We start from the raw sequence: 72,089 nt of genomic DNA, 5'->3' as shown, positions 1-72,089 counted from the left end.
TGCAATTAGGAATGGTTGTAGTCTTCTAGATTCTTCTAGAAGGTTCTTTTCATTTCTAATTCAATTAGCATTGATAAATTGACTTTTGTTGACTTTTCAGAGTTTTATTTAAAATCAAATAGCATTTTCGAAGAAATTATATTATTTTATCCTCCAGTACGGTAAACTTATCGGATTTTCGAAAACGCGTTGGTATCAGGCTTGGCGCCTAACCCCAGGCCTTGGCGCCTGGAGCCAGGCCTAGCGTTAGCCATTGGCGCCTGGCGCTAGTGCAGGTGCCTGGTTGGCGCCAGCCCTGTTTTTTGTGGGTCAGACTCTGTTTTGTTTATTTTATCTTTTTGGCTGATTTTCTCTATAAATATCGTATTAAAAACTCCGTTTTCATTCACCATTCATCATCAATTCTCATCTACATTCATTCATCACCTATTCTCTCTAATCATCATCCAATTCTCCTCATTCACAAGATCAACAATCAGTTTTAATTAGCATTCATCTCTCTTTATCTCTTTCTTTCTTTCTTTCTTTCTTTCTTTCTAAACTCTGTTTTCATACAAAATTCCGCATTCGCAAGATCTAGAAACACCTAGCCATATTCGAAGTTGCCTTCGCCCTAGACGCGAAAGGTTTAATTTCTGAGGGTTTGGTCCCAAATCTCTCTTTCAATTATTTAATTTAATTATTTTGATTATTATTTTCCTTGAAGTTACTAACGTGTGTATTTTTTTATTAGAAAGAGGTACGAAGCATCAAAGTAAGTAATTTATTGATTAATTGATATTATAATGTAGAAATCATGTTTAAATTGTTATTATGATTTTCCTAGTATCGTGTTTAGGGAAAAGATTATAATATCAAACATGCTTGTTATGATTTCTGCGATGCTTCCTATGTTCTTCCTAATATTTATGATTGTTAGTGTCATGTTAGGGCTAAAGATTTGATTTTTATTGCTTAGTGACATGCTAGGATTTGTTATTAATCTTGTTAGTATCATGCCTAGGATCTTGCTATGTTTATTTGCTTTGATATTAACATGAACATGATAATTATTATAATTGTTATAAATTATGATGATTATGAATATTATTATTATTATTATTATTATTATTATTATTATTATTATTTTATTTATGGTGATTATTATTATTGTGATTATTATTATTATCATCGCTATTATTTATTTATTATGTTGCTTGATATTTATTTTTATTGCTTGATCACACCTTTTATGCATGTTAAAGGGAATTTGTACTTGTAATCACGCTTAATACGATAATTAATAATCTTGTTAGGTTAACTTTGATTATAATTCAATTGATCGCCAATAATAGTTTATTTGTGCATTAAATTCAACCAACATAGATTAAACAGGTTTAGGGTTAATCCTATTGATTGTATGTTAGTCAAAAAACGCACATGAATACGAGCAGAATAAAGTAGAGTTCTATTATTAGGGCAAGTTCAATCTCTTTTAGGTTGAATTTGTACCATCATCCCCGAACCCTTATTTGGTTCATGACCTTATGGAGTTGACGATCTCTTGGATCGTTAAGGGGTGTAACCTTCATCCTATGAACGGTTTACAAGTTCCTAAAAAAAAACTTGTTGGCGACTCTTTTGCTCTATCTTCTTCCCTTTTGGACGCCACCATACTTTAGTGTATGATCACAGTGGGGTTCGAGCTAGTGGGATTAAAGCTTGAATTATTCCCTACAAGTGGCACGCAACTCTTCGACATCGAAGAGGCGTTCGACAATTTCCAAGCCGTCCCCGAGCTTTCGCTCAAGGCCTTAAGCATAGTCGGACTTTTGCCACTGGTTGTAGGGTGTTGGGGATTTGGTTGGGCGGAAGAAGTTGATTGGGAGGGATTTTGTTTTCTCGCCTTAGCTGCGGTTTTCTTTAACTCATCCCTAGGCCACTTGAGCAACTTGGAGATGGAGCGGGAAATGGTCCCATTGCCACTCTACAAATCAAGCGAAGGGGTTACAGCTGACAAATAAGAGCAATGTGAGTCAAAGCAAGAAAGCATTGCAGGCGGGTCTGACCTCCTCATTTTTGGCGTCCAAGACCGCCTTCTTCTTTTCAAGTTGCTCCTTCCTTAGTAGAGAAGCCGATTTGGCAGACATCTGATGGGCGTTAAAACGGTCGCACATTCCACACTCAATCAAACTCACTTATAAACAAACATCCTACAAACTAAGCATAATGACAAGTAAGAGTTCGTTCCACAAGGAACGAGATATGGTTGCTAAAGATCTTAACACTTAAGCTAATTCGAAGTCTATGATGAATTGGGGTTCGTCAAGTAGACAAACATACTATGGTTCTAAATCAATGGATTAAAGACACTAGGGAATGGGATCCACTCAACCAAGGCAATTAGGCAAACGGGGAGGAAAATAGACAAGGTATAGCAAGGACTATATGTAAAATCGACCTCATGCGATTAGAAAACAACTCACACTACCAAACTTAGATTCCTCATTAGTTTAGCAATAGAAGATACATAATCAAATTGCAATAAGTAATGACATACTCGATTTACATTTCCATGTCAAACTAAGCATATCATGCTATCAAGCTCCTAAGTCAAGGGTAGCTAATCCTTTCATGAAGATTTAACAAGCAATCTCATATGATCAATTTAATTGCAGTACAAACATCGTTGCTTCTCCCACATTTGCATAATCAACCCAAGAGGTTGAGCTTCACCCAACCCCTAGCAAGAAGACTACTCACAACTCATGTTTATCAACTTGCAAACAAGTATTAGGGTTCTAACTACTTCAATAATTGGGGAAAAGTGGTTAACAATTGAAATAACCATCATCCAGTAACAAATTATCAATAACTAAAGGGATTCAAGCGACATGCTAGAACAAATAAAATCAAAAATTAATTGGAGAAAAGTAGAAGGAAGTTACTAATTGAAGCTTGAAAATGTTGAATACAATGTGCCAAACCTTGAGAATAATTCTCGAATTTCACTAATACAATGATTTGATTTGATGAAAACTAAGCTAAATTAAAGAAGGGGAATGTTTCTTTAACACCCGTATTTTCATACGTATTTTCAAATTAATTAATTAGGAATTATTTTATAAAAAGGGTATTTTAGTAAATTTATTAATTAGAGCCAAAATAATATTTGAATTTTGGAGCCAAAATTATTTTGAAAACTAATCATTATTTTGGATAAGATTTATTATCCATTTATCTTATTTTAAAAACCGGATTATTTACATATTTTGGATATTTTAATTAAAGCAAAATAATATTTTATTAATTAATTATTATGGCCGAAAATTCCCAATAATGAGCTAAGGGATTTCGGATTTTCCATGCATGGAAAATATGATTTTCTTGGTTATTTATTGGTAAATAATTGATATTTAATTATTTAATTATTCTATATTATTTATACAATTATTTATTCCTTAAAAACCGAGCAAAATCTTCCTAAATATATTTATAGGAGTCCGAAAATTTGAGCTACGATAAGATCAATATTTTCGGCCTTATTGAATTATTTTGGGGGAATTTATTTGGTAAAATTATATTTTTAATTATCTCCCAAAATCTCTTATTTTCCTTAATTCTATTTCTCATCTTTTTAATATCTAATCATCATATTTTCTTGTCATTCATTCTTCTTAATTATTCCCCAAGTAATTCCAATTTCCTTATTATTTTTCATGACATACATACATTCCATATTCAAGTATACACAATCACCTTAATATCCAAACTTTCCTTAATTCTTTTACTCACTTCTCCAAGTAATCCCTTAAACCCTACTTACCATAATTCTTCCTACATTTTCTTACCACATATCATGCTTACACTATCCTATAAATACCCCTTCAATTCATGATCAAACCTCACACAAATTCTCATAATTATCTCTCAAATTCTATAATTAGTTTCTTATTCTTTTTCTTTTTCTCCTTGCGCACCACCACCTCCATCGTGCACCACCACCTTTCGGCCGCCCACCTGCCTCCGCTCTCCACCTCCGGCACCACTTGCTGCCGCCGACAGCCCCTTGCCGCCACCTTCTCTTTCTCTTCTCCTTGGTTTCTTACCTTTTCTTCTTCTTTTCTCTTATTCAATTATTTAATAATTATTATGGGGAAATTTATAAAAAATTATTATGACATATTTTAATTATATAAAATAATATTTTTAATAATGTTTATGATAAATTAATTTAAGAGGTTCATGTACATATATTTGGGAGGTTTTTAGTTTAATTATTGTGTTTATTTATTAACCTTATATTAATTAAGGTTATATTTATTTGTAGGGTGTGTTCGAGCAATAATTTTGAGATTTCATTTGTGTGTTTTAATAAGCAAGGATCAAGGTATGTCATGTGGTTAGATACCTTGAAAAAAAAGTTGATTTGAATGAGCATGTTTGAATGATTTCTTGTTATGATTGAATTAAATTGAATTGAATTATGGTTCATGAAATAAAAGTATGTTTAAATAAATTGGTTTTAATAAATAAATTGGAGTATTGATTTATCATGTTTTAAATAAATTAATTATTATTCATGTTTAAAAGGGTTTTATTATGAAAGCATGTTGAATTTAATAAAGAGGAGTTTTGGTATTATTATTAAAAGTTGGAAGTATTGGATTTAAAGAGGATTTATTGAATGATTATTATTAAAGCTTTATAAGCATGTTAGTAATCCCACTATGCGGATTTGGTTTATTTGATAAGTGTAGACACCCCATTTGTGTCTCCCCAAAACCAAACCCAGTGATGAGTACCTTTCATGTCGAATCATAATCGAATGAAACGAAAGTGTGGAAAGTCTAGTGTTGCGGAAAGTTTTTATTTCTTTTCTCTTCTCTCTGTTTTTGAAAACTTATTTTAAGAAAACATCCAATTCAGTTTGGTTGGTCCATGATATGGGTCCAATAGTACTGTAGTTGGATGGGGCTTGCAAAGCCTTTCCAACGATATATTATAAGCCCAATTCCGATAAATAATGAGGAATTTATGGCCAATTTACCAAACTGGGCCCGGTTTGAGCTTTATATGCGGCCCAATGATCTAGCGGAGGGCCTAATATGATTTATCATTCCTAATGCAATTAGGAATGGTTTTAGACTTCTAGAATCTTCTAGAAGGTTCTTTTCATTCCTAATTCAATTAGCATTGATAAATTGACTTTTGTTGACTTTTCAGAGTTTTAATCAAAATCAAATAGCATTTTCGAAGAAATTATATGATTTTATCTTCCAGTACGGTAAACTTATCGGATTTTCGAAAACGCGTTGGTATCAGGCTTGGCGCCTAACCCCAGGCCTTGGCGCCTAGAACCAGGCCTGGCGCCTAGCGCTAGCCATTGGCGCCTGGCGCTAGTGCTGGTGCCTGGCGCCAGCTAGCCAGGGTTGGCGCCAGCCCTGTTTTTTGTGCGTCAGACTCTGTTTTGTTTATTTTATCTTTTTGGTTGATTTTCTCTATAAATATCGTATTAAAAACTCCGTTTTCATTCACCTATAATTAGTTTTCATTCACAATCATTAATTCTCTAATTCTCTCTTAATCATTCACCAATCCTCATCAAGTTTTCTTGATTATTTCATCTCATTCATCTTTTTCTAAACTTTTTGTTTTAATACAAAATTCCGCATTTGCAAGATCTAGAAACATCTAGCCATATTCGAAGTTGCCTTCTCCCTAGACGTGAAAGGTTTAATTTCTGAGGGTTTGGTCCCAAATATCTATTTCAATTATTTAATTTGATTGTTTTGTTTATTGTTTTCCTTGAAGTTACTAACGCGTGTATTTTGTTATTAGAAAGAGGTACGAGGATTCAAAGTAAGTGCTTTAATTGATTTATTGATATTATGATTTAGAAATCGTGTTTATACTGTTATTATGATATTCCTAGTATCATGTCTAGGTTAATTTTAATATTAAATATGATTGCTATGATGCCTTTTTATTCTCTTCCTAATATTTATGATTGTTAGTATCATGTTAGGGTTAAAGATTTGATTTTTATTGCTTAGTGACATGCTAGGGTTTGTTATTAATCTTGTTAGTATCATGCCTAGGATCTTGCTATTATTATGCTTTAATATTAACATGAACATGATTATGATTATAATTGTTGTAATTTATGATGATTATTATCACTATTATTATTATTATTATTATTATTATTATTATTATTATTATTACTATTTTGATGATGATTATTTTATTTATGATGATTATTATTATGGGGATAATTTTATTGTCATGGTTTTTATTATTATTATTATTATTGTTGCTTGATATTTATTCTTTATTGCTTAATCACACCTTTTATTGCATGTTTAAAGGGAATTTGTACTTGTAATCACGCTTAATAAGATAATTAATAATCTTGTTTAGGGTTAATTTGATTATAATTCAAGTGATCGCCAATAATAGTTTATTTGTGCATTAATATTCAACCAACATAGATAAACAGGATTAGGGTTAATCCTATTGATTGCATGTTAATTAAAAAGCGCACATGAATACGATCAGAATAAAGTAGAGGCCTATTATTAGGGCAGGTTCAATCTCTTTTAGGTTGGATTTGTACCTTCATCCCCGAACCCTTATTTGGTTCAAGACCTTATGGAGTTGACGATCTCTTGGATCGTTAAGGGGTGTAACCTTCATCCTATGAACGGTTTACAAGTTCCTAAAACTTGTTGGCGACTCTTTTGCTCTATCTTCTTCCCTTTTGGACGCCACCGTACTTTAGTGTATGATCACAGTGGGGTTCAAGCTAGTGGGATTAACGCTTGAAATTTATTCCCTACAATAAGAATTTGGACTTTGTATGACCAATTCTTTCCTCAAGAATAGCCTTGTAACATAAGGAGCTAGCTTGGGGGTGTGCACACTTGGGTGAGTAATTGGAATTGCTTTTGAGTAATTGGAATTGGTTTTAAAGGAATTGGATATTTATGAGGAATTGGTTTTATTGAATTGACTATTCATTATTATTATTATTATTGAAATTGGTTTTTGAATCTTGAGTTGAGATTATTGATTTAATTATTGAAATGGATGAAATTGATTTTAAAAGCATGTTTATGAATAAATTGAGTTTAATTATCTCACACTTATCGTACTTAGCATATTTTGCTAATCCGTATTGCTTATTTTGTTTAATTCGTCCTGTTTACCTTAATGGTAAGCAGTGTTGACTAATTTCAGGTGAAGTCATAAATGAGCATTTGGAGTCCCGGGAATGGTTCACCTAGATTAGGATATGTTGGTCCTTGTATTTATTTTTGAGTACTCATAACAATGGTTACTATTTTGGTATATTATTAAATAAAGAAGAGTTTTGAAGTTTCCGCTGCAGAGTATTGGTTTATTTTAGTAAGTTTGAGTAGCCTTGCGTAGTCACGCGACGGTAATACACCTAAGTCTATCTCTACGGTATATTATACTAGTATTTCCGTAGAGGGAGATTTGGGGGTGTTACAGTTTCAAACTAAGAGGAGTTTCTTAAAACTAGGCTATTTATGTCCCTCTTTAAAAGAGCTGAAGGGGAAGTACATATACTCCCCGAAACACATAGGGAAATCTGTCAAAATAAACGGATTCCCAGCGAGGAGTGCCTGCTCCACAATGAGGAGCGCCCGCTCCTGGATGCTTCACGCCCTCTCCATTTTTCTTCAGAGAATAGGCAGATTTGAAGTGTCAAGGAGGAGCACTCGCTCCTCACAGGGTGCACGCTCGCTCCCCTGTTCCACAGCATAAGGCAGATTTTGGTCTTCAATGGGAGGAGCGCTCGCTCCAAGGTGGGAGCACGCCCGCTCCTCACAGGTCTGAATTTGGGCAGAATGTTGCTGAAGATGAGGAGCACCCGCTCCTGGAGAGGTGCACACTCGCTCCACCAGGAGCGACCTCTCCTTTCTCTATTTCCTTGCCTTGAATGCGTTCCATGCATCGAATGCTTGTCAAATTGAGTCAATAAACCTGCAAAACATGGACAAACATAAACAAAGAGGGGGCAAGGCCGAGATAAAACATTTTCATTCAAAAACGGGTTAGAAAGAGTGGAAATGATTGCAAAATCGGGTTTAAATTAACACAATAAGTAGTCAAATAAACCACTTATCAGCGTCTTATTGGCGTCCACCCTACTTAGATCTTCTTCTGCAAAAGGGAACCGGTTGGTTAGATATGTTGTAATAAGTTTGTTTAAAACAATCAAGACAATGACAACCGTGATAAGCAACATACGTCTCTCAAACATGGTACTCAAACCACGCACTACTACAAAAAACCCCTAATACGTCGGACTTTTAGAGTCACCTGTACATAAGGTGCGACTTATCAACCTATCGATCGAGTCGCCTCATATTTATTAGGCGACTTGTTAAGTTTGAGTTAAAATCAACAAAGCACCTAACGAGTCGCCTAATATATATGAGGTGACTTGATAAGTTAACAAGTCGCCTCATATATGCATGCAACTCTATAATCCGACTTATTTGGTGGTGTAAATTAGATTTTCAAAGTCACCTGTACATAAGGTGCGACTCGAAACCCTGTCGAGTTGCCTTATAAATATTAGGCGACTCAATAGGTGAGTTTTCTTATCTACGACTCTCACCTAATGAGTCGCCTGATATTTATAAGGCGACTCGATAGGTTAAAAAGTCGCACCTTATATACAGGTGACTTTAAAAATCTAATTTAAGCCACCTAATAAGTCGGGTTATAGAGTCACATGCATATATGGTGCGACTTGTAAACCTATCAAGTCACCTCATGTATATTAGGCGACTCATTATGTGCTTTGTTGATTTTAACCCCAACATAACAAGTCTCCTAATAAGTATGAGGCAACTCGATATGTTTACAAGTCGCACCTTATATATAGGAGACTCTAAAAGTCCGACTTGTTAGGTGCTTTATTATATGACCAATACCTAATAAGTCGCCTAATACGTAAGATGCGACTCGATAGGTTAATTCTAAAAATGTATATAAAATAGTTACAATATCATATATATATATATATATATATATATATATATATATATATATATATATATATATATATGAAAAGTAACTTTTGGCGTAATGGCAAGAACTTCAACCTTCCATGCAAAGAACCAGAGATCAAGCATGCTGAGTGTCATAAACACTGACACTATATGAGCTAATAAAAATAGTTGTAAAAAATGTTGATTTTTTACGTGTCGCCTCTTTCAACACAAGCGACACAATAGATTAACCTATGGAGTCGCCTCTTTCAACACAAGCGACACAATAGCTTAACAAATAGAGTTGTCTAACAACTAATAGGCAACTTATATAAAAGCTATCAAGTCGCCTCAGAGGCGACTCCTAAAGTTGGAAGCTATTGTGTCGGTGGCTGTGGAGTCGCCTTTAAAGCGACTCGTTAGGTCATTTACAGGCGACTCGATAGGGTTTTTTTGTAGTAGTGACGGGCGGAGAGAAACGCCTCATCTTTCAGAAAATCCGGGTGAGGTAATGTAACACCCCAATAATTCTCCCTTTTCCAAACCACTTACATTAAATAAAAATAGAGGAGAATCATTGGCATGTTACCGCCACGTGTTAAAACGTTAAGGCTTTATCAAAGTATCGCAGCGGAAGTCCAACTTAAATTTTAAAATAATATAATTTAGAAAACCAATAAGTCAAAGCTTACAAATTGGAACCATAAAGGCCCTTATTAAAACCAAACCAATATTCAAAATCCCAAACATAAATGAAATAGAAAAACATAAATAAGTTTAACACAAAGATCGAATACTCTTAATCACACCAATCTCTTGACTATGCGTATGTCAAATCCTCGAACTTCATATCATCAAGCTAACCTGTGCAATACTGCTTCCCAATAATACAAGTGTAATAATTGGATCATCATATGGTCATTGTAAGGCGAAGGCCATGACCAAAAGTAACATACACAAAAGCACGCAATTAGCAAAGCTGAGTACATACAAGCTACAACGTACAAAACCTAGAATGCTCAATTAATTAAAGTAAATAAACGTACAACATGAATTCATTAATCAAGACTCCACACTTAGACAATTAAATTGACTCAACATACTTACTAACCAATTCCAAACACTTAATTATTTATATTTAGTTTGATTACTTTAATTTGGACTAAGCAATAGATGAGGTTGTCCAAACCACCAAATCATTTTGGTCCCAAATGGCCATTTAAAATAAAAGTTTAGTGCAATGCAAGAATGGGCGCGACTCCATCCTCACAAAGTTAGTCTAGGATCCCATCTAACTTTCATTATAAAATAAAATGTAAATACCAAAAGAGAAGAGGACAGGTTGATCAAACAAGCCTCCCAAAGCCACGGGCTACCACCGTGTACCCCAACCCATAATTGTCAATACTCTAGAAGTGCATACTTTCTAGAGTTTTATTGCTCATCCTTGTTTCACTTTACGTGATTACAATTTTAATTAATATATGACTCATTCAAGAAGACCATACATAACAATCATACATCAATTCACTTTTAATCTTATTTAGGACAATGGTGATCACATCACAAGTTGACCTTTAATTCTAATAAACTTCCACATTATCCAAAATTGTTGAACATAGTCAACCCACTTAGCCATTTTGGCTTAATCCACTTTTACTCAACATATTAACAAGTCATGCTTGAGTAATAAATAAAATAATAATAACTTGTGGAATAATTAATAAATTTCATTATTCCACTTAAACCATTTAATACCTATCCTTCAATACTCCAAATATGGTTAATAAACCAATCCAACATGCTTGTATCAACATTCCATACAAACAATTAATCCAATATTATTCAACATGCTTGCATCCATAATTCCATACAAACATAATTAATTCACCAAAACATGCCTCATAAACATAAGCACATGAATTAATTAAATGTATAACCAAACAATTTCCATCCAAGAGTTCCCTAAACATGAAACTAAGTTCATTCCTTTTGGTACCTAAAGATGATACTACTTATAACGAAGTAGACATGTACGTACCTCGTGTAAACAATCCTTTGTGCCACTTTTAATCACTTAAAAGTCTCTTGGGGAATAATCACTTCCTAGAAAACAACCAATAATCACAAATTAATACTTAAACAAATTTCCAGCAATATAAATTTGATTAAAACTCCTTAAAACTTCCTTTAAAACATGTCTTTATGATTAATTAATCATTAGAAATTCAATAAGAACAAAGGCCCCAAATTAATTGATCATTAGAACCCTAAAATCCCAATAAATAAATTAAAACCCTAGATTTATAATTCATTTAAATCTGAAAATTAAAACATGTATATAATATGAAATTATAATCTCTTACGATCAAAATATAGATTTGTACTAATTTAATTAATTTCAAACAATTAAAACTAAAACCCAAAACAAAACAAATAATTTTGAAGCAAAATATAAGAAAACAAAGGAAGAGGAAAGGGGCAGCCAAGGTGGGCCGTCGGCGATAAGAGGAGCGGCATTAGGGAGGCGGGTGTGCGCCGGAGGTGGCTGGGCGGTAGCGGTAGCAAGTAGAAGGTGGGCGGCAGTGAGGACTTCTTCATGTGAAGGAGGAAGAAGAAAGAAAGAAAAAGAAAGGAAAAAAAAGGAAAAGAAAAAAGAAAAAAAATAAAGGAAAATAAAAATAAAGAAATAAAGAAGAAAGAAAATAAGACTTACCTTTTGTGTGGGAAAATTTTTGGGGATTTATGGGTATTTATAGGAGAGAGAGTTGTAGGTTAGGTTGGAAGATTGGGCCTTATAAAATAATGGGCCAAATGAATGAAATGGAGTAGGCTTAATTTGTATTGACATAAATTGTAGAATATAGGTTCATAAAATAGTTTGTACTAAAATAATTTCCGACCCAAATTAATAATTTGAAACTTTTAAAATTAAATTATGAAAAAATACCAATAAACATTATAAATGAAATAAAATTTCATTTATAAATTATTTAAAAATACGGGGGATTACAAGTACCCAATTCTTGGGTACGCTTATCTGAGTCTCATCATCCAAAGGGATGGTGGTTGTCTAAAAAAGTCCCGGCTCAATTATTTGTTCTCAAGCCCTGGGCGGAATGCGAGGGAGGGCACACTTCTTTTCGAGTAAAGCCGGATCCTTATTGTACCGGCGTAGGAACCGGTTGTGGCCTAGAGAGGGCGAGGAGATCTAGTAAAACTTCTCCTTCCAGCCGGTTCACTTAGATGGCTTATCCAGTGTCATCATGTATTGCAGGTGCGTGGTCAAAGTATACCACGCCCCCTATCCGCCTGGAGCCCGACTCATGTAGTGCATATGAGCAAAAGCCTTAAAACTTAGCTCTATGTTTTGGAACTCACAGGCGACAATATAACTTAGTATATTTATCCATGAGTTGGGGGTGGGTTTCCAAATGCCTAGCTTATACCCCATCAAAATCCTTTTAATCCCTCTATGAAGAGGGAAGCGAAGACCGGCTTAGATCGCAGCATCATAGCAGCCGAAATAATTGTCGGCGTTCTCAATGTCATCATCCCTTGCCACAGTCGCGTCCGCAGGCGAGACTTTAATCACCTAATCAGGCCCAATGGGATATTTGTCCTTAAAAGCCCTAAAGGTAGACTCCAAGGTCTATGTCTAAGGCGGACATATGCGCCTCGATGGGTTTGGAAATGGACGGGCCTTTAGCCGTCTGTTGAACCTCATAGCCAGCCTCCGCCTTACCAGAGCTTGAAGCTTCGGATCCAGACCTGTTGGAGGCTTTCTGACCATCCTCTGGATCCGAGTCATTCCGATCAGAGGTAGAGGCGGGTCCTTCACCGCCTGCCTCTTCTAGGATCCCGTCACTTGGGGTAAATGGGGTGCTACCCGGCGAAGATCCTGCTTGCTCCTCAGATTCCTCATACTCCTCATCTAGAGTAATTTCATCCGCGGGCAGTTCCAAAGCGCTCCTTCTTTTTGGCTTGGTAGCTGTATGTTTTACTCTGGTTATCGTGTCCTTCATAGACACATAGATGGAGGGATTCGGAGATGAGCAAAGCAGGTCCAAATGTCCATAGACGACACCTCCAGCTCTAGACTCAACCGTACCAGGAGACCGACTGATTGACCTAGGATGTGTCGTGTGTGTCGATGATAAATCCATTTTATTTGAAAAATTGTATATACAAATGGAAAAAAATTGAAAGTGTTGAGAAGAGGAGAGACAGTTACCTCTGATTAAATTCTGAAAAAATTGCCTCAAACGGTGAGCGGTTGTGTCCACGAACGCTGCAGACAAAATTTATTTTGGAAAGCAGCTACATTCAGTAATAGTGTGTGTCTCTCTAGAAAATTGTCTCTCTCGATCTTTCTGTCTCTAGACTTATGAAATGGTCAAAGATGGGAGATGGGGGGGGGGGGTGGGTAAAACCTTATTTATAGAAGGGTAGGTTAAAACGGGGGCATCCCCGTCACTTTAATCGAAGGTGAACTGTTTGTTACCATGACCTACCTATTTGAAAAAGGTCCAACAAATGGAATGACGGCCTTCAAGGCCCAATTCCCGATAAAAGCTGCAAAAGCAGCGCAATCCATTAGGTTAGAATGACCTAATGAGCGCGTATTCCCATGATCCTATAAATAGGGAGATTTCCCCATTTTGGGAACACATTCATTTATTACAACATACCTACATTATCTTACATCAAAGAAAACACCTGATTTCGGAATCCGAAAAGATCTCACTTTTACCTTTTCCGCACCTTTTCATCTTCTACGACCAATATTAAATTGAACGTCGGAGGCGGAGCTCCTACCAACCGAAGCCTGTGTGTTTACAGGTACAGACCGCGTGGAATCAGTCTTGGTGACGTAACTCTCCCGAGCGACCAAAAAACACCCAAAATAATATTAACCGGGGAAAGCTCTTTGATTTATTTACGAAAATGTCAGGTGATTCAGTATGTTACACTTTAACTTTTTCATACTAGTAAATCAAAACAGTACAGTAAGGATCATGCTCATGTTTTCAGAAAACTCAAAGAAAAGTTGAAAGCTCACAAAGTCACACTTTTCGATTTTTCTTGTTCAAATGTCAACCCTTTGAAGAACACGACAATTCATTCATTAATCAATCATTCCATCATTTTCAACCCATTAATTAAATAAACCTCAAAATATAAACTTGATCACAGAAATCATAGTAAGACAATAAGGGCAACAACCCCTTGTTCCAATCCAACAACATTTCAATTTTTTTTTGATTTTTTGACAAATTCAATTTTCTTACCCAAAACCCACGAAAATTTTATATTCATAAATCACGATCATCCTAAATTGTATAATTCTGTATTCAACTACTTGCATGTTTTCATTCACAATTTTTATTCAATTTTTGGACATTTTTCAAATAATAGACCATGATAAACAGATCTCTGAATCAATTTCCTTGACTTCAATGAGGTCTTTTATGGAGATTTTGGTGTTCTTGGTAACTTTTTTGAGTTTAGGTACAATAGGGCTTTCAGAGGAGTACAGAGTTGGGGAAGCTCCTTGGAGAATCCACACATTATTCTCAACAGAATGCAACGATTATTTCGATTGGCAAACAGTTGGAATTATGCACAGTTACCGGAAATCGGGTCACCCGGGGCCGATTACCCGGCTTCTGAGCTGCACAGAGGAGGAGAAGAAACGGTATCGAGGTTTCGACTTAGCTCCGACTATGGAGGTCCCTTCTATGAGCAGACATCCAAGAACTGGTGACTGGTATATTACCTTCTTTTATAATGTCTTTGGCAAGTTTTTTGTCAGTTGCTATTCTTATTATTATTTTTTTTTTTCGGGTTGAGGGGCCGTTACAAAAGACAGTGACATAGACATGATTTGATCTGGGTACCACCACAATGCTATTATTGAATAATGATTATGTTAATTGCCATTTACTCCTCAGTTGCAATTGTTTGTATGATGAGTATAAGTAATGTACTTGGATTGATCTTAATTAATTGGTTGAGTGCTCATTGGTAGCCACCGTATAAACAGCTGAAATATGGATGATTAACATAAATTTGTTTATCTTTAATAAGAAATTGGATATTATTTGCTATTCTTTTGTTATAAAGTAATTAGTCTTTGGGTAATCCTTTTCAATTCAAGGGTCTAATTAAAAAGCAACTTCCTTGGTCAGATAGGGCAAGGCACTGGATTGTGCTTTAATTAAGCAACTATCTGGTTGGTGTTGAGTTCTTGAGCTTGTTTTGTAATCCTAACGGAATTTGTTGCCACCTTATTCTAACCCTAAATGGGAAATGATATTTCAAAATAGGCGGATAATTTCTATCTTCTCCTCTCCGGTCCCAAAAGATAAGTTCCAATCAATCAGCTTAGGTAGTGGCACATTGGAAAATCTCATCAGAGTACAATAATATATTACAAAAGGTCACAAAGTTTTTTTGTGAATATCCTAAAGTAGTCTGTGTGTGAGTATGTGACTGTTATTTCTGTATAGAGAGATTGTGTTGTACTTATATTTGCTTATTGGATATGCTTGTTAAGAAAGCAAGAGATCAATGCATTGCATTTTCATATATTATGATGCACATCAATTAATGGAGTGTCCTGTTTCCCTGTGCAATTCCATTTCATTCATATTGTAAATCAAAAGATTTGAGATTCCTACTGAGGGTTTGGAATCTACTTAAACAAAAATGTGTTAATAAGGATATTGTGATGAGTAGAAGTTGAGTAAATAAGATTGGGGTTTGGAATTAATCGAACTGATGGCTTCCACATCATTGTGTATACTTATAGGTTTATGGCGTGCACACATATATTGTCTATAAATGTGCTTAATTTGCTTTTGTTGCTTTCCAGTTTTGCTGCATTTTATCAATTTTCTTTTTGGTTTCTTCTAACTCTCCTGGAATCATGATATACTGAAACTAAGGGTGAATGTTGTTATTGCCTAGGTACCCTGCTATTAACAAGCCCGCTGGGGTTTTGTATTGGCTCCAGCATAGTGAGGATGCTAGGAATGTTGATTGGGTTGTAATTTTAGATGCTGACATGATCATCCGAGGGCCAATAGTACCTTGGGAATTAGGTGCTGAGAAAGGCAGGCCTGTTTCTCAATATTATGGGTATGGATAATTAACTCACACTTCTTGGTTATGATCTGCTTTACTTTACTGTTCTTGCATTCTTTTTGACATCTGTTTGAGGCTTGAGTGCTTGACAGAAGTTGTGGTAAAGTATATCATTAGAAGAAACATCAAAATTATAAATGTACTATTTGGCATAATGTTAAACAGATCATTCACTTCTAGAAGGTGCAGATAATTTTGATACTATAATTAGCTTACCTGAAGTGCCTAAAGATGAAGTCAACTACCAATTATTTGAAACTATATTTAGAGGGTAATTTGGAATATGAACCATAAAACAAAAAAATTCAGCAAACAGGTTTGGATTTAGATGAATAAAAGGACTCCTATAGTACTTTAGGAATGATGCCCTGGATTGTGCACAATCCAGTCCAGACCTGTAATTGAACCTGAATTATGAACCATACTAGACTGGTCTCAGGTGCTTCAAATACCTGGATTCGGGGTAATTGGTCCAGTCCAGAAAAAAAACTGAATATTCCAGTCCAGATCAGTGACTAGATTTCTGTAAAACTCTATGATGGTCAGTGAGCAATGGTACTTATTTTTTCTCAGTTGCTGTTCTTTTTGTTTCCCAAAATTCAGAAACCCCCATTTCCTCTATTCTTTATCCATTTTTTTTTCCTTTTCTTGCTATCTCATTTTTATACTTTCTTCTTCAATTTTTCTTTCAATCCCCTTTATTCGTGCTGTCTTTTTATCATTGACTACTACTCCCTCCATCCCTTTATCAAATGCTCATTTCTTGTATTTCGCATGTTTTAATGAAAATGGATAAAGCAAGTAAATTTTTCTTAAAAGCAATGATAAGTGTTTGCCAACTCATTTACTTATTTTGTTTTACATGCATAAGTACAAACCAATAAAAGAAACCAAGTACAATGTAATAATTATTGGGGAATTAAATTTTAAAATAAGGGTATAAAGGTCCAAAAAAAAATCTATTAAAAGAAAATTGGCACTTAATATGGGACACTTAATTAGGAAAACAGGCACTTATAAGTGGGACGGAGGGAGTATGTTGTCTATAAGACTTCTTTATAAATCTTTTACATTGCTGAGTCATCTCAACCAATTATAAGTCTATAGTGCAAGGTTTAATTTTCCATTGGGATAAGTGATTGATGAGCAGTGAGGATTTTTTTTTTAAAATCCTACTATGGAAATCATGTGAGTTATTGTTTTTGGAATCTTATTGGAAACAAATTTTGTTTCCCCATTAAGAATTTATGACTGTTGAAGTAAGATGTTGCTCTTTTATTTGTTTTTTGAATGACAATATATATATGTCTATTGTCTACTACAGTACTTGTCTACTTAAGAAATTTTAATTTTATAGCTAATTGGAATTGCTGTCCAGTCCACCAAAAAGACTGATCTGGTTTACTGGTCGAATTAGTGTTAGACCAGTGTACCGCCCAACGTCTCACTCTTAATTTATTCTGGAAATCTAAACTTGTCATCTTTTCTAAACAAGTTTCTGTTCAAACAGTTAATTAGTTAAATGTAATTAGCAGATCCAAAAATAAAGCAACGGAAATATTGAATTATACTTTCCAACCTTTGGTCGGTCTGCTTAAAATACTCCCACTTTCAATTGACTAAGACTAATCCCACTTTTTCTTGGGTATCTTCTTTAAATGTCCCTTTACCTGAAAAGACCTCTTTAGCCGCTAAGATATACCTTTTTTACACAAAAATAAAATAAAATAAAAGTTGTATTTTGTCTACTACTCTCCGCTTATAACACCTCCGCTAATGACACCACCCTTGTCTCATCATCCACCTATTTTTCTCAAATTATAATGTAGTCATGATATTGATGAACAAGCAATCGAATTATCTAAGCGGAGTCATGGCCATGATTGATCCCCATTAACACAAACATCCACCACTTCTTTGTTCCATCAAAGTCATGGCTGTGATTGATCCCCATTAACACAAACATCCACACTTCTTTGTTCCATCAAAATCAACTCGTAATTATCCAGTTCCATGAGAATTATCCTCCATATTCCCTGGCTACAAACTCAGTCTCAATCATTTTATTCCCCTCCTTGACACAGATCCAAGTCTAGAATCATTCTCTTTCCTCTAATCCACTCGCCCCCACCTTGTTGTTAAATGTTGTTGAGGATTTGCAGTAATTGGAAAATACTTATTCTATGCTTAGAATTTAAAAACACAAACTTATTCTGCCACGTGTCTCCTCTCTTTTTACCTTTCTTTACATTCTTTTTCTTTAATTGGCCTTGTTTATGTTTTTAATCATCATTAGTTTTGGTGGAAATTCTTTAGCTGCCCCCTTTATTTTTCAATAACCCTTTAAATTTTTGTAAGCTCTACCCTTTAATTCAACAAATTGAATTCCCTTAATCTTCTCCTTATCTCCCTCCATCTTTCAAAATCAATTTAATTGAATTTACTATTTAATTCATTAACCCTTTATCATCTTCCTCTAATCCCTTTCCTAATATAAATTTCTAAGAAAACCTTTTTCATTCACCTTAATAACAAGCCCCCCAAAATATAGACATAGAAATATCTTTAAAGACCTATGCAAAATGCAACAATCATGATGATTGGAATGGAAAGGTAACAAAGAAGGAAAACTTGAATAATAAGGAAAGGGACAGGTGTAAGAGTATTTGTGAAATTCGATTATATGGTGTTGCTTGCATGTCATAAGGCCATTACTTTCAAGATATTTAGAGTGCTCTAAGAGAAATAAATTTGGTGAAGAGAGATTTTATATTTGATGTAGAAATGTAAATTTATAACAAGGGTTTTGGTCTTCAGTATGAAGTATTATGTAACCATCATGCATTTGTAATGTAAATTTGTTATGTTTTCAGCATAAATAATAACTCATGCATTGCCCGTGTGTAGAACGAACCCAAAAACTAGTTATATATGTGATATAGGTTGTTTTATATACTTCTTTCTTTCATTTGTCTCAGCATTATATATATAAGTATGACAGTTGGCAAGCAATGTATTACTCAATTAGTTATTAAGGCTATGTTCAGTTTAAATTAGTATTAGCTTATTGCATAAATAATTAGATCACACCAAATCAGTATGTCTTTTTAGTTGCGTTTAATTTTCATTAAATATCTTTAATTCCATTGTTAAAAAAGTTAAGAAATTTTCATATTTAATATTAATATGATTCTAATGACATCTCATTTGATGTTTTTAATTTACAGATTAGTGTACAACTAAGGTCAAAGTTTGGTCAAAACTAAAAACAGGGATAGATCATGTGAACTAAACATATCCTAAGTCTGGAGTACAGTGAAAGATATGTATAATGAGGAATGAACTAGGACTTGGTGGTGTCGTCATGGTGGGAGACAAAAGGTAGAAGATTAGGGAAGAGAGGAGAGAATGTGGTCTTAAATCTTGGATGTGGTCACAATCGCGGTATGGTCACATAGTCATTTCGCGGGCAATGCGGATGGAGTACGACTGTTGTGGCCTAATATATCGGCTACGATAAGCTCAAATTCCTTTACAATGCAGTGATGCGGCCGAGATTTTATACCATTGGAGAGAGAAAGGATGAAGATAATATTAGTAAATAAAGAAAGTATGGCCAATATCATAGTGACATGTGCCTAAATAAATGTGTTTGGAAGCTAATTAGGCTAGTTAAATATTATAAATCTTTGAAACCGGTCACTGGTCATTAGGACTGTTAGAAAAAGATACTCGAAAAATCTAGGATTTTTCTTAGTTAATCGAAAAAGGGGACTATATTAAGCATACTTCCCAATGGTTTGATTATTATAATCCATTTTTTCTAAGGCAGTAATAACTAGCTAAGTGGAGCTTCTCAAACCATTTTCCATCTTATCATTTTCTAATCAACTTAAGTAATTGCTTATATTTCATTTTTCACCAGTGTGGAAGATTTTAAATAACCCTCTGGTGTGTGTAATCATTAAAAATCCAATCCATATATCATAAAGTTGCTCACTCAATGACTTTGTTTTTTTTTTTTTTTTTTTTTTTGGGAGGGGGGCGGGGGTAATAAATCAAACAAATGCAGTATAGATTAATATATGACTTATTAATCAAAAAGGTTTAATGAAATCAAAGGTTTCAATTGATGTTACACAAAGTTTGATAAGATTGAGATTGTCGCCAAGATTAGAATGCTCACAAAGATTCAACATGTGAGAGAAATTCTAGCTCAATGATAATATCTAGGATTTGTTATTATATGTGTTTTTCCTATTATAAATCTTCGTAAGTAAATTTAAGAAATTCACACAGGAAATAGCTTCGCTCAACCACCAAGAATCGTGCCTAATTTGGTAATTGGGGGAAGAAAAACTCTTTCACATACTACTCTGGTAGAAGAACTTTACCTGACCCCTCAGTTGCGATAGAGAAGACGAAGGATGAAATAATTCTTCACATACTACTTAGGACTCAACCATACTACACCTTAAGAAGCCTCCATGAAGCCCATTTATCATGACATCCTCTAAGGTCTCCAAATCAACCAAGTCCAAGGCCCCCACATCAGCTATGATGTAATACAGATTTTACCATTCCTTTCTTCTGTTCATTTTCTAGGAAGGGTTAGTGTAGTCCCCTTTGATTCTTTCTTCATTGATGGCTTCCATTAACTCTTCAGAATGATTTGGCTTTCTATAACAGCAAGCTTGGATCTAAAACCCTTCAGAATTATGCTGTTGAAGTTTTCATCCTGTAGCTTTTGTGTCTTGCTTTTGGAATCAATCTTCTAAATTGGGTTCCTTTGTGCCTTTGTGGAATTATGGCAAAATCCTACTGATTTTATAATTATGATAACAAATACATAAAACAATCTTAGTAGTTATTACACCAAATGGGTTTGGATTTCCTTGGCTTCTTGCACTTATTATGCTAGTTGCCTACTTGCCTAGGTGGTTGGCTTCTAATAATTTGATCAGATGCCAGCTCAGTTATCACCTTATAGTGGTGAAAGTACACGGGGAGTGAGGACATGTATGGACACTTCTTCACTCCTTATTGATGCTTTGCAAACATATAAAATTGGGAAGAGGGTGCTTTTTTAATGGTTGGAAGTGAATTCTGTTTATTGTTGGCACTTCTATCATAAACAAGAGTCTTAATGTTGACATACTTTTAAATAAGGTATGTGCAATTCATTTTTTACATAAAGTCTAAAGATGTTCTAGTATAATTAAAAGTTAATTCGATATATAGAAAAACTACTTATGTTTTTAATTGCTCTTTTTAAAATATATCTACCATGTAAATATTAACTTTAATGTATTAAGGTAATTATATAATCCTTTCAAAAACTTTTCTCTTAAAATGTACCTCTTGATATACACTAAATATTTAATAGGTTAAAAGTTTCCCTATAAAAAGTAAGAAGTTAACAACTGCTAAAATGTTATCCTATATATCAGTGATGTTTGATGACCGATAAAATTAATGTACATCGAGTGTACCTAAATGTTTGTAAAAATGTTTTCTGATGTATTGCTGCCCTTCGGCTCTTGATAATTTCGAGGTTACATGTTAAATAAATTTATTCACCCTTGCACCAAGGACTTCGATGCTCTTGCTCATAGTTGGCTCAGTATGTTCCAAACATATCAGATAATTTCTTCATTTAAGCTCCCATACTTTCGGCTTTTGGGTATGTATGTGACCATAATCTGATATATTCCATCAGGTATTTAATTGGATGTGACAATATTTTGGCCAAGTTACATACAAAACACCCAGAGCTATGTGACAAGGTTGGGGGGTTGCTGGTTTTCCATATTGATGACCTTAGAGCAGTGGCTCCATTTTGGCTGTCTAAATCTGAGGAAGTGCGAGAAGATAGGGCTCATTGGGCAACAAATATAACTGGTGATATAGACGGTACGGGATGGATCAGTGAAATGTATGGGTATTCATTTGGTGCTGCAGAAGTAAGTCATACCCAATTTTCTGTTTTCTGTTCTCTGGATACTTGGGCAATTATTATTTTTGTGCTTATAATACTTTCATTTTCTTATCAGGTTGGACTCAGCCATAAAATTACTAATGACCTGATGATCTATCCTGGTTATGTTCCAAGAGATGGTGTTGAGCCAATTCTCTTGCATTATGGCTTGCCATTTGCAGTTGGGAACTGGTCTTTTACCAAGCTAGATCATCACCAAGATGGAATTGTTTATGACTGTGGACGGCTCTTTCCTGAACCGCCTTATCCAAGAGAGGTACTACTGAGATTATGTATACTTATAGGTGTATTGATCTTTCTGTTTAAAGTGCAGTATAGAGCTTTTTTCAACTCACCAGTAATGATAATCATTGACATAAATAATACTATTATTACTATGAATTTTGTTCTTGCTCGTATTGTAGATGTAGTACTGAGGACTTCCTTAGATAATTGGAAATTTCAACACCATCGGGAGGGAATAATTAGTATGTTGACTATGTTGGTAAACTTTTCTTATAGATATCAACTCACCGTGAATAGGAGAAAATAAGAGTTATAGTAATGCTATGAATAATCTTATAAGTAAATCAATGGATGATCTTGATTTTGAAGAGAGAAGTAGTAAATTGAAAAATCTTAATCTTTGATTAAATACCATTCCAGACTGGTTTCCAATTTTTTTATTAATTGATTTTCACTTTCATTATCATATAATTAATCTTGATTATATATTTTCTTGACGAATTTAAAAGATGTAAACCATTTAATGCGTGATCTGTAAATCTTTCATCGAAAGAGAATGTGTTGTGGGCTGTTAAAACATATAGGTTGGATATAATTTATTTTTCTTCTTCTTTCATTAATAAATTGGGTGATAGGCACTACTCCATCCCCTTTGAACTTTAAAGTCGTGGCAAGAAATTCAATGTGGAAATGAAAATTTTAAATCACCATTTTGTAATTTATGGTTTAGTTTTGATTAGATTAAACAGGTTTTGCTCGCCTGTTAGCAACTGATAAATACTCCCATTTCCTACGTAACTCTCTTCTATTAAGAAAATCTTTTTAATATTTGATTTATTTTCTTTAAATTTGCCTTTTTCTACTTTGTTTTATTTTTGGCAAGCGTACTATATTATATTATCCCTTTTACCCTATACTTTCTGTCAGTCTCTCAATTTATCCACCTCTTCTTACAACCAACCACCTTTTTATACCTTGTCTCTTACTTTACTCATGTATTTCTTACACCCACACACCTCTCCTAGAAAAGAGATTATGCAGAATTTGGTACGTTAAGGAAGAGAGAGAGTCTCTTACTTTACCCATGTATTTCTCACACCCACACACCTCTCCTAGAAAAGAGATTATGCAGAGAGAGAGGAGTACAAATCTTCACTTCACTTAACGAAATTCTTAAATTGATCCATTGTCAAATTTAGAATTTTTTTGGTTTCATCTCACCGTTAAAAAAATGAAATAATTTCTTACAAGAAAGTAAACTTTTCATATGAACTCATATCGGGATTTTATATAAAATCTAGATATAGAGGGGGATATGCAATATGTACGGGGAAGTGAAAAGTATGCCACTAATATCTCTCCAGTCTCTTAGAGGCTATGAATGAGGCGTGAATGGTTGCCTTCAAACAATTGTATCACTTGGATGGCGGTGTAAGTAAAATTGTTTCTATCCTTAAGAGTGGTGAACCTGGTGGGTGGTTGGGAAAAATCTCCCTTCAGACAAAGTTAGTCTAGACTCCAGAGTGGAGGTTCCAAAAAGAGATTATGAATCTATGATGTAGTAGAGAGAGTGAAAGAATAATTGAGATGGTGATTTTGACAGATTTTTTTGCTCTAAGGAATATATTGTCATGGTTTTCCATAATTTTGGAATTCTCATTGGTGGCTCTATGTTTTTTGTGGCTTTATAATTGTGTAGCCTAAAAATGATTTTTATGTAAGGGTCCTTTATTGATTATTTTTTATTAAGATTATTATGTCCAATGGTTAATTTAATTTTATACTTGGTCAAGTAAGAGAAACAGGAAGAAAGGGATTAAGAAAGGAATTTGATTAATTTTGGTTTGTTTTACATTAAGAATTGAGAGTTATCTCTTTTTAAGAATTTGGGCTATCAACTACAGTGTATATTTTTACAAAGACCGTTTTTTAATCTATCAACCTCAACCACTGTCATTTTTTCCCCCACAACTTCACCATTGCCCTCCCATCACTGCTTATTGTCTTTCTCACTTTCCTCCATGGCTCCATCATCATTATGTCTGCCATGCTTGAATATCACCATTTCATAACTTCTGTAAATTTAAGTTTGGCTTATTTATTAGTCATATTTAAATAAGTCATATCTAGTTTTATATTGAAATGGAAGCAACAATAAGAAATATCTTGAGACATTGGACTGGAGAAAGTTTCTTGGGTCATGATGGGTGATTGTGGAACATGAAGTGCCTAGAGACCATTACTCGAGTTGGATCCTTTTCGTTTATTTGATTCTTGGTTTAAGCATTCACATGGCATCATCAGCTTCCCATGAATAGGAGTCTTATGGATAGATAGGTAGAGGAGAGAGAGAGAGATTGTCTCTCTCTATATGGCAGTCTAGGAGGCAATCATGTGATTCATGTCTAATATGTCATATGTTGAGGTGAAAGAAGTGATGATAAAAAATTATTGAGAGGCCAACTTCCTGTCTCTCATTGTTTTTCTTCAGGAACAATCTAAACCATTAGGCCTGCCATATTGATTTCAGTGCATATGGATTGGAGAAGTAATTCTAAACTCTAAAGTAGGCTGAGAATCTAGAATACAGAACAGTCTGTTGGATTCCAATTGATGGACAGGGTTTCTAGTTTTCCTCCTTTTCATAGATGTCTGTGGTAATGAAACATATTCTTATTCTTTACGTGATTTAAAATGTCATTCCAGTGGCACTTTCTGTGTATCAGAATTTTGCAATTTCTAGCATGTCATTTCTGGAGCGTTTTTACCTGTTTCTGGACATTTTGAAATTCAAAACATTATAATATGGTGAATGTGGAGGGAATATTTTTTTATTTATTTTATTTTTTGGAAAAAAATGAAACTAATAATCTCACCTTTGCCTCATCTTCTCAAAACAATACCACCTTTGCGTATTCTAGAAATAATCCCACCTTTATTTCCCATATTATCAAAATGAGCCTTTCTACTTACAACCGGTTCAACAGGTAATTTTTTTTTTCTTTAATCTATTTCTTTTCACCTTCTTTCATGGCAACCCCTCCATCACCACCATGGGTACCACCGCTCACCCCCACATCTGAACTAAACTGTCCCTAACCCAACCACCCACAATCACCTGAACCGAACCTTAACCCCATCCTCATCACCACCCCAAATTTCCACTTGAGCCCACCAGTTACGCACTGGTTGTCGTTTGACAGGGAAGGGGAATCGATTTTTTCCTAGTCATTACCGATTAAATTAATTCATGTCAATTCAACAATGCATCATCTCAATAATTCAACAATCAAACCCATTCAATCCAATCAGCAAGCTAACTCCTTGATTAAAACCCAGGAAGAAGGGGGGAAAAAAAAACCCCTTCAAAACACCATAAAAATCAAAATTCAACCCCCATTCACTCTATTCATAGTAGAGTACCCCAACAATACATAGAATTCAAAATTATTAAACCACTCATAATTTCATATAAAAAATCTCATCCATTCATAATTCAACCGAAAACAATCCAAAATCATTTTACAGATCAAATTACATACCACTAATTAAAATTAGATAAAACAACTGAAGAATCTTGGAAGAGGTTCTAGATGGAGAAATCTCAGCAACTGACCCTGAATCGAGGAAGAAGAAAGGGGAAGGGCCACATTCCGGCTGGGGAGTGTTGTGGTGGGGGTTCGAGAAGGGGGATTTTTGTTTTTGTTTTGCTGGATGTGGTGGTGGTGAATCCGACGGTGCAAGGGAGGAGCTCGGCGGGGGAAGGAAGAAGGGTTATTACTTTTGTTTTATTTTTTATTCCTTTATTTAATTAAATAAAAAAAATAAAAATAACCAATTAGAAAACAACACCTGGCAAAATACCTTCTAAACAGGTTACCAATTTCACTAACAAGTAAATGGTTTGTTTTAAAAATATGGGGTATAAAGGTGAGATTATTTCCAAAAAACGCTAAGGTGAGATTGTTTTGAGAAGATGACCCAAATGTGGGATTATTGGTTTCAATTTTTCCTTATTTTTTTTATAATTCATACCAAAAATTCTAAGCCTTGTCTTTACTGCTTCCCTTTGCAAAGTATCCGAATTGATTAAACATTATAATATGATTAAACTCTTTTTTTTACTCAATTAAATAAAATGATTGTTAAAACTTTCTTTGTAATTATTTCTATCAATCTGAAAACATAAATCCAAGAGGTCAGACAAGGGAGGAGGCATTGCAGATGGAGGTTACGGACCTTACGGTAATTCACATGTTATTATGGATGTGTGGGAACACTCTAAGAGATAGAATAAAAAATGAGGTTATTCACAAGAAAGTGGGTGTCGCAGTCATTGCAAACCATCTAAGTGAATCTTCTGCGTTGGTTCGGGCATGTAAAACGGAAACCTGACGATGCACTGGTATGAAGAGTGGAAGAGTTAGACCATGGAGAGGTTAGACAATAAAGTGGGAGATTGAAAATCAATAGAAGAAGTTAGGAAGAATATGAAGCATATAGATTTGCATGAGAATGAGTTATTTCATCGTAAGGGGCGGAGGAGGAAGATTTTTGTTAATGACTATACGGAATAATCACTTTTAGTTTATTTACCCGACTCCGCTTATAGGATTAATGATTTATTGATTGAAAACATAAGTCCAAGACTTTTAATGATTGGATTTAAAATGCCTTTGTACAAAAAAAGTTAAGTTGAACACCATAATTGTTTTTAGCGGAAGAGTTAGTATCACTTACATTGGCCAACCCCATGATGTGGGGTGGATCTCGAAAGAATTGTAAGATCTCATGTAACACCCCCGATTACTAACCGAAAATAAATAAGAATTAAAGGAAAAATAAACAACCTTTAAATAAAATTGCGGAAGCATACTCCTAAATCGGAGGTATTACCGCCACACTCAACAACCTGTCGAGCATTAAGACTTACAAAAATCCCAATAATTACAACCCAATAAATCTAGGTGAGCTATTTATACAAATTTACAAACTCATGACAGCATACTATTCGAAACACTTGAGCTCCTTTAGCTATGACCACTTGATCAACCTGTTTAGACAAACTTGACTGCTCACCATTAAGAACAAATTCCAAAATAGATCGTCGCAGGGCCACCATAAGAAAAAGACGTGGCCGCAAACACAAGTAGCAAAACAAAATAACACACACGTCGAGTAATCACCACATATCAGAATACAAAGAATAATATAATAATTAACATTACTAGATCAATTAAACAATGTAGTTCGAAACTACATTACACATTGTACTCTGAAAATAACCTTTATCAACTCAACCTCGAATAATAATACAAACCTTTACTCAACTCATTTGTCCCATAAATGTGCCATGTTCTTTGTTTTATACCTAGCCTTGGACATGGGTAATTCGAATAACAAACCAACAAGTATATAAATTTGAATACTTTCAATAACTAGAAAAACACCTTGAACCAGACCACATACGGGCCAATTCCCACTGTAGGGGACCATAGAAAAAAATATAAATAAAGATTGTACCTCATTCTTAACTCATGATTATTACCCTCTTACCAACATGCCAAGGACTAAGTTATATAACGCCGAGCCTCAAACCAAGAACAAAATAATCATTCTCAACCTTTTGATCTCAATCAAATAATAATTCACAATCTAATAATAATAACTCAACAATGGCACAAGTTCCCAAATAATACAACAATTCAATTCAAAAACATCTCAACTCTTAAGGAAATAATACTAGCACCCAAAAATAGTTAATTCACAACCAAAAAAAATACTCTGCACTAGTAACCCTAAACCAAACAAATACTCCCTATAGAAACAATATTAAAAACCCTAGAAAAATAACACAATCAATCAATATCACAAAATAATACGGCAATTAGAATCATATTATACCACACACTAATCATGTATATATATAAATCATGATCATATATAATTCACACATTATAAAATTTACACATAACAATACGGAGTACAATTAATACTAACAATTTATAATCAAACAAATAAAAAAAATTAATTACCGTAGTGTGATTACCTTCGGCTACAAAAGTATTAAAGGATTGCTGATCTTGTGGTGTCAAAGTATCCGACTCATGCCAAATATTATTTCTTGGCAATGATTAAAAACAATATTTGATCATCATAGATAATGATGATGTTATGTGCATAAATTGGTGGAAGCTAAGTATGAATGGATAGACTTTCACCCACAACCGCAAAGAACAAATCAATATGAATAACAATAAAAACCAAACACACGGCTGCACAAATATTTTTGCATCAACAATTTAATAGGGTTATAATAGTTTATATACCCTTAAAAATATAGAATCCTATTTCAATTAAAAATAGGGTTTTAAACCTCTATCAAATAATAGGATATAAAATAAAAGATACGAAATAATATCTGATATTTACACTTTATAAGATACAAAATTTACAGGTTTTACAATGTACCCTCCTTAAAACTAGTTTCGTCCCCGAAACTTAAATTAGAAAATTTTAGGGTATTACAATCTACCCTCCTTAAAACAAGTTTAGTCCCGAAACTTAAAGTAGAAAAATTTTAGGGTATTACATCTCAAGAGTACATTTAAACTTGCAAAAGAAGGGCCCTTTTCATTGTAATTTATTTTAGCCAAGTCTCATGAGTATAGTGCTTCCCTAGTTCCTTGGTACACATCTACTAAAGAACAAAGTTGAGTTTGTTTGTTTGTTTTTGGTTTAAGTTGCATTTTTAGGAATTTTTCTTCACATAGATGTTTTATTGTGGAAGAACTACCCACTTTTATTTTCTATAATCACTCTTTTTTTTATTTATTTATAATTAAATTACTCATTTCAAGGTGTATGTGAAGTTTTAATTTATGGAGTGAGAAGATAAGGGAGAGAACAAACATTAAAAACAACAATGTCTTAGGGCCTGTTCTCATACGTTGAAATTCAATTCAGTTCAGCTCAGCTCCTAAATTCCTTCTCTTATAAAATATTGATTTCATTTCAGTTTCAAGCCACGCAGTTCAACTGAGTTCAGTCAATGAGAACAGGCCCTTAGTCCCAAAATGATTTGGGGCCGGCTAACATGAATTTTCATAAGAAATCATATGATATAAAGAAAAAGACATAACAAAATAATAATTTAAAAGAGTTTGAAAAAAGGTGAGTAAAGTAAGTAAACGAAAAAGCATTTAAGAAATATTAAGGGAGTTTTAAAAGAACCAAGAATAAAATATAAGAAAGTTTTAAAAGAGTGGTTAAAACGTTAAGGAAATTTTGTACCAATTAAAGCACGTGTTTTAAAAACAAATACCTAATAATTTTTTGTAAAAAAAACTGCCACAAAGTTACAAAAAGTTTAAATAACACTACCACTCTAACAATTTTAGCTAGAATCTCTCCGATATTTGGGTCTCACTTTTTACCTTGATGAAGGGTAATTTAGATGGTTATTTTATGAGTTAAAGGTAAAAAATGAAACCTACATGCCGAATATTCTAGTTAGAATTATTAGAGTGGTAGTGCTACTTAAATTTTTTACAACTTTGTGGTACTTCTTTAAAAAAAATAAAAAAATAAAATACGTAGTTGTTTTCAAAACACGCCCTTTAATTGGTAGTTCTTGACCAAATCTCCGCACGTTAAAGTAAAAAACATAAAGGTTTGATAAAACTTTAGGCAAGGAAAACAATGCAGTTTATAAACATTGGTGGGCTAAAAATAAAATTAAATACAAAAATAAATTTAGAAAGTATATATAATTATGACACGTTGACGTGAATTGCAAAATTAGATAAACATACCATGTAATAATTAGCAACCCTTAACTTGATGGCTATTCCTATTACACCACTAAAAAAGTGACATATTATTCTTTTGTGTCATCTGCATATATTGTTCTCTGCAGGTGAAAGTTATTGAAGCTGATCCAGGAAAAAGACGAGGCCTGATGCTGAGCATAGAGTGTATGAATACACTAAATGAAGCCCTTTTGCATCACCACATAGCAAGAGGGTGCCCTAAGCCAAAATGGACCAGATATTTAAGTTTCCTGAAGAGCAGAACACATGCAGAGCTAACAAAGCCTAAATATCCTGGTGGCATTAGATGGCTAAATGAAAAGGATCACGAAGAGGAGTTGATTGGTGAAGCTGGGAAACCATATCCGAAAATCCATACTATCTTTTCTACTGAATGCACCCCTTATTTTGATTGGCAGACTGTAGGCTTTATGCATAGTTTTCGTCTGAGTGGTCAGCCAGGCAATGTCACTCGGCTTCTCAGCTGTACAGATGAAGATCTTAAGCATTACAGTGGTCATGATTTGGCTCCAACTCATTATGTTCCTTCCATGAGTGTACATCCTTTCACGGGTGATCGGTAATTATTGTTTTTTTTTGCTCTTACTTTCTCATTTCTTTTGGAAGTTAAAAATAACCTTACGTCTAGTTGATTAATTCTGTTCTATGCTTGATGTGAGATTATCATGTGGCTGTTTCTTTTTGAATAGTGGTCTATGGTAGTGACAGTAGGGAGGGTAGAAAAACTCATGGAAAAATCTAGTGGTGTAGAATAGGAAGGGAATAAAAGAGTGGTGAATTTGGCCACAGTGGAGGTGAGGAGGGGGATGGGGTTGAGGGAGGACTTGGAAGCATAGAAAAGAGGAAGAGAGGTGCAGAGATAAATTAAGTAGTAGGTTAGGGTCATTGTTTGTAGTTTTATAATGACTAGCAGAAAATCGTGATTTGATACTCAAACCAATGACTCGTGTCTTATATTGAATGAAAAAGGGACCTTAGTTTATTTTGCACTTATGGATTAGAGAAAACACCTGTTTTCCTTTTGGTCTAGTGGCTGAGAGTGAACTTTCTAACCTCTAGATCCCAGCATCTTAGAAATAATCAAATCAGCACAATGAATATTAGCTGAGTGATTTTGTGTTAGGATATTAGGATTCACTGATCCAGTGGAGTTAAATTGGTTAATTATCTGTTCCAAATACTAAGAAGCCTATTAGCCTAGGCCCAAAGTCACCACTGCCATCTGGGATATCTGAGTAGCACTAGCACTATTGAATACAAACCAACCATGTAAGTTACCGCACTAGCACTATTGAATACAAACCGAGTTATGTATCTTCTTTTCACAAAGAACACAAATGATGCTTGGAGATTACACAAATTTCATCTGTTAATGCTTTCAAAGGCTGGAAAACAATCATTCAGCTGCTATATTGTTTGGAGAGTGGAGATAATGCATGAATAATTGGAGAATAATCTCTGTTTAAAAAAATTATTATCACAGTAACCCACTCGCAGCCATATACTTTATTATGGAAGAAATGTTGTAATTAATTGAAGTATACAGTATAAAAGGTAATTGAGATTTGGTTATTTTTGAAAGTTATCTTGTTTTGAAATTATTTATGGAGGATATATTGTCTACTTTTAAATTGAGTTTTGAATTGAAGGAGGGATGAGAGGGAGGAATGTGATTTAAAAGCTTCGGGGGGGGGGGGGGGGGGGGGGGGCAGGATTTAAGAGAGTGAGGTCCAACTGCCATATGTCATAGTCCAAGTGGTTTTTTCAGGATTGTGCAGCGTGCTCTTGCCTTCTGATGGTAAGGGCACAAACCTTGTGTGTAAGCGTGGTTTGTGAGCACGAAGTAAAACAATTGGACGTATGGATCTCAAGGGGGCAGTCCTATCTTTTAGCAACGAAGCATGGGTAGTCAGAGCTTGTGCTAACAAAGCTAGTTGAGGTGGGTACAAGCAGGGCTGAATCATGCATTTCTTATAGAATCTAGTGAGTTAGGGTGCGAAATACATGTGGTGGTAGTCACGGTACACCAATTGTTATAGTCTAACAACACACAAGCAAAAAAGCAAGAAACTTGTTAGGTATCTTTTGGATTTTCATTCATTTTGGATCTGCATTGTTTTTCTACTGAATACTGGATTGCCAAAAATGGATTTTGAAACCTTATAAAGTATAGGAAAGCATCTAAAATATGAAAAGGAGGTAACGTTGAGTGAAGATTAAGAACATGGGAGATTAATTTCCATAACCAAGCTATGTCAACCGAACAACTTTTATGCAGGTGTTTGGTTAGGAGCTTATTGGAGCAAAAATAATTGTTTGACCATTCCAAAAAGCTCTTTGGAGTGTTTGTTTGGAGCTTTTTTTAAAGACGAGTTTTTAGCTTTTTTGTTAATTTTATACACTAAAACACCTTTAAATTAACATCTACTTATCAAACACTTTTACTCAAATAACTAATTAGCCAACAGCTAAAAGCTAATTGCCAAACAGGACCTATATAATTAGGTGTCACGTGTCACATATGATACAACCCTTTCCTTTCAAAATGGGAAATGAAATTCCTAATCCAAGGTACGTCAAACAAATTACTAATAGCAAAACAAGCTAGTGAATATAATGCTAGTGCTTTTCCAAAAGGGGGATGTAACTTCGTTAATCCAGTGTCTTCCATTTTGGCAGATTTGTCTTTAAAAAAATATAAAGTAGGGACTTAAAAGTGTGCAGGAATTCGGACTTTTAAGCAGAAATATTGGATATCCAGATTCCTGTAATCTCCGCTTATTTAGTTTTAATGCTTTTTTTTTTTTTTTTTTTTTTTTTTTTTTTTTTGGGTGGGAAGCCCAAAAGGCATTAAGCCATTTCAGAAATGTTTTATTTGAATATTGTCTTTAGTATAACTTTTAAAAGAAATGCTTTATATATACAAGTAGGTATTATATACTGATAATCAAATATTAATAATAAAATAATCTAAGGAATTGTTTCTGCAAGTATTGTGTACATGGTTAAAATACTGATGTCAATCAATAATATAGGATATGGACTATGTTCTGCTTATTAAAAAGCAAAACAATATCTGTGAAGTTCTTTTCTTTTCTAATGTGGATACCGCACTGAATAAATCTTTATCGCTAACCTCTACATAAACAGCAGCCAACAGACGGTTGAATCTTTTCCAAAATTATAGGCCAAATAATACAGCCTTGGTGCCTCCTGTGTTATATATAGTTGGATAGCTGACCAGTGAACCATTATTCAGACTGAAATTATTTCAATTTTTTGTAAATAGAAGCTTGATACAGAATCATGTCTGCCTTTATAGGTACCCAGCAATCAATAAACCAGCTGCAGTTGTTCATTGGATTAATCATGCACAGATTGATGCAGAATATATTGTAATTCTGGATGCTGATATGATTATGAGAGGTGAAATTACACCATGGGAATTCAAAGCAGCCCGTGGGCGTCCAGTTTCAGCTCCATATGGGTAAGGCTATAGGATTTCCACCTGATTTAGCATTAATCATAAGTGGTTATTTCATTCTTGCTTATTTCTATCTGATTTTCAGTTACCTGATTGGCTGTGACAATATACTTGCAAAGCTCCATACACGCAATCCTGAAGCTTGTGATAAGGTTGGAGGTGTTATAATAATGCACATAGAGGATCTCCGGAAATTTTCTATGTATTGGCTGCTTAAAACTCAGGAGGTACGAGCTGATACAGAACATTACTCCACGAATATCACTGGTGATATCTATGAAGCCGGATGGATCAGTGAAATGTATGGTTACAGTTTTGGGGCAGCTGAGGTATGTTTTGCACAGAAATGACTCTAAATGTCATTGAATTTTGTATTGTATTTGCAAACAAGTTTTATGAGAACACTAGGAATTGCAAGGAAATTTAAGCATAGAATTAGGGAAGACCAGATACTATATTTAACTTTATCACTAATTATCATGTACTGTCTAGCCACTTTCAAGGGGTGGAGTCTAACCATTAGATGTTTTCCCCGGGGTTGTTTGGTTACACAAAGAAAATGGGGAAAGTGGGAAATCATGGGATTTTGAAAGATGAGTTTTTTGGTTGACAATAATAAGTGTAAATGGGGGAATTGCAAAATCATGGGAATTGTGACTTCCCACAAAACATGGGAAGTTAATTACCCAACCCCTCACCCCTCTCTCGGTAAGTCAAAATTCCCATGATTTGCAACTTCCTTCATGCCAACCAAACAACTTTATGCAATTCCCATAAATTTAATATAGGAATTTAATTCCCATGAAATACAAATTCCTATGGGAACTTGGAAAGTAAATTCCCATAGCAGCCAAATGACACCGGAATCACCGAGTGTTCTCCTCTACAAGCCTCCTGCAATATTTAACTAAGCCTCTCAAACATCCTCTCCGTTTTCTCAGTCCATTAAATGCAAATTCCCAAAAATACTCTTACAAACTTTATCTATAAATATAATCAACATCTTTGAACAGTACTCGGTCTCTCCAACCACAAATAATCTTCCTATTCTTTTTTAGGATGCCCTCAAAAAATCTTCTTGGTACTTCAAATGGATAAATTTCACATTCTACCCATGTGATGTTACTAGAATCCTTAATACGCGTCACTCCAAACATAACATGAAGATTATTTGTGGACGTAGGGATTATTAATAGTACTCTTCTGCCTTCATCTAGCATACATCAGCTAGGGGCCAGGGGATTATGCTGATTCCTTGCACATCTTAGTTTAACTTCACTTTTCCTCCTGTGGTTTCCGTTCCTCTCTAAATTGGTTCTCTATATTCCAATGATAGTCACTAATCATGGTAGTTTCTACTTTCTATGCATGAACATTATTTCGGGCAACCTTCTCTTTCTAGTCTGGATTCTGAGACTGGGAGTTCTTATTATCATTAACGTCAGTAAGATGGCTTTATTATGTGTTAGGGTTTCCGAACTTGAAATATGTCAGTTGTTGCATGCAAATATTCTGTTCTAAATATTTTGTACACTTTCCTTTTTTGGGTAGCCCAATATGTTCTTCACACTACTAAGTCTACTATGAACTGTTAAAATGAAAGATAGCTATGATAAGTGTATCTACTTTTATTCATTACGCCTCCATAGTATCAACCTTTTTGTCTCTCCATCCCAACATTCTATTTATATTTTATTTTTCTCGCAATCCCAACTCGATGATTGCTAAAATGATAAACCTACATATGATGTGAAGTAAGTAGTGTGGGGAGTACTTAAGTCCCAAGCTCCCAACCTTCGGTGAACCCTTGTAGGATTGACCTGTCTTTTTTGTTTATTCGCTTATTTTTATTTATACATTTCTACAGTTAAATTTGCGGCATCGAATAGATGGCACTATAATGATGTATCCAGGATATGCTCCCCAACTTGGTGTCAATTACAGGGTTTTCCACTATGGATTGGTTTTCAAGGTTGGAGATTGGACCTTTGACAAGGCTAAATGGAGAGATGTCGACTTAGTAAACAAATGTTGGGCTAAGTTTCCTGATCCTCCTGATCCATCAAATCTTGATAGAACCAATGAAGATGCGTATTATCGAGATTTGCTTAGCATAGAATGTGGAAGAACACTGAATGATGCTCTGTATCTCCATCATAAGAACAGAAATTGCCCTGATCCCAGTAAACTTGCCACATTAGATGAGGTGGTCATGAACAAGGAAAAGATATATAGGAAGTTTCGAAATATTATTGAAAGTGATGCCACAAGAAATAGCTCTAACGAAAGTAATGATTCTCCGGAATTACTGACACCTCCTGCATCAAACCAATTTAGTTCCATCAGGATTTGGCTAATGGTTTTATGGGGAGCTTGTTTTCTGGGTTTTGTGTCATTGCTGTTGAAAGTATATGTGCGTGGTAAAAAGCGGAAATCAAAGGGTAAGCATTACAAGAGCAAGAAAAGGTCATCGTACTCTGCATTGCATGATTTGAATTGAAGAAATGCTAATTCATCTGATAAACTGTGAATATCATTCTAATACTATAATGGCGGTGTTCTGAAATGTTCTGCATATCCCTACACTTATTTTTTCTATAAATGAAGATGAAAATAGTTTTGATTTTCTCAATCAAAATACCCTTCTTTTTGGCAGAATTCCTAATTGTAACGTTTATACTGAAGTTTAGGACTTTAGCAACCAATTTATTGCTGCAGGTAAAAGACAGAACTTACTGTTTTGCAGATATATCATAAGGTGTAGTTTTACATTTCAGATAAGTAAAGTATATGCATATATCTGAAGTATGCGGTTTTTTTTTTTTTTCCTTTTCTTTTCTGTATTTTAATTTGTATTTACATTTTTGATGATTTTAGGAATGGCAAATGTGTATACTAAAGGATTTGTACTGATTACTAGCTTGTGCCCTTGTTAATGCATGAGTTCTTTTCATAAAACTATTTAAACTCAATATGAGAATTTTACTTTAGTCTTTTGAAATATGATAACCATAATGTTTTAATAATTATAGTTCATAATTGACATATTTTTTCCAAGTAATGATTACATAACTTTATTAATGGTATTAAATAGTATTATCAAAAAAAAAATTATTTATCAAATTTTTAGTTTAATTTATGTAATTTTTATTCTTATTTAATAGTTTCTCAAAAAATATTTATTTTATGTTGAATTAAAATTTTCAAAATTTATAATTACATGGTAGATTTTATAAGAGTAATTGTGGCCATTTTATAACGTGAAAAAAATAAATCAATCGTTTTATATATCATTAAAATAATATGATAGTCTTTATTCAAACGACCGCTGTAAAATCATAAAATTAATTTTTTTTTAAAAAGTGTTAATATAGAAATGACTTTTGTATATTTCAAAAAAAAAATGACTTGTAAAATGTACTCATTTTAAATTAAAATTTGCTCATTTGTTGACATGAGCAAAATTAAAATAATATAAAGAGAATAGCAATAAAAACTTACCAGTTCCGAAAATAATTTAGCTTTTCTATAGTATTACATTTCATAAAATTAAAAAAAAAAAAAAAAAAACAAAAACAAAAACAAAAAAAAAAAACAAAAAAACAAAAAAAACAAAAAAAAAACTTCAAAAAATCATCCATTTGCTGTCAAATCTCTAATATGTGCCTTTGAGTTCTCCTTTGTGTGCCATATGCAAAATTTATGGTATGAATGCAAAAATACTGTTTTAATTGTCGAGTCCATTGTAAAAGCCTGATTTGTCATGGTTGTTAAAGAGCCGTTTGAAGGAAGCAATTTTCTCATTTAAGACGAATCCACATTCATACATGCAATTGTGTGTATGATTGTTCAATCATACCCACAAATGAGGGCGTGAGGCACAGATGGATTCGTATCTATTGGTAGAATATGTGATATAAAATATAAGATCGCCAAAAGTCACGTATCTAGTCCTTTTCGTGTCTAATAAATCAATGTTTTGGCATCATAGAGAGTGAGGTATAGCTCAAATGGGGAGAGCTTTTTTTTTTTTCTAGGAAATCCTGAGATCGATTCTTATCTTGTCATTTAGTTCCTTTTCAATATCTTGATTATGCATCTCCCATATTAAAATAGTGTTGTACTAGTAGAACTTTTTCCTTCCGATCTCAAATAGCGGAACCATTTGCAACATTGTACCATCACCATTCTTCTTCAATTCAAATAAGTATTATACTTCAGCTGGGGTAATACTTTAATGGGATTGAATATGGTGCACTAAACCATGGGGCAGAGCTACTCATGGTTATGTTCCATTTCATTTCTTACAACCATCAATCAATTATTTTGGTTCATTTCATACATCATTGCTTTGTATCCAATTCTTTAGCCCGTCTTTGTGTATAATTTGTCAACAATTTACCCTTCTCATGTTTAAAACCTTTGTTTCTTCTCTTTTCAAAGACATGTTTCAAATCCAATTCTAAATGATCTTTGTATAACTCATAAGCTACTCTTTCTAAAGCAACTGCTTTATCTAACAACTTTGATTGATTTACACGTGTTTTTGACATAAATTTCTAACTTTATATAATTTTCAAGAGTATATAATGCTTATACATAGCCCTTACTTCCTTAGGGCTACATATAGCATTACCCTTTAAACTAAATAAAAAAAATTAATTTGGTTAGTGTAATAAACATATCAAGTTGAATTATCATTTTTCATAAGAGAAGCTGAAACTGATAGTGAATTTAAGTTAAACTAGTGTAAGGAGGACAACCAGCTTACTGATATTTTCACAAAAGGCCTTCTGAAGGGCAAGTTTGAATCAGTTCAGGATCAGAAAGAAGAGTTCTAATAAATTTGTAATTCTAAATTCAGCATGTTGTATTATATCCTAACATAGAATGTTGGGATATTGGCATTTTTCTCATAACTAAAAATACAGTATAATATTTTTATTTTTTTTTTCCAAAAAAAAAAAATAAAAAAAAAATAAAAAAATAAAAAAATTGTATACTATATTATCATGGAAAAAAAGTTGCAAATGACTTGCACCTACTGATTCAGCTAAAATACAATGAAATTTCAATATTTTTGTAATGATTATGTATTCTGATGCTACTCTCGGATGCAAGACATCACCTTGCTTGCAGCAAAAAACACAACATACAAGAACAGATGATGTCATTGTTCTGATATTTTACTAATCTTTTTCGAGGCTTCCTAAATCTCCCAATCTAGTATCTATGCAAAACACAAAAGTTGTTTCAAACTATCAGCTCATCAAACACTGAGATGTGTTATCAAGTTTGCACATATCAGACAAAAAAAAAAAAACTAGCAATATATTACCCTTACTTAGCCACTAAAGTTTTAAGATGTTTTCTGCTTGTGGATGGAGATATCACCATGAAGATAGGCTATGCAAGCCAAGAAAAATAATGTCAAGATGGATACCAAGATCAGCGGCTCAACAAGCATGAAGGCAGGGTTGAAATTATAGTAAACCTGCATGGAGAAAATGGATGATCAGATAGCTTTACAGCACATTGACCAGTATTACAGCTTTACAACTAGAAGGAGCAATAAGCCTCTTTGTTAAACAGTGATGACAAAACCTTGATATATGTATGCAAGTGTAAGATAAAAGGAACATACATGCATTTATGCTGTATCATATAGCTGGGAGTTAAATTTCTAACATCCAGAAGACCATAAGCATATGAGGTGTGCAATGAAATAAATTTTTTTTTTAAAATAATAATAATAAAAAATAAAAACTAACTTTATGATATCTTTATCCTTTGTAGCACCTAGGCTCTACCGTTCTGCACATACCAAAACACATTGCCTGTTTGTAACCTACTAACTATTCAGAACAAGAACTGAAAATATGCAAGCATTTCTATTGTGACCAATATCTGGATGTTGACTTTCTCAAAAAAAAAAAAAAAAAAAAAAAAAAAAAAAAATCTGGATGTTGAACTTCCAGCAATACCCAGAAGCAGAAGGGTGTTTTTTCATTGATCATTATGAATATAGTGACAGAGTAGTTAGTGAAGGACTTTGGCAGCTATAGTTGACGAGGAAGATGAAAATCAGATACAACTAGAAATAGCTTACGGGTAGAAACTGCTCCACAACAGTATTGCAAAATCAAAGTTGGATGAGAAGAGCAGATGACATAAAGGTCTGAAATACTGCAAGGCTGAGATTTATAATCAATGGACAGAGGGTGCGACCGTGGGATACCTGATAGTAACATAGAGATCAATGACCCTATTACCATTGCCCCTAAGAGATACATATGAGATTACGATTGTTGAGGCACATAATAAAGAAGCATAATTTAAACCCTAAAGCTGTTTTCACATTTATAAAATCCTGGAATACTGACAAAATCAAAAGAAATTGATGGGGTTGGAAACTATGAAAGTGAGCAAAATGAGGTTTTGGTTGCATATCTTTCCACCAATGGCTTTTAGTTGGCTTCTGCTTCTCTATTCCTGATTTTCACTCGAAAATTTAATCCATTAACAGCTTTCAGTTGTGGTGCGTAGATTTAGCTCATGTATGGGTTTTGGTTGCATTTTAGTCATTAGATGTGATAGTGGCTGGGCGGTAACTGCGGTTTTACTTGCATGCTGATTGTTTACTAGTACTTCAATGACAAGGGGTCAACTTTCAGCATAGTTCCAGCTATCATAAACAATTTCTTATTCTTGCTTTGTTTAGCATAAAGCTGGTTCATATTGGCAATTTGTTGAACTTATTTACAATAATGATATAAAATGCTAAGACGATTTCATCAAAGGGGATTTTCTTTGAGATCCAAGTCCATGCCTTTTTAATACACATCAAGGTGTTGATACCAGAGGTTGGAGATGAAAATTTTAGTCAACCCTAAAACCCATCTGATGGAATTTAAGTATTTACACAATACTGTTACTTTAAAATGACCAGATCCAACAAGAAAACACAGTTTGATCCAATCTGACCCACCAATGTGCTACTCCCTCACACCCTTATCAATACACTAATCTCTAGCCATTATTGATCAATGCACACTTGTATCAGACTAAGTCCCACACCACCCCCATAATATTGTTGTCAAATGCCCAATATATGCTTACACATGAATTATATATAGTGGTCTATGTTTGGAGGTAATTTGTATATACTACCTCCGTGTTTTTAGTTGACATGTATTCCTTTTTAGAAAGTTTATTTGTAGTTAACACGTTTCCTTTTAATATAAGTTTAATACTTTGCATTTACTAGTCTACCCCACTTGCTTCATCATTCTCTCTCCTCTCCTTAATAGGGAAGTACAAGACATTTGAATTGTGCTTTTGTTCCATATTGTCTGGTATTGCATTTTGAGTCGAAAAGGATTACTATGTTAGCTTTAGATAGTTTCCATTGTTATCAACTCGGATTTAAAAAATTTTAAATTTATGGGAATTATGAACTACGCCTCTATTTTTTTTAAAATGCTCCATTAGAGCTCAACACATGCTGATGCAAAATTTTGACCGATAATATTGTTAATTATCAATAAGTACAAATTACAACAACTGAATATAAACTGCGACGATTCCAACAAGTACCCACGAGACTATATTTTATTTTATGTATAATAAACAAACATTGGTCAAAGTGAGTCAAGTAAAATGGGGCACTTAAAAAAACGAAGGGAGTATTATCATTACTAAAGCATCATACATTCATTCGCATTAATGGATTGTATTGCTCATGGTCTCATGCCGAAAACAAGAGCCCTTAACTTGCTATGTTGACCCAAAGCTTAACATTTCTTATCATGTTCAAGTGATAATGCTTGCTTGCTAATGCTTGCTTGCTAAGTAGGGTTGGCTACATGGGCCAACACGAGGACTTCCCAAGAAACCCATCCTAGTACTACTCTCAATCATTGTGGCTCATCTCAAGAGATGTGATAAAGTTTTGCAATGGCTTATGTTCAAGTGATGATGAAATTATAAATTTAACCAACCTAAAAATGATCTAAACAAGGAATCACCAACTTGGGTCTAGTTTAGTTGGGACGCTATCATATATTCAAGTCATAATTAGACTGGCCACTTGTTATGCCCTCCATTATTAGAACAACATTACACTACTAAGTTTTAATAGCATCCTTGAAACCCATATGACTATTGAGGTTGGCAAAATCTAACATAAGCATGCTTTTAGAGCATTTCTTTGATAGTATAGCCCAATGGGCACTACTGGTGGTCGTGATCACTTGATGTAGAAAAAAAAAAATGCACCCAAAAGACGATAAAGCACACTTCCTCCATTTTCGAAAGTTTAATCCACTTTCTGTTTTAGGGTGTATCCAAAAATTCAACTCACTTATAGTATATAAGAACACTTTTCCCCCTTGCCCCCACAATATTTACACTTTTCCACTCATTCTTTCTTACATCCACCCACCTTTCAAACTAAAAGTTACTTTATTCTCCATATAGATAGAAATACTTAATCCTCCTTCACCATATTTATACCTTTCTAGAATTCCATTCACCTTTTTCTTATAACCATCTACCTTTTTACTTACTTTATACGAAGTATACCTTTTTCTTACACCCACTCACTCTGTTCAAACTTGATTCTCTATATAGGTTAGAATTACTTTATCCTCCTTACACCAAAATATTAACACCTTCCCATAATTCCACTCACTCTTTCTTACAACCACCCACCTTTTTGCTTACTTTTATACGTAGTATACCTTTCCATGATTATTATGCTATGTCCCTTTTTTTTTTTTAATATCAGACGGCTCCTTAAGACGATTCATTTTAGCTGACCCAAATCATTTTGGACTAAGGCTGTGTTATTTTTTTTTTTTTTTTTTTTTTTTTTTACGGGAGCTGTGTTGTTATTGTTGTTGCAATTGTTGATACTTTTTTCTTGCATACTCTATTCAAACTTTATACTCTATATGGATAGAAATTCTTTATCCTCCTTTCCCCACAATAATTACACCTTTCTACAATTCTACTCTCTCTTACAACCACCCACCATTTACTTACATAATACAAAGTATACCTTTTTCTAATTCCCACTCACTCTTTTCAAACGTTCCTAGGAACAAAAGTCTATTATGACAAAGTTAAACCTTCACGAACATATGTTGTACAAAGAATTTATTGATACATTCTCGATAAAGACAAGTAGTTTTAAATTAGAAAAATTACAAAGAGCCTTAGATAAGGCACGGTATTTCATATACTGTTTACACATTTACATAACTTGTAACTGTCAAGATAACCAACAGCCGAAAAATAATACGAATGCATACACAAGATACACAAATGTTTAATGCTAAAATTTGTTACCACTAGGATTCTTGATACAAAGTATAATTCATTGCATTTTACATCAAAATAATCATTATTAATATATTTTTTTAATTACCACAAAAAAAAATAAAAAAAAAATAAATAAATAAAAGAAAAGAAGAAAGTTGTTACCTGAAAAGGTGAGTTGTGCTCTGGCACCACGTTCTTCTTTTCCAAAACCACAACAGTTCTTCCAAGTACATCAAGATATGAATAAGTGGTCTGCAAAGTGTGCAAACATCAGAAGAATCAGGAATCATGAAATGAGCCTGTTAAGTAAAAATGTCTCCACAAAATAAACATGGACCAAGTTTTCCTCCCCCACCATGTCCTTTCATTTCCTATCCTTCCCCCACAAGTACCAAAGATCCAATTACATTCACATCTCAGCTTTTACAGCCTGTTCAACGGTTGAATAGCCTCAAGGCATAGGGAGCATAGATTTCCAAAGCACAACATGAAGTGCATACCTTTTTAAGGTGCTCCTAGATGCACATTTGACGCCTCATTAAAAATGCCTAGCCCAGACCAAATTTTAATGGCTTTAGCACCTAATTACATAACTGTCAAGTGGTCATAGGATGACTAGTTAAATGTATACTACAAGAAAGTTTCTTTCAATGTCTTCCACTCCCCTTCACAACTTTATCTCTTCAGATTCTCCATTTTTTGTTATCATTGAACAGCAGAATTACAACTAGATGAATTTAATTAAACCCAACAAAGGAATATTTTATATATCACAAATAATACCCCTTTGTTGCACGTTATAAGAAACGAGGTAGTATATAATATTTGAATGTCTCTACTTTATTATTTTAATTTTCTATTTAAATGAACTTTAGTCGATTCTATTTTAGAAATTTAGTTAAAAAAAAAAATAAATTCTGTCAAAAAAAAAAAAAAAAAACACCGGTTTCCAAAATTACTGAACCCGTCAGAACTGGTTCCAAAACCAGTTCCAATTTTTCGGACCCAATTCTAACCAGTTCTGACAGAATACTGGATTATGCTCACCCCTAGTGAATAGGGTAAAAGTCCAAATGTTGCACTAAGTAAAAAGAGTAGAAAAAGGAGGAAGTATTTGACACTGCCACATTAGCCTTATAGGCACTAGATCAACATATGAACCATTAAAGTATAATACTAAAGTCTTTTCTTCGTGAAATTCACAAATGAAATATGGAGTCATACATTGATAACTATAGGATTGTTAAAACCTTGTAATTTCTTATAAATAAGTCGAGGTTCTCACTATTTCTTTCCAACACTACAAAAATACAATCTCAACGTAACCATATGTGATTGACTGATTTCCTATCATCTTTGCCTATTATTCCGGAAACTACATAAATCAAATAAGTATCATGTTTGTCTAAGTTGAAGCATTGTTCAACAGCTAATTGATAATCCATGAAGTTGATAAATGATAAATACAAAAGATATAGAAAGTTCTAGATATAATTAAAAATACATAACTATACAGAAAATTAAAGGAAGATGTGCCTATTGAATGTATATAGTATATACATGAAAAAAAAAAAATGGTTAAGTGTCACAGTCAGATTAATTTCAATTAAACCACAAAGAACAAAAAAGAAAGGAAAATTTGTGAAAGTGTTGATCTACCTCCAAATGTTGTTCCACTGTAAAAGGCGCCGAAACTGTAGGATTTTTAGAGCCCTCTGGCAGAGCTACCTAAAATTGAGAAAGAAGGTGATAAGAGATATTCAGTAGGAAGATTGGATAGAAGCAAACCACAAGATTTGGTCAATTAAAAGTTCAATATACCTTAATTGCTAGCTTATTCACAACAGCCTCTGCCATAGGGCATCCAAAAGTGAAGTTTAAATAACGCTGCTTGCCATCAGTTGACTCATAAAGGAAATCTTCCAAAGGTAATCTATACCCAATAACAAAAGTAGCTCTCCAACCACCAAATAAAGGATAGCGAGGCTCTATTTCCAGTTCTGACTGCATGAATACAAGCATACCCTTAAGAAAGTTGTATTATTTACAAAATGATGTTGTCAAATTCAATTTTTCCTGATACATAGAGCATACAGCATGCTTTCTATGTACAGGAACTGTATTACCCTAACAGAATAATAAATCACTTTGCAGAAGTAATATTATTTAGTCAAGCGCTTACAATTAAAACACATCCAAAACATATCATTCTATAATTAAATTTTGAAAAGAAAAAAATATATATTATAAAAAATAAAAAAAACCTTCAAGGGCCATGCCTGCACCTTGTGTTTTCCTACAACTAATTCACTTTCCACCTGCTCTCCAAAGGGAGAGGATGCTCCAGATAAATTACAAGCATAGAAGCACCTCCATGTTACTATCACCCATTGAATGGTCCAACACACACACACACACACACACACACACACAAAAAAAAAAAAAAAAAAAAAAAAAAAAAAAAAAAAAACAATAATAATAATAAAGGTGGGAAGAGAGAAGGCAATGAACATTCTGCAGCACATAGCTAAATTGCAGAAAAGATCAAGGGCTGGTTGGACAGAATTGTTTTCAATTTTTCCATTTTGTTGGGTTTTAGCCAATGTCTTAGCTTAATTATAAATATAGTTCATGAGGGTTTGGTCATGGCTTCCACTTTGTAATGAGCTTGCTAGTTTACTCTTAAGGTTTTGTTAATGAATTAAATATCATAGTTTAGGCAACTGATTCTGAACCTAAATAAGATTAAATTCCTTTTGACAATCCATTAAACATTGGGTAACTTATGTCAGCTATGTATAAATCTCAATATCCCACAGCATGCGTAGCCACACATAAGAGGAAAAATCCTGTTTAAATAAAGAACAATACACACATAACCTTATTCATCAACTAAATTGTCTAAGCATACATTTATTGTATTACCTTCTTCAAGTTCAAACGCAAACGTGATGTTGAGATATTTCCTATTTCATCTCTGTAGTAAACAGAGTTTACCCGAGGAGGTAGTGTTGCAAGTAGCTGCTTAAATGAAGCTACACCGCTCACAGAAGGCTTAGATTGATAGTCCACCCTGCCACATAGATATTTAAAAAAAATTGCCTTAATACGTGTTCGAGCATCAAATTATGAAACCATCAAACCATTGGAGCAATATTTAACAGATTAATTTTGAACAATAGCATTAGAGCCAAGATTTTAGGCAGGACCGTGAGAGACACAAATGCCTATCAAAATAATATAAGGCGCGTCCTTAAAATACGACTACAAATTTTACATCAATTTTTATCATGAGGAAACATATTATCGCATGTCTGCATCATCTAACAAAGAAATCTAGGGTTCACAAGTTTCTATTTTATTAAGATCATAAGGAAATCCAGAGATTACCACATGTCTGTAGAGCGCAAAGCGTCACTTATGGTGAAGCATCACGAGGTGCTTGCCCAGCAATTATACAAGATTTAGCTAAGAGGCGTGCTTGTAAATGCATAGCCAACTATACAACCATAACCAACTGTTTAGCCATGTCTGATGTCTCTATTATGGTTTAGTGTTCAATACAAAAGATAACTAGTGCCATTAATCTAAATCTAAAGATGGATCTTTGGCATTCCATCTTTACGCTAGTATTCCATGTATTAAGAGATATTAAATTCTTCCCAAGGTTAGTTCTTCACATCATTTTTAATTTTAAACAGTAGCTAAAAGCACCGCTATAAGGTCTGTGGGAAATTGACTCACCTACAAACCTCAATAGCGCAAATATTCATTACCTGGAAAATGCACCTTTCAGCCGAGCACCAGCATGAGCCAGTGTATATTGTTCTCTAACTTGTATGCTTCCCCAATGTGAAATCTCAACTTCACGTACAAGCTCCTCAACAACAACAAATGGGTTGTTGTTTTCAAAGTGCACAATAATGGGTGAAAATGAGTGCGGAGGCTGATCAGCATATGGACCATATTTCACCTCAAGACCAGCACGGTTGGTAGGCTCCACATGTGTGAATGATTCCACTCTATTACTTGCAGTCCTTATAAAAGTCGTCTGTTGATCAATATGATATGGAGACAGGATGATTGCACTATCACGGTAGTAAACCAACTGAGATTCCGATTGGCTAATTTCTGTTGGGAATGGCTCAAGAGACTGTGTTAATATGTACAGGACCTCAAGTGTTACAGTTTCACCTGCCTTCAAAGGACTAAGCAAAGTGGCAGAAAAGTATTTTGTTCCATTCGGCCCATCAGGTAGCTTAGGACTGACATCAAGAGATGTGTATGTTTTTCTCTTTTTCTTTCCCACCGGTACAGCTGCTTTTAACAATGCGATATGATCAATTTGGGCTGGAGGAAAAGCAAGGATGACTTCTGAACTGGGAGTCGTTCCTTTATTTTCAACCTGAAGCACTTTAGCACATCAGATATGGCACCACAAATTATAATCAAATGTGCATAGCATAAGCATATGTGTGCGTATTGTCTTTTTTGGACGTCTTGTGTGAACCACGTTTACCCTTTATAAAAATACAGCTCCAACAAGATAAACCTTTTGGCGTTATAAGATACAACAGAAATATACAAATTAAATTTACACACATTATAATATCAATACAATCAAAAACATGCAGAATTCAATCTGAGAATTAGATTTCAAACAAAATTGCCATCGTGACATAGCTCAATTTTGTCAGAATGCCCATAGTAATCTAATTTTAAAGAATTCATTTCATCTTTTCAAGGTTCAAATCCTGCTAAATTTACAGTCCAATAAGCCCCTAGCATAGCTCTATTCCCGAAGCTAACCAGAAACAATAAAACGCGCTGCATGAACACTGATAACATCAAATTCACCCCACTCTATTTCTAACCGGAATTCGACTAGCATTTCAATTAACAGCAAAATTCATGTTAAAAATTGGAATAAATATACCTGTAGAGTCAAGAACACCTTGATGATGTGGGAAGTCAAATCGATCTGCAAAACCAAATAACAAAAATTGGCAACTCAAATACATCGTACAATACAAATCACAATGCCAAGCTATAAAAGATAGCAATAATTAATCAACCATTAAAAACAGACAGAACAACAATAATTTCAAAATAACAATGCATTTTCAATTTCATCCAGATTTAACAACCATTTATTCTTAAAATCGATCAAAATTACACAGTTTGATTAATTGCACTGAAAAAAAATTTAATTTTAATTCAGTATATACTTTAAAATTGAGGGAAAAAAAAAAGAAGCGATTTAAAGTGAATTCTTACTCTGCGCTCAGCATAAGTGATCCGCAGGTCATGTTGAGTAGCCGTTGAGGATGATCCAAGAATAAAAGAGAGAAAAAAGAGGAGAGAGAAAATTGAGGCGTTGCGAAGTTTGAGTTCTATCGCCATTGATGGATTCTAGCTCGAACGCTGCGAGAGTGCGAGGACTTTGAGAAGACCTGGAAATGGGGGAAATAGGGAGTGTTACTGAAGTGAAGGAACGATTCGGGGTTTTGGGTCGGGTTTGTTTGAAATCGGCCTTGTTTGGAAAAGAGATTTCTTTTTTTTTTTTTTTTTTTTTTTTGTGGATTTTTATACGAAGTACTATACAAGACTTCATATGATCCCTCTCCGTACCATTTCTTCCCATTATTTAGTGTCTCCATTACTTTTTAATTGCAATAAAGAGGCAAAGACGGACTCCTAGGTGAAAAATATTAAGGGTTAATTACTAAAATAAAGGGAATCTGATTAAGTGGAGATCACATAATTAATAATTTACCATATCACCACCACCACCACTCACCTCGCCACCACCAACTGTTTGTAAAACCAACACCCACCCCACCAGTCCACCACCACCACCAATTACCCAAAACCTCACTGACACTAACCCCACCAACGGTCAAAACACTACCAGCTCAACACACTACAACACAACCAATTAACTACTTGAACCCCCTTATCCCACCATCTGACCACCACCAACTACCCGAACTCTCCCCTTATCCTACCAAGGCCCTGTTCTTTAGAGCTGCTCTGCTCTATTTTCAAATAATATTTAATAATAACAATAATAATAATAATTAATATTCAATATTAATAATTAATATCATATTGATGATAATAATTTATTATTTTGAATAATTACAATAATTATTGATATTAAAAATAATTTTAATAATTATTAATAATAATAATAATTAATATTTATTAATCATAGTAATAATTAATAATAATAATAATTATCAATAATTATATTTAATAATTCAAGTTATTAAGAATTAATATTTAATAATATTATTAATTAATAATTTCTAATTATTATAACAATTCTTTCAAAAAAATAAATAATATTAATAACAATTTCTTTTTATAAACATTTGATATTAGAATCACAGTATGTAGAAACATTTTATGTGGGTATTGATTGTTAGTTCATTGAGTTGAATTAGTTTTCAAATCTTTCCATACAATTTAAGAAATAAAAAAAAGAGGTTGTTTTCAAGTAGTTGTAGGGAATATTTCAAGCATTAACCCCTAGCTCGAACCCCATTGTGATCATACACTAAAATACGGTGGCGTCCAAAAGGGAAGAAGATAGAGCAAAAGAGTCGCCAACAAGTTTTTAGGAACTTGTAAACCGTTCACGAGGTGAAGGTTACACCCCTTAACGATCCAAGAGATCGTCAACTCCATAAGGTCTAAAACCAAATAAGGGTTCGGGGATGAAGGTACAAATTCAACCTAAAAGAGATTGAACCTGCCCTAATAATAGGCCTCTATTTTATTCTGATCGTATTCATGTGCGCTTTCTGACTAACATGCAATCATTAGGATTAACCCTAAACCTGTTTATCTATGTTGGTTGAATTTAATGTGCAAATAAATCTATTATTGGCGATCACTTGAATTATAATCATATTAACCCTAACAAGATTATTAATATCTTGTTAAGCGTGATTACAAGTACAAATTTCCTTTAGACATGCAATAAAGATGTGATCAAGCAATAACAATAAATATCAAGCAACATAATAATAATCAATAAATATCATGACAATAAAATTATAATAATCAAAATAATAATAATAATAATAATAATAATAATAATATTCATAATCATCGTGAATTATAACAATTATAATAATTATCATGTTCATGTTAATATTAAGGCATAATAAAAATAGCAAGATCCTAGGCATGATACTAACAAGATTAATAACAAACCCTAGCATGTCACTAAGCAATAAAAATCAAATATTTAACCCTAATATGATACTAACTTGAATAAATATTAGGAAGAACATAGGAAGCATCGTAACAATCATATTTAATATTAAAGTTACCCTAGACATGATACTAGGAATATCATAATAACAATATAAACATGATTTCTACATCATAATATCAATAAAAACCATTAAAGTACTTACTTTGATGCCTTGTACCTCTTTCTAATAACAAAATACACACGTTAGTAACTTCAAGGAAAATAATAATGAAACAATTAAATTAAATAATTGAAAGAGAGATTTGGGACCAAACCCTCAGAAATCAAAACCTTTCACGTCTAGGGCGAAGGCAACTTCGAATATGGCTAGGTGTTTCAAGATCTAATGAATGCGGAATTTTGTATGCGAAAACAAAGTTTAAAGAAAGAAAGAAAGATGAATGATTAAGAGAATGAGAGAATTAATGGTTGATTGTAGGCGAATGCTAATTAAAACTGAGTGTAGATGAGAACTCGTGAATGATGAGAATTGGTGAATGATTAAGAGAGAATTAAAGAATTAATGATTGCGAATGAAAACTGGTTGTAGGTGAATATTAATTAAAACTGATTGTTGATGATTATCGGTGGGAATTGGTTTTGGGGAGACACAAATGGGTGTCTACAGAAGTCCCCACTTTGACTGAATTTGGAGAAACACAAGTTTCGAAAACAAAAGTCAAAGTTTCGATAGGGACGGAGAATGATTCAGAACGTTCTGCGATCCTAAATCACTCTTGCAACGCCGATACCAGCAAAACTAGCGTTAGTTAAACAGATAAAAGAGTTAAGAAACGTGTATCTTGCACCGTCGAGCACACGTCTCTGAAAGTAACCGATTTTTGTTGTATCCTTGTTGTTTTGATGACCTCCTACAAGCTAGAGAATGCCATCCCGCTTGAAAACCGCTACGCCCGTAACTACTTCCAATATAGAAGACTGCTTCGCCTGAAACGATCCTCTTCCGCTTTGATAATATTCCACATCCAAGGGAATACTATCGAAGATTGCTTCTCTTGAAACAATCCTCAGTTGTTTGTGACAACTCTCCACAATCTAGGGAACGCCACCTTGCTGTTTCGATGTTCACTCGTCTCTGAACAAAGAGCTTCTTTTTGATATGTTCAATTTCCGCTGTGATAGTCTTCGAAAAGATCACTGCTTTTTAATCCTTAATGCTTCCATGCCAGTACGTCGGCGCTTTGTTGCTTGTGAACCAGTATGTCGGTGCTTTTGTTGTGAAGACAATCCTCTTTTCTTTGTGAATAGTTGCCAACACAACTCTTGTATGATGTATGACATTCCGATTTAGGGAAAGTTGTCAATGCCACGTTACAATCCATCCTTGGAAATGTTGCCACGATGAAGTGACAATCCGTATCTCGGAAAATTTGCCAAAATCCAATTTTTGGAAAAGTTGCCAATGCTTCGTAACAATCTTTCATAAGAACTTTGCTACGATCGACAATTCACATCTTGGAATATAACTCTTAAAAGCAATCCACCTTGGAAATTTTCCAACGCTATGCGACAATCCTTTTAGGAAAATATTGCCACAATTGACAATCCGCGTCTTGGAACATTTGCAAGAAAGAGTCGACCGAAAATCCACTTCGGGAAAATTTTCCACTTGCTAAAGATAATCCACGTTGAGGAACTTTTTCCGAAATTTATGATGAGTAGAGACCTACGACAATCCTTTGGGAAATTTTGCCATAGGAAACTGGGTGTATGACAATCCAATCTCGGAAAACTTGCCAACGATCTATGAATGTATGACAATCCGAACTTGGAAAAACTTGCCAAACAAAGTAGGAGCATGACAATCCACGCTTGGAAACTTTGCCAGAGATGACAATCCAATCTTGGAAAAATTGTCGTTGAAGAAGATGCACGACAATCCATTTTTGGAAATATTGTCAGTTAGGGATGACAATCCAATTTTTGGAAAACTTTGTCGTTTAATAAGAATGCACGACAATCCATATTTGGAAATATTTGTCGTTTAAGTGCTTGCTTTTGAACCGATTGTAATGAGCCAGTGTTTTAGGCGCTTAAGCTAAGTGAGACGATTTTTTTTTTTTGTCAGGTCAATCACTTACTACGATTGTAATCGAGCCGACTACTAATCATGTCAAATTGCTTATAGGGGCTAACTGGCGTACCAAGGAACCCGAAATTGCTGTATGAGTTCGGAATCACCTTTCAGAGGCTTCGAGCTCTGTCGTTGCTGAGATATTTCTGGCGCCGGGAATTGGAGTAGAGTCCTCCCTATTCTGCTGCACCTGTATTTATTTTGACTATAGAACTTTGCCAATCTTTTTAATTATCTTAGGGTTGACCTAAGGCTTAATGTCGCTTGACTCATTGACTTGACACGACTCAAGGTATAAACTTGACTCGGTGTGATTGACTCGAGGTTGACTCGACTCGAAGTGTTTGACACGTGTGACTCGTGACCCGTGTGTGCATAGTAATGTGATCGTGCGACTCGAAAATGCAAAAAAGAAAAAGTTTTCCGTCATTTTTGTGGAGGGTACCGGCTTTCTCCCGAAAAAAGAAAGACGCGAAAAAAAGAATCGAAGGTTTGAAGATGCATGTTGAATGAGCTTAGTTAAATGTCATTTGATACTATCTCTCAAGGTGCAAGGATTAATCCATCCTAGGTTATCTTAACTGTTGACTCCATGATGAAAGCATTTGGGTAACTTAGGCACGGAGGCTAAGTACTTCATACTTCGTGATGCAACGATGATTGATAAGTGATGAGCGATGTGACAAGGCATGCTTTATGTTAAGATTCCATGACAAAGGGTTCCTAAGGGAAGTATATTTGGTCATGTATCTGTGTGGTGTGTGAGAGTGACACTAAAGTTAGGCCGCAAGAGCTAAGTGTGTGGAAAAATATTATTTTTAAAAGAATCAAATATATTGAAAAGAGTTAAATGGTGGTGACTCTTAGGCTAGGTAAGCTAATGATGTAGGGATCAAGCCCCCAAGTATAGCTCTAAGTGAATAGAGATGAGCATATGAGATCCCTTGATATGATCATGGTGTAAGTGTGTGAATGTGAATATCAATGCATGTTTATTACGGCCGCACCTCAATGTAAGGTTGCCTACGTATCCGTTAGGAATCAGGCCGAACGTAGCTCTAGCCGAACCTCGCACAAGTGTGTGTTTACCTCAAAAAGTTCTTTTTAAGGGTTGTAACGTGGTTAGGCTAAAGGATGAAGAAGAAGGGGATAAAGGCTCAAAACCCTAGATAAGCCCCCAAGGTGTGCAACCTCGCTTTTGAATCTTTGTATTTTTATGCTTGAGTTTCTACTCTTTTTTTTAGCTTTCTTTTATCTTTTATTTTTGCAAGTGTGGGCAATCCCGATCATGCGGTCTATCACTCACTTGGCATTCATGTTTCTCAGGCACGGTACCGAGCACTCGATAAGAGACGCAATCTGAGACGTGTTCTTATCGAAGATATTTTCATATCAAAGACATTGGAACACTTACCCTTTTGTACACTTTTATGATTATTTTATTTTTGCTTATTTTTATTTTGATCTTTTGAATTACTCAAGCTCTTTTTTAGAATTGCATAAGTTACACACCATCCCATCCCAAGGTTAGGTAAATGTAGGTTGAAAAAAGAAAGGTCTATCGTTAGACGAGGCTCAAAGTGGTTTACCAAAAAAGGATGTATAATTGAAGGGTGAAAGGTAATATAATGTGGCTACAAGGGGTGCCTTAAATCATTGGTATACCTTGTGCTTAGTGCAACATGGATTTTTTTTTAATGCAATATAATGAAATGATCATATATAAGGAAATAAATGCTCATTTTATTAAAAGAAAATAAATAATGATCCTGCAAAATAAATCTAAGGAGAATAAAAAGGGTGCCTATGCTAGACTTATTGGGGAAAGGGTAAATAAAAAAGAAATAGAGAAAGAGGTCATGAAATCTTGTCGTTGCAGCTCGCCTCTTGTCTTGTGTTGTTCGCTTCATCATCACCCAGTCTTCTCGCTAGCTAGAGGCAATGGGATCTTGTTAGCTTCTATGAGATCTTGAATGAGATTTTGAAACCTGTAGCATTCATCAGTAGTATGTCCGCGCCCTCGATGATACTTGCAATAGGAGTTTGGATTCCATCTTGAAGATCGATTTTCTGGTGTTGGATCCTCGGTAGGGCCAATAGGTTTGATTAATCCTCGATCATAGAGACGATCGAAAGCAGCATCGTAGGTCATTCCAATGGGTGTGAACTCTCTCCTGGGTTTCCTTTTAGATCCTTGATTGTCCATGGCTAAGACACCATTATGGTCAAAGGTACTAACATGATTACTAGAGTGGGCGTTTTCGGAAGAAGAAGGATTGTCGTTCTTCTTTCCTTTCCAGCCACCGTGGTTACTATTGTTAGTAACTTTTTGCTTTGCGAGGTCGTCTTCGATTTCAATTCCGATGTCATAAATGGCCTTGAAAATATTCAGATTGTGTTGATGTTTTAAGTGCTTTGAATATTTTTCTTGGAGGTTCTTGATATACATCGTCACAGACTCCTTTTCGGTGGGGACCTCAATCATCTTGGCGGAAGTTTCCCTCCATTTATTAAAGAAATAAGTAAAGCCTTCATTCTCTTTTTGTCTTAGCATCTCAAGTTGTCTATGGTCGGTTTCAACTTGGATATTGCACTTGTACCTATCAACGAAAGCGTTTACTATCGATTCCCAGGTAGCGGTTTTCTCTTTATCAAGGGAGAAGTACCATTGTTGGCAAACGGTTTCAAGAGATAGTGAGAACAGAGAGGGGAAAACCTTCTTATCGGTACCCTTAATGTTCATTATAGTTTCGAAAGCTCTTAGATGAAAATAAGGGTTATCTGTTGCCTTGAATTTTGGGATGTCAGTGGCGTTGAACTTATGCGGAAGAAGTTCCTTATCCAGCGAGACCCCTTGTGAACTCATGTACTGAAATTTATAGTCGCTAGATAGCTTGCTCAAACTTTCTTGCATGAGGTTCATTTGTTGTTGCTTCACGGGATCATCGATCTTGAGTGTGAGTAGCTTCAGTGTCTCAGTCACGGTAACTAATTGGTTCCTAAGCTCATTAACTTCTTCTTGACTTGCCATTATCTTTTTAGCCTTCCTCTTTTGACGAATCGGTTTATCAAAAAGCGAGACTTAAATAAAGAGGTTGTCCTTGATTAAACGCCCTTCTCTCCTCGACTAAGTACTGTGGAAAAGGAATTTGGGGATATTTATTGTTAATTACTTGACTCAAACTTTATTCAACATTCAATGGATGGAAGAAGTGAAGAAAGATTGGAATAGAAAGTGAAAAAAGAAAAAGATGATGGAGGTGGAGGGATATGAAGAATTAGGAATAGAATGTACCCCCAACTCAAATGACGGAAAAGACCGACTCATGTGTGAACCTAAGACATGGTCATGGTGACATATACTCAAAGTGTGTGCTAATACTAGTGAGTTTAGGTGACATGTTAAGACTCGTGTTATGACCATGTGGCTAGATTATATGACTAGACTCAAGCAAAGACTAAGTTAAGACTTCACGTATATGCATTAAACTGGACAGCCTGTGGTATTTTAGTCATAACTTTTTATCTGTGACTTTTATTTGGATGAAACCAACGCCAAATTAAAGATAAAACTCGGGGCTACAGATCCATAGGTGTACGACTCGTAGTTCTTCCTAGAACTCCGTCTATGACCAAAACAAGTTGACGTTTGTGCAGTATACGGGAATAAAAATCCGGGTTGACTTAATGGAACTATGACTCGATTTTATGTTTATTGTTTTTTTTTTAGCTCAAATTAATTAATTAAACAAAGTCCTTTAGTCATTAATTAGTTTATTAAGACTTATTTACAAACACAAGTCAAACCAAACGATTAATTTAGTCACATAATAAGTATGCACAAGTAGGAGATGCACAAGTAGTCAAGTAGTCACAACATGATGCAATGAGTTTGCAACCTAACCATGGCTCTAGTTCTCTAAAGTTCGGGATATGGTTTAGTCAATAGAGGGTCCATGGTTAATTGTCCGGATGCACCGCACGGAAGCCTAACCGTGAAGGGTTGGCGCGAGTGGATGGGACACCGCGAGTTTTAGAAAAAACTCGCTTCCATGGTTTGGTGAATTCAAAATTCTCGGATGTACCCTTTGTTGCACGGAGCGTTCAATCAGGTAGATGGAGCATGAATTCCCAGAGGGTTATGTCCATATGCAGAACACATATGGGTTTCAGAAAAGTGAGAAAAAATTCAATCAGGAAGTAGGATCGAGCAAACAATACGAAAAACCGGTCGAAATTAGAACGCATATTTCCTGCTCGGTAGTGGGGGAAATTGGCGCCAGCAATCAGAGACTGGCGCCGGATTTTAACTGTAGCGCCTGGTGCCAATACTAGCGTCTGGCGCTACGACTAAAATGCTGGCGCCAAGCTCTGTCCCCTGACGCTACTTCCCACATGCCTCAGTCGCTTTCTGTGCTCGATAAAATTTTCCAGTTTCGCGCGGTGTTATTTCGGTCCTAGTTGTGAAAGACATTTCTCAAATTTCCTACGTGTAAAATCCTACGTTTTTAACTCATTACGGATAGTCTATCCAATTCAATGAGATCTTTTTTATGCATATGACAATAATGTTAATCAAAATTACACACATGAAATACTTAGAACTTTTCAAGTCTCATCCACTCATTCTAAATCATTGCCGAAACAAATTCAGGAATTAAAATAGAAATCCTCCCCAGTGGTGTCGCCAAAAACTGTAGGGAATATTTCAAGCATTAACCCCTAGCTCGAACCCCATTGTGATCATACACTAAAATACGGTGGCGTCCAAAAGGGAAGAAGATAGAGCAAAAGAGTCGCCAACAAGTTTTTAGGAACTTGTAAACCGTTCACGAGGTGAAGGTTACACCCCTTAACGATCCAAGAGATCGTCAACTCCATAAGGTCTAAAACCAAATAAGGGTTCGGGGATGAAGGTACAAATCCAACCTAAAAGAGATTGAACCTGCCCTAATAATAGGCCTCTATTTTATTCTGATCGTATTCATGTGCGCTTTCTGACTAACATGCAATCATTAGGATTAACCCTAAACCTGTTTATCTATGTTGGTTGAATTTAATGTGCAAATAAATCTATTATTGGCGATCACTTGAATTATAATCATATTAACCCTAACAAGATTATTAATATCTTGTTAAGCGTGATTACAAGTACAAATTTCCTTTAGACATGCAATAAAGATGTGATCAAGCAATAACAATAAATATCAAGCAACATAATAATAATCAATAAATATCATGACAATAAAATTATAATAATCAAAATAATAATAATAATAATAATAATAATAATAATAATAATCATCGTGAATTATAACAATTATAATAATTATCATGTTCATGTTAATATTAAGGCATAATAAAAATAGCAAGATCCTAGGCATGATACTAACAAGATTAATAACATACCCTAGCATGTCACTAAGCAATAAAAATCAAATCTTTAACCCTAATATGATACTAATAACATGAATAAATATTAGGAAGAACATAGGAAGCATCGTAACAATCATATTTAATATTAAATTTACCCTAGACATGATACTAGGAATATCATAATAACAATATAAACATGATTTCTACATCATGATTGTAGGCGAATGCTAATTAAAACTGATTGTAGATGAGAACTCGTGAATGATGAGAATTGGTGAATGATTAAGAGAGAATTAAAGAATTAATGATTGCGAATGAAAACTGATTGTAGGTGAATATTAATTAAAACTGATTGTTGATGATTATCGGTGGGAATTGGTTTTGGGGAGACACAAATGGGTGTCTACAGTAGTACATATAATTTGTATATCATTATTATTCTGAGGGTTAAAAATATATGATTAAGACATATTTATAAGTAAAATTATTATTACTCATTAAATCATTTTATTTAAAAATTTTGTGAATAAATTTAAGTAAACTGTTGTCTTTTATCTTTCTACTATTAACATATGTTAAATATGGTACACGTTTATTTATGTTTTCACTCACCAAAATCAATGGTATATGCACTTAATAATAATAATAATAATAATAATAATAGTAATAATAATAATAATAATAATAATAATAATAATAATAATATGTTAAACCGTTGTTCTTTTTGGTTTTCCTAAATCGCACAGTCCTGCTTCTGAGGTATCTGATCCGAGGGTGCCTAGGGAGCCTCATTTAGCTTTTGATGTTGCTCTTCTTGATTGCTTTCTAAGAGATTTCGTTCGGTGAAATCTATCCCTCCTAAGTGTCGCTTGGGTTTTTCTCGGGTTCTCAAAGGTGTCCTTGATAAGGTGATTGGCAAGCCTAATGATATCTCTTGTTGGGTTCAATTGCTTGTGTTGCCTCTTTGTGTCCTTAAAACCTTTTCTCCTAGGAGTAGTCGAGAGTGTTCTTCAGGGGTTAGGCGACAGTGGCAGGAAGAGAGTATCACCGCTGTTATTCGTTCTTGGTGTGAGCCTGGTGGTTCTGTGCAGCTTGTGCGAGACATGTTGGTTGATGTGTCTCCACCTTTGTTGGATGCTGACGAGGACCATGATTTGTCCAAGTGTAATATTAATTAGTGTAAGAGAAATATTTCTGACGGACATTACACTGTTGCGGTTAGGGTTCTTTCATCTTCTGTTCTTGCCCCTTAGAATGATGTTACTCTTGCAGATTTGCACGCTAAGCACCCCTCCTTTCCGGCTCCTATCTTACCGGATATTCCCGTTGATCAGCACCTTATTGCTACTCCTGCTGTTGTTTTGTATCAGATTAGGGGTTTTCCATGAGGTACGTCATGTGGTAGGGACGATTTGCGTGGTAGACACCTTATGGAGTGTTTGAGTGGTGTTGCGGTTGCTATTTCAGATGAGTTGGTGGACTCCATTACGTAGGTGGTTAATCTTTTTCTCACTGTGAAATGTCCTGCTGAGTTGGGAGAATATATTGCTAGTGCTCCTCTTACACCACTTGTTAAGCCTGGCGGTGGTATTCGTCCTATTGCTGTGGGTACTGTTTGGAGGCATCTGGTTTCAAAGGTTGGGGCTTCTTTAATTGGTCTGCGTTTGGGAAGCTATCTAGGAGGTCTTTAGTTTGGTGTTGGGGTGCCTGCGGGTGGTGAGGCTATTCTTCATGCTGTTAATCGATTGGTTGAGGCGCGTGGTGACGATATTGGCCTCTCCATGTTGCTAGTGGATTTCCATAATGCCTTTAATTTGGTAGACCGTTCGGCTTTGTAGCGTGAGGTTCGTCTCCGTTGTCCAGCTCTCTCGCGATGGGTTGAATTCTGTTACTCTACTCCAACCAGCTAGGCTGTTTTACGGGAAGCATATCTTATGGTCATTTCAGGGAGTGCAACAGGGTAATCCTCTAGGCCCTTTGCTTTTTACTTTGGTTCTACATCCGTTAGTGTGCCAAATCAGGTGTTCTTTTGACTTGTATTTGCAAGCTTGGTATTTAGATGACGAGACTATTATTAGTGACACCTTAGTGGTAGGAAAGGTTTTGGAGTTAATTTTGGCGGAGGGACCTTGTCTCGGACTCCATGTCAACGTTGAGAAAACGGAAGTATTCTGGCCATCGGAGGATCCTTGTAGCCATCTCATCGGTGTCTTTCCTCCGAATATTGGTCGACCTGTGCATGGTGTTAAGTTGTTGGGTGGTCCTGTCAGTGCTGATTCCTCTTTCTGTGGTGATCTTGTTTCGCAAAGAGTGTCGAAGACTGCTGTGCTAATGGATGTTGTTGCTAAGCTCGATGATCCCCAATGCGAGTTGTTGCTTCTTCGTGCGTGTACTGGGGTTTCAAAACTCTACTTTGTTATGCGCACTTGTCCACCTCGTCTTTTTGAAATAGCACAAGTTTCTTTTGACGTGGCCCTTCGCGCTTCTTTGGAGCGCATTATAATAGCTTTGGGGCCTATTTTTAGTGATTGGAAATGGCGACTTGCCACCTTACCTTTTGCTTATGGTGGTTTGGGTGTCTATTCAGCGAGTGATGTTCGACATTATGCTTTCCTTACGTCACGTCTACAGTCTTTTGGTCTTCAAGCTACGCTTCTTCGCGATTCTGGTATTGTTGGTCCGCGACTGACTTTCGATGGTTCTCTTAGTCTTTTTAACAGGATTGTGCAGATTGAACTTATAAGTAACCCTAGTGAGATCACTACCCCCAAACTCATAAAAAAGTTGGTAGATATATATTTCACGAAGGTCACTACATATGCGGATTCCACTTTCTCCTTAACTTCGCGTCAGGTAGCCTTATGGAAGTCCTAGCAGGGGGATCACTCTTCGGCTTGTTTGCGGACAGTCTCAATATCGGGTTTGGGTCAGAATATGAATGGTAAGACTTACCGTAGTGTTCTTTGCTACCAGTTGGGTGTTCCTTTGTTCTCCATTTCAACATCGTGTTCTGCTTGCTCAAGGGTTTTTGATGGGGATATTTATGGGAATCATGCGGTGTCTTGTGATGGGATGGTGGGTATTAAACATCGAAACAATGTTGTTCGTGACACCCTTGTTGATATTTGTTTTCGGTCTGGGATTTCTGCTCAAATGGAGGTTAACATTGGGTTGACTAGAGAGAATGATGGGGCTCTACGACCAACAGATGTGTTGCTTTATTCCTGGGATAGAGGCCTTGATGTATGTGTTGACTTGACGGGGTCTTCACCTTTGACACAATTGGGGTTGTCTGACTTCGTTTCTTATCGTGTTGTGTTGGCGGCGGCTCAGCGGAAGCAGGACAAGTATGGGGTGCGTTGCAGGGCTATTGGCTATGGTTTTCTTCCATTCTCCTTTTCTTCGTTGGGGGAATTAGAGAAGGATGTTATTGCGTTGCAGTAGCGAGTTCAAGCGTTCGCTAAGACTCAGGATATTGGTGCTCATGCAGCTACTCACATCTTCAGTAGGATTGGGTTCGCTATAGCTAGAGAGGTGGGGCCTAGATTGTATCTCGGCTCTCCACCAATTTCTTGTAAATTGATTGACTTTGTAGGTTTTTTTTTGTTTAATAATAATAATAATAATAATAATAATAATAATAATAATAAGTAGTAGTAGTAGTAGTAGTAGTAGTAGTAGTAGTAGTAGTAGTAGTAGTAGTAGTAGTAGTAGTAGTAGGCAGGAGCAGCAGCAGCAGCAACAGTAGTAGTAGTAGTAGTAGTAGAATAGGGTGATCCCCTTGGTCCTCTACTTTTTTTATAGCGTGGTATTTAGATGACGACAGTGTTATTGGTGACACTTTGGTGGTGGGGAAGGTTCTGCAGTTAATTATGGAGGAAGGGCTTCGTTTTGGGTTACATCTCAATGGGGAAGCAGGATCGTGGGTGTATTTCCGCCTAAAATTTCTCGACCTTCTCATGGTGTCAAGTTGCTAGATGGTCCCGCTAGTTCCGATCTTGGTTTTGGAGGTGACCTTGTGCTGCAGAGGGTGTCCAAGACCATTGCTCTAATGGATAGGGTTGCTAAGCTCGATAATCCCCAGTGTGAGTTGTTGTTTCTTAGGGCATGTATTGGAGTTTCTATACTCTACTTTGCCTTGCGTACTTGTCCTCCTAGTACTTTTGAGTTAGCTCAGCGCACTTTCGACGAAACTCTTCAATCTTCCTTGGAGCATATCATTACTGCTTCGGGACCTAGGTTTGGCGATTGGCAATGACGGCTTGCCACCTTACCTTTTGCGTTTAGTGGACTTGGTGTTTATTCTACTGGTGATGTTCGTCATTATGCATTTCTTGGCTCTCTGTTACAGTCTGCTGGTGTAACACCCCAACAATTCTCTCTTTAAACTTGTGAGGACCCTGAACGAACAATACTCAAGAGAGAAATTTGGCATGTTACCGCCACATGTTCAAACGTTAAGGCTATATCAGAAATTAGTAGCAGAAAAACTAAGTCAATTATAAATAAGTTTCAAAACCAACAAACAAACCAAATCAAGTCTTACAACTTGGAACCATTAAGGCCCTTATTCAAAACTCAAACCAATAGAAGTAGTTTAAAAGTAAAATTGAGTTTAAGTAGCTTCAAAAGTAAATAGCAATAAAAATGAGAAAAGCAACTGTAGACACGCATTTGTGTCTCCCCAAAACCAAACCCAGTGATGAGTACCTTTCACGTCGAATCATAATCGAATGAAGCGAAAGTGTGGAAAGTCTAGTGTTGCGGATAGTTATAATTTCTTTTCTCTTCTCTTTGTTTTTAAAAACTTATTTTTAAGAAAACAGTCAATCCAGTTTGGTTGGTTCATGATATGGGTCCAATAATAGTGTAGTTGGATGGGGCTTGCAAGACCTTTCCAACGATATATTATAAGCCCAATTCCGATGAATATTGAGGAAATTATGGTCAATTTACTAAACTGGGCCCGGTTTGAGCCTTATATAATCTAGGGGAGGGCCTAATATGATTTATCATTCCTAATGCAATTAGGAATGGTTTTAGTCTTCTAGATTCTTCTAGAAGGTTCTTTTCATTCCTAATTCAATTAGCATTGATAAATTGACTTTTGACTTTTTAGAGTTTTAATTAAAATCAAATAGCATTTTTGAGGGAATTATATGATTTTATCCTCCAGTACGACAAACTTATCTGATTTTCGAAAACGCGTTAAAAACAGGCTAGGCGCCTGACCCCAGGCATTGGCGCCTGGACCCAGGCCTGGTGCCTGGCGCTAGCCATTGGCGCCTGGCGCTAGTGTTGGTGCCTAGCGCCAGTTAGCCAGGGTTTGCGCCAGTTCTGTTTTTTGTGCGTTAGACTCTGTTTTGATATTTTATCTTTTTTGGCTGATTTTCTCTATAAATAACGTATTAAAAACTCCGTTTTCATTCACCAATTCTCATCATTCACGAGTTCTCATCTACAATCAATTTTAATTAGCATTCGCCTACAATCAGTTTTCATTCAATTAATCCTCTCATTCTTTTGATCATTCATCTCTTTCTCTTTCTCTAAACTTTGTTTTCGCATACAAAATTCCTCATTCGCAAGATCTAGAAATACCTATCCATATTCGAAGTTGCCTTCACCCTAGACGTGAAAGGTTTAATTTATGAGGGTTTGGTCCCAAATCTCTCTTTCAATTATTTAATTTAATTGTTTGTTTATTATTTTCCTTGAAGTTACTAACGCGTGTATTTTGTTATTAGAAAGAGGTACGAAGCATCAAAGTAAGTACTTTAAAGGTTTTTATTGTTGTTATGATGTAGAAATCATGTTTAAATTGTTATTATGATATTCCTAGTATCATGTTTAGGGAAAAGGCTATAATATCAAACATGCAAAATATGATTGTTACGATGCTTCCTATTTTCTTCCTAATCTTCTTCCCTTTTGGACGCCACCGTACTTTAGTGTATGATCATAGTGGGGTTCAAGCTAGGGGTTTAACGCTTGAAATTTATTCCCTACAGCAACCAACACTCCACTCAAGATCTCACCTCCTAGATACGAATGTTGCATGTGTAAGAACCTGTGGTTAATCTGCTCCCCAATATTACAAGTGTAAGAATTGGATCGCCACAGGGTCATTAAAAGGCGATGACCATGACCAAAGAAAAACACACAAAGCACGCAATCAGCAAAGCTGAGTACATACAAGCTGCGAAACATAATAAGAAATCCCTAGCATGCTACTAATAATCAATCATCACACATTATTAGATTGTAGACTTAACACACGACTCAACTATAAATTTACTAAGACTTCACTATTTAAAAGTAGTTAACTCATCATTTTTATTCATTGGATTAAGCAATAGACAAGGTTGTCCTACCCATGCTCCATTTGGAACATCAATAAAAGAAAACCCCATGCGTCCTTTCGGAAACATCAATAAAACATCCAATGACCACGGGCGCGACTCCGTGACCAAAGCTAGTATGAGATCTCATCTAACTCCTAGTTTTTGAAAAGTATTTGAAATAAGAGACTCGTAGATTAGATGGCCCGAAGAAAAGTGCACGGCTAATACCCCGTGTACCCCAACCCCTGATTGTCATTAATCCAGATGTGCACAAATCCAGAGTTTTATTGCTCATCCATCTTGAACTCTATATGTTTACAAGTTTAGACTTGGTGATGACTCATTTGCAAAACAATTCAATCAATCCAATATCAATTCAATCAAGTAAAGCACACTTCCAATTTCAATTCTTGATTTATTAGTGACAAGAAACATTTATTATTTATTCCTTTAACTACCTCGGTGTATAAACACCTTGAGTGCATAAAGCACCCCACAACCTTAACCTTGTCATACAAGACTTAAATTCCTCCTTTACTCATTCTACACTACTACAAAAACGTGAATATAGAATGGTCGAATTTGGCCTTATAGAACGCCTCAGAGGCGTTCTTCTGCTAAGCGATGTGTAAAGCTTACAGAACAGGTGCAAGAGGCGTTCTATATGCAAGAGTAAAGAGAACGGTTATCTCATATAACTGTTCTCTTTTCTTTTTCGCATGCTTTTAAAAAAAACTAGAACAAAAGAGAATGATTGACTAAGATCGTTTTCTATGTCATTTTAAAAATTAAAAAAAAATCATGGGATTAATTTTGCTGGAATCACGGAAGTTGTATATTTACATCATCAATAAATAAATCAACTTGAATAGAAATTGTAAAAGGCAAAGTCAAATACAAAAATCAAAACAAGCTTTATTATCCTTTATATTTAATTAATTAAATATCAAGTACTTTTGATACTTTTCAATACAATTCAAGTGCAAAATTGAAGAATATAATACTGGAAAATGAATCCATGAAGATCTTTATTTGAATATCTTCTCCTTCATATTAGGGCCTTGTTTGGGAGAAAGCTGAAAGCTGAAAGCTGAAACTGATTAAGTTAGCTGATTTTGACTAGCTGATTTTATTAACTGATTTGACTAACTTATTGTGTTAGCTGATTGTATAAAAGTGTTTGGTAAATAGCTGATTACTTAAAGCTGTTTGAGTTTGCAAAATGACCAATAAGGACATTAGCATATTTAACTTTGAAGAAGTAGTTATTTCATAAATGATATATGTATTTATTGTTAACAAATTTACATGGTAGATATAATTGGGCATATAATTTTATCAATGATATTATGAGATAATTTTTGTACATAATTCATTTTATGAAGTTGTGAGATCATTTTTTATATTTTTTTTTTGAAAGAAGATCATTTTTTATATGAACATTGCAAGAATAATTTTATATTAACAATAGTGAATGCACAACATCAATGAAATCGAAAAAAAATATTACAAGCTGAACTTTGTAATGTTACAATGCAAACAACCTTTTGATATTGGAAAATGAGAATGTCTATTAAATTAAAAAAAATCTATGTCTAAGAAATACGCCGTTGTCTTCTGGATTGCCTATTTGCCATCAAACTAGCAGTAATTTCATTTCGAATTTTTGTCATCTCGCTGGTACTCAAATGCCTAGCCTCTTGCATGGAATGACAATCACCATCCACTAAGCCTTCAGGAGGAATGGAGTTTGGATCTTTATCAATGATCACAAATGTTGGGTCAGGGATTTTGCTTAATCTAATGTAATTATGCAAGGCACACGAAGCACAAATTATTTTGTTGTGATCTTGTGGTGTATATCTTGGCAATTTAGCTAATATTTTTCACCGAGCCTTTAAAATGCCAAATGCCCTTCAATACAACTTCTCAAAGATGAATGAGCTTGATTAAATATTTCTCGAGCCCCTCTTGGATTTGAACCACGAAATTCAGATTGATAATACCTTGTCTTATGGTAAGGTGTCAAGTACCCTTCTCTTTCAAGATAGCCTTTGTCTGCCAAGTAATATTTACCTAAACAAAATGGTATGCAATGAGTATTATGCTAATAATTTCATGTTAGTAAACTAAACTAATATATATATATATATATATATATATATATAATGAATAAAATTTAATTCTTACTACTGATAATAATTACCCGGAGGAGGCTTTGGAAAATTTAAGCTCGGATTACTTATTGTATCAAGGAAAATTCTGGAATCATGAGCGGATCCCTCCCAACTAGTTAGTACATACGTAAAAAGTAAATCAAAGTCACAAGCTGCTAATACATTAAGGGTAGGTGTCCCTTTCCTTCCTTGGTATCGCAATTGGTCTTCCTCAGGAACAATTACATCCATATGAGTACCATCAATAGCTCCAATGCAATCCTAATGTGACCAACATCAGTACTAAATTAGTATAAATTGTAAATTTCATTGATATGAGATAAGAACAACAATATCTAAAAAAATTGTTACCTTAAAGTATGGCATATATCGTGTATCATTAGCAATTTGGTTAGGAATCTCCTTGAATTCGGGATCTCTCGGTCTTAAAATATCCCTTGACAAACCCTGTGTTGCATCTAAAACTTCTTTAAAAACTCTACTTATGGTTTCTCCGGAATGTTGGAATCGTTCTTGAGCTTCTCGATTTGATGCTACTATACTAAGGACACATAGAAATATACCCAACTTCTCTAGTGTTGACATTCTCTCTGAAGGAAGCAACCCATACTTATTTTCCAAATCAAAGGCTAATTGCCGAAAAGTATTCTTAGTCATTCTAAACATGTTAGAACAACGTTTTTCATGTCCATTCATGAATCCGTCTTTCTCCGGTCATATAAGAAGTGAAGCATGGCTCCTTATGTATGTATTTTACATAATAAAGAGAAATATAACCCAATGCACAAGCCACTGAGTCCCAAAACAAATTATTTCTACGCCTCTTACGTATTGCATTACGTTTAACATGCAAGTCCATACCTATAAACAACCAAGAAATATATTTGTGATAAATACAACAAAATATGAACACATAAATAACTAACACATACATATGCTATTTTCCATGTACCATCTAAAATGAGCATAATTCATACAAAAAAAATAAACCATGCTCATGAACTACTATCCAAAAAATCATGAGACAAGCACATACGTACATATGCTATTTTCCATGTACGTAGTATCTTGTACTTAAACTTACATTCCGATAACAAAAGTAGAAAATAAAACTACCTAGTTAATACTAATAATATCCTACATTTCGATAACAAAAGGCTAATACTTACTACCTAGCTATGTTCCATGATGATCACTCTTTCTTTTCACTCTTGTCATATAAGTATTTTAACCATTGGTATCTTGAGTGATCATCCGGCATACCATCAAGAATTATCCTTTTTTGGGGATCCTCAATTAAGGTGCAAGCAAAGCAAAACTCTTGACTACCGGGTATTAAACCGGGCAACGATACTAACTTGGCCAAAGAATCGGCTAGTGAAGAAGAAGAAGAGTCAAGTTTTTGAGATTCAAGGTTCATTAATTCCATGTCCTTCATGTTTCTCTCCGTAACTATCTTCACCATTGCATCTAATTTCTCAAGTAACATTCCAGAGCCCTTTTTTTTTATGTTTCAGTCTTACAACTTTTAGAGCTCTCTGAAACATCATTACATTCAAGCACCCTTTTACTTCCTCTCCTAGTGAACTCATCACATGGTGGAGTAGGAGAATGAGAAGTAGGAGAAGGAGATGGAATGGAGGCATTATCATTCCAAACTTCTTGCCATTCCCTCCTAGATTGGATGTTGTTAAATGCTTCATTCTCACTCATCTCATCATCATATTGAAATGGTACATCACCAAAATTAACACTCGGAGGGGAAGGAATGTAAACATCTTCTTTTTCAATTTGAACCGGAGTAAACCTATGCACCCCTTGAGCAACTGAAACTCCAAACAGTTGGTCCATCTTTAAATCCAAATCTGGATCAATCCCTTCATCTTGAAATGCCTTATAATGGGCATTTTCCTATGGAAAAAAAAAAATCAAAACTGTTTTCCTAACATTGGCAGAATAAAAAATTGGTAAAAGGATTGTTTTCCTAACATTGGCAGAATAATAAATAGGTGAAGGGATGTAAGCTACTAACCTCAATCTTGTTTTTCCACCACTCCTCACTAGCACTTATAGTCCCTTTTTCATGATCCCATCCCAATCCGGTTTCTTTTCCTTTCAAAGCTTTCTAAAGGCTCCATCTACTCCTCATGTGATCCCACTTGTTTTTTAGTTTGTTCTTTTCATACACTAAGTTAGTCTTTTTTTGAAACTCTACCTCTAACACCTTCCATGGAATTCGTTGTGAGGTTGTGGAACCACGCTTACCCTTACTCCTCTCCGCAAATTTGATACACAAATCGCAGAACACATGTAAAGTTTCTTTAGACCAATTAGCCCGATTCACCCCACCTTTTGTTTCATCATTGTCTCTTTTGTTGTTGGGTGCCATCTATTCATTATAAGACGGCAAAATTTTCATTCAATTAATTTCTACATCAATTTCAAAGATGATAAAACATAGACAAACTATAAAATATGAAATACATAAATTATTCTACCAAAGTAAAGCAATCAAAAAAGTTGAATGCAATTTCCCACTTGAATACAGAACATGTTCTAATCTCATCATAAACTACATTCAAACCTTAACATGAAAATGATCCAATTTTTATTTCCCTACTTTCACAATCAATAAAAAGCACATTAATTCTTGATATAAACTGAAAGTAAATCAAATCAAATCACATAACTTACAAATTTTAGTAACAATATAAATAATCCCACTAAATTATCTATGCTAGAGTATAGGAACGAACCTTAATTGGCCCAATAGATAAACTTTGTCAATAGTCTTCAATACATGATGTATCTGACCAGAAAAAAAAAATCAGATAATTAATAAAATTCCGATGTATAATTTTTTTTCCTGATATAATACATATATAATTCAGATTAAAAAAAAATAAACGTATATATAATTCAAAAGAAAAAAATCACATAATTAAAAGCCAAAACAGTTAATAAGGCACATATATAGTTTAATTAAAAATTAAAAAAAAAAACAGAATTGTTCTGGGTAACAACTAACAAGGATTTCGAATTTTTGTTAACATGAGATAATTTTTGGGGAGGAGATAAGGATTGCTAAAATTTGGATTAAAATAGATAATTTCATTTAACAAAAAAAATGCATGACAAATATAATAAAATAAACTGAAAAACAATAATCAAAACAAAGAAATTAAGGAAAAAAAAAATACAAGTTAAGGAAAAGAAATTGATAAAACTAACCTTGATAAGTTGAGAAGCAGATCTGCTATGGAGTGGTGGACGGCTCAGAGAAGAAGTGAGTATACTAATTTGTCTTTGCTTCATTGTATGTCATAAGGTTTACAAGAGGGTAAAATTGTAATTTAATTTCCCCAAAGCAAATCAGCTCTTTGAAAACGTTGGGTTACCCAACGTTTTGGAAAACAGCTTATTGAGGTAAATAAGCTTATTCAATAAGCTTACTACCAAACACTTGTATTAACTTATTTGACTAGTCAATCAGCTAAAGTTGGTCAAATAAGCTAATATAGCCCCAATAAACTAACCCAAACAAGGCCTAGATGAATCTCTTGAAATAAACAAACAAACAAAAAGTTATAAGTCCATAAGAGACATTGATAATAAAAAGGAACTAAAATATGTTTAACAATAATACATTCAATCATAGTAACATAGGTTTGTCGACAATAAAACAAAACAATTAAACATTAAATTGTAGATCTTTGACATCTTTTGAAACTAATCAACAAATACAAAAAGTCATTAATTTTAATCATAAAATTTCACAATAATCAGATGAACAATCAACAAAAATTAAAGCAAAAAAATACATGATAATTAACCATGAACTATTGAAATCCATCCTAAAATCACAACCGTCACAATCACACTCATATGAATTCGACGTAATTCTGTATAAATCAATGCTCATATGAAATCAAAGAGAGGGGAGATAAGCTAACTCGCTTGATGAAATCGCTGATTTAAGGTCCATTGCTAGGAAGAGAATGTCGGTGATGTGAATGGCTTCCAACAGCCCGACACAAAATTGGGCAACCATAGTTGTCAAGGGAGGAAGAATTTGAGTTTTATCTTGGGTTCTTATCGTTTTTCCATTGTAGAAGCTCCAAATTAAGGTAGCTTTGACTGAGAACGAGATGGGTGTTTTCGCAATTAGAGAAGGTGATAGAGATTAGATAGTGTTTATTGGAGTTAAGGTTAGAGCAATGGAGAAGCTCTAAACCAAATCTAAGTAGAGGGAGAATGAAAAAAAAAAGAGAAAGAGGAAATTTTTAAAGAGAGGGAAGAGAAGTAAGCCAAGAACGGCTGTTGAGGACCTAGAGAAATAGTTGGGCGTTCAGGGTTTCAAACCCATACGGAATAGGGTTTGCCAGGTTTTTTTTTTTTTTTTTTAATATGTTAAAACCAAATAGAACGCTTATCTAAGAAAGGCGTTCTATAAAGTAAAGTCACAATTTAATAAAATATATAAATAAATTAGATAGAACGGTTAACTTAGATAGGCGTTGTATATAATCCTAGAGATCGCCTATGTAAGTTAACCGTTCTACATCTTGCGTTTCTTATTCCAGTTTTTGTAGTAGTGCTATCTCCATGAGCATGAATGAGTAATAAATGAATTATTTCACCAATCACATACCTTTGCCTCTAAGCGCACCTTGCATAATTAGAGCATAAACAATACTTGCAATATAGAATAGTGCATAACATATGGAAATCACAATGTATAACCAAACAATTTAGCCCAGTCTTCTCTATACATGATACTAAGTTCTCGATCTGTCCTTAAACATTCACCTAAAAGCAAGGTTTCATAAATTGTACGTACCTTGTGTAAACAACTCGGTTGGCCACTTTAGAAACTAGAAGTTGCCTTCTACAAAGTTCTCTCCTAAACCAAACAACGAGAATTAAATTAATACCCAAGAAAATAAATTTATAGCAATACCAAACTACTTTAAAACCTCTTAACCCATCAAAATAAAGCCTTTTAATTGTTCCCATTAGTCAAAGTTAATAATATGATATCCCAGCTATAAGTTTATATGTTCAAATCATGAAAATATAGTGTATAACATAAAATTCTAGCAACTTTAAAGTAAGTAAATAAATCTGAAAATTTGGTTTAAGTGTATAAAATAACCCCATAAACATAATTACTTAAAATAATCATTATTTAGTAACTTAGTGTGTTAAAAACCCAAAAATATACCAATTCAATGCAGCTAGAAGCTTCAAATTAAAAGTATACAAATCTGAAAATTTATCCTTGAAGTTATAATTTAAAGTTTAAAACTTTTTAATCATAAAATACCCACAATAATTATTTTATAGGCTTAAAAGCATAAAAACATGAAATTAACATTACTTGTTCATAAAATTTGAAACTTTAATAATCTGAAATTTTATACATAATTTTGATGTAATTTAAACATAATATGATTAGATAACTTGGTAACACGTTTTCAAGCCCTAAAACATGAAAAATCAATGTTTAAAACCTAAATTTTATACATACATAAATCTGAAATTTTTTTATTATAAATTAACATGTCAAACTCATAAATTCATAGTATTTTATAACCCAAGTATAATATCAAACCATAATAATAATAAAAATTCAAAAACGATTGAAGCTTTATGTAACACCCTAGAAATTCCTTTCCTTTAAATACCTATTCTACTCTTTAAAATACGATTTAGGAATATCTAAGACATTATCGCCACCGTGAAAACGGCTAAGACAATTATCAAAGATACACAGCGGAAGACTCAAAATTAAAAACTGTTTAAACAAG

At 34.5% G+C, this 72,089-nt stretch overlaps 2 protein-coding genes across 2 annotated transcripts; one reads left to right on the top strand and one right to left on the bottom strand.

Moving 5' to 3' along the window:
- Window positions 1-14,097: 14,097 nt before the first annotated feature.
- Window positions 14,098-36,517, top strand: LOC110738985 (peptidyl serine alpha-galactosyltransferase-like). The gene is made up of 8 exons (XM_021919425.1): window positions 14,098-14,778; window positions 15,981-16,151; window positions 21,877-22,120; window positions 22,211-22,411; window positions 30,299-30,771; window positions 33,535-33,699; window positions 33,782-34,025; window positions 35,564-36,517. The coding sequence occupies exons 1-8, from the start codon at window positions 14,375-14,377 to the stop codon at window positions 36,194-36,196; spliced, it is 2,535 nt and encodes an 844-aa protein (XP_021775117.1). The 5' UTR covers window positions 14,098-14,374; the 3' UTR covers window positions 36,197-36,517.
- Window positions 36,518-38,677: 2,160 nt separating this feature from the next.
- Window positions 38,678-48,557, bottom strand: LOC110738984 (dolichyl-diphosphooligosaccharide--protein glycosyltransferase subunit 1B-like). Its single transcript, XM_021919424.1, has 8 exons — window positions 48,298-48,557; window positions 47,957-48,001; window positions 46,797-47,425; window positions 45,946-46,093; window positions 44,842-45,024; window positions 44,680-44,748; window positions 43,183-43,272; window positions 38,678-39,190 (listed from the first exon to the last, which is right to left on the bottom strand). Exons 1-8 carry the CDS (start codon window positions 48,421-48,423, stop codon window positions 39,056-39,058), a joined length of 1,425 nt encoding a protein of 474 aa, XP_021775116.1. The 5' UTR covers window positions 48,424-48,557; the 3' UTR covers window positions 38,678-39,055.
- Window positions 48,558-72,089: the final 23,532 nt, after the last annotated feature.

The sequence above is a fragment of the Chenopodium quinoa genome, unplaced genomic scaffold (assembly GCF_001683475.1).
Source record: "Chenopodium quinoa cultivar QQ74 unplaced genomic scaffold, ASM168347v1, whole genome shotgun sequence".
In the NCBI taxonomy this organism is placed as follows: Eukaryota; Viridiplantae; Streptophyta; class Magnoliopsida; order Caryophyllales; family Amaranthaceae; genus Chenopodium; species Chenopodium quinoa.
The sequence above is the reverse complement of the archived record's forward strand: the minus strand, read 5'-3'. Positions and strand labels throughout refer to the sequence as shown.

Excerpts from the sequence above, each read along its gene's own strand:
- LOC110738985 (XM_021919425.1), top strand. The coding sequence starts at position 14,375 with ATGTTTTCATTCACAATTTTTATTCAATTTTTGGACATTTTTCAAATA. Across the intron at positions 16,152-21,876 it reads CCTGTTTCTCAATATTATGG|GTATTTAATTGGATGTGACA; the intron begins GTATGGATAATT and ends ATATTCCATCAG. Across the intron at positions 30,772-33,534 it reads CATCCTTTCACGGGTGATCG|GTACCCAGCAATCAATAAAC; the intron begins GTAATTATTGTT and ends CTGCCTTTATAG.
- LOC110738984 (XM_021919424.1), bottom strand. The coding sequence starts at position 48,423 with ATGGCGATAGAACTCAAACTTCGCAACGCCTCAATTTTCTCTCTCCTC. Across the intron at positions 48,002-48,297 it reads TCACTTATGCTGAGCGCAGA|ATCGATTTGACTTCCCACAT; the intron begins GTAAGAATTCAC and ends TTGGTTTTGCAG. Across the intron at positions 39,191-43,182 it reads AGCACAACTCACCTTTTCAG|GTTTACTATAATTTCAACCC; the intron begins GTAACAACTTTC and ends TTCTCCATGCAG.